At 41.0% G+C, this 70830-nt stretch overlaps 2 protein-coding genes across 7 annotated transcripts; one reads left to right on the top strand and one right to left on the bottom strand.

Moving 5' to 3' along the window:
• Nucleotides 1-2067: 2067 nt before the first annotated feature.
• On the bottom strand, nucleotides 2068-11575 carry AP5M1 (adaptor related protein complex 5 subunit mu 1). Of its 4 annotated transcripts, XM_082485708.1 has the most exons (8): nucleotides 11442-11575; nucleotides 7070-7715; nucleotides 5332-5559; nucleotides 4757-4896; nucleotides 3918-4003; nucleotides 3704-3819; nucleotides 3345-3441; nucleotides 2068-2245 (listed from the first exon to the last, which is right to left on the bottom strand). In XM_082485708.1, exons 1-8 carry the CDS (start codon nucleotides 11507-11509, stop codon nucleotides 2163-2165), a joined length of 1464 nt encoding a protein of 487 aa, XP_082341834.1. In that variant the 5' UTR covers nucleotides 11510-11575; the 3' UTR covers nucleotides 2068-2162. The 4 variants fall into 4 exon arrangements, 2 of the variants coding, with proteins under 2 accessions (XP_082341834.1, XP_082341835.1); XR_014269344.1 differs by lacking the exon at nucleotides 3704-3819 and having other exon boundaries at nucleotides 2197-2245; XR_014269345.1 differs by lacking the exon at nucleotides 2068-2245 and having other exon boundaries at nucleotides 3406-3441; nucleotides 3704-3838.
• A 46-nt stretch (nucleotides 11576-11621) lies between these two features.
• EXOC5 (exocyst complex component 5) lies at nucleotides 11622-40671 on the top strand. 3 transcript variants are annotated; one of them, XM_082485707.1, is made up of 19 exons: nucleotides 11622-11793; nucleotides 16641-16732; nucleotides 20337-20484; nucleotides 20892-21086; nucleotides 25263-25327; nucleotides 25754-25782; nucleotides 25933-26042; nucleotides 26517-26561; nucleotides 26661-26801; nucleotides 27903-27985; nucleotides 28445-28654; nucleotides 28923-28958; nucleotides 29849-29996; nucleotides 32158-32266; nucleotides 32972-33092; nucleotides 33878-33964; nucleotides 36646-36754; nucleotides 38322-38537; nucleotides 39008-40671. In XM_082485707.1, the coding sequence occupies exons 1-19, from the start codon at nucleotides 11767-11769 to the stop codon at nucleotides 39194-39196; spliced, it is 2160 nt and encodes a 719-aa protein (XP_082341833.1). In that variant the 5' UTR covers nucleotides 11622-11766; the 3' UTR covers nucleotides 39197-40671. The 3 variants fall into 3 exon arrangements, with proteins under 3 accessions (XP_082341833.1, XP_082341831.1, XP_082341832.1); XM_082485705.1 differs by lacking the exon at nucleotides 28923-28958 and adding an exon at nucleotides 29064-29120 and having other exon boundaries at nucleotides 11644-11793; XM_082485706.1 differs by lacking the exon at nucleotides 28923-28958 and having other exon boundaries at nucleotides 11644-11793.
• The last annotated feature ends 30159 nt before the right edge of the window (nucleotides 40672-70830 follow it).

Genomic DNA, 70830 nt, shown 5'->3' on the forward strand with positions numbered 1-70830 from the left:
TCCCTTTAACACAGTCTTTAAAAAAAAACCCCAACCTGTTGTATGAAACACTTGTCGATTTTTTTAGAGCTAAAGGAATACCACTGACACAGGGCTTAATTGCCTTTAGAGCCCAGCAGAACTACCGTTAGATACCACCTCTGCCACGGACCCCTCAAGCTCACGTGAGCTCTCAATCGCATCTTCCTGGTTTTGTTTTTGAAGTGTTTTTTTGTCCTCGTAAAACAGGAAAAATGGTCAGAGCACATAGAGAAGCAGTGAAATTGTCTGGGGAACTTCAGGGGAACGCACAAAGAAGCACCAGAAGCGTTTAGTCATTTCTAACTCCTTGAACTCTGGCTTCTAGTGTCGTCTCCCGTGTCCCCATTTGCTGCCCAGCCCTGGAGGCACCTGAAACTTCTACACACATCACTCATTTCTCTCCAGGCCTTGTGTTCTGCACGTCATGCTAAAGGTACCTGTCGTGACAGACCCGAGCTGCTAGCCACCCAGTTCACTAAGCTTACTTTACTAGTTTACTCGCTTGCTAACATTTATGAAGCATGCGTGAGAATGGGCCCTTCCCAAAAGGCAAGCGTAGCCATCAGGCCAGGAGAAAGGCTTCACCTCTTTCTCCACCAGTGTGGGCATCTCAGTTGTTGAGCAAGACTCTCAGATTAAGGTGTGTGCCAACTTAACCTCATCTGGTTTGCTGCCCGACTGGTTCACGAGAGCTTTCTGAAGAACAGGGCATGCTGTGAACTCCAGCCTGCCAGGAGACCTCAGCCACGCTTCTCATAAAAGGCAGACACAGCCCCTTTCCCCACTTCTGTTACTACAGAGCTGTCCCTGAGCAGGGGCAGCGCACGGCAGCGAAAGCGTGCTGGAGTTGTAATCCAGAGGTTTATGGAGGAAACCATAAGCAGGTAGGGGCTGGATTCTGGACAAAATCATTAATTCACCTTTTGCCTGCTAATCAACATGGATACATCACCTGTCTGAAATGGATCATAGCATAGCTCTGTTTTCTAAGTTTGCATGGCAGTTTCAGGCGAACGGCACGTTTCGCATTAATTAATCCACCTTTTAGAACATTTAACCAACCAATTAGATTACTATCTCAACCTAAGCATTTTTTAAATTATAGCTTAAAACTTTTCTCCTTACATAATTTATCACACAGCGTACAGTTAAACAAGAGGTACGGCGGGAGCAGCCGGCATGCTCAGGTATTAGACGGCATTCTTCTCTTCTTTTGCGCTGCTCTCCAGGTTCTCTCAGTTTTTCACCAGCCTTTCAGAATTTTCTCATTTCCTGATAACTTTCCTAAAGTCTATTTCCTGTGTTCCTGAAGATACCAATTTTCTTCTCAAAATTAGAGGTAAACCAAGTCCTTTTCTTTTCTGTCTATTTTTTTTTTCCCAGGGAAAACAGCTCAGCGATGTTTTTTGGAACCTCCAGCAAACTTATCTGGTTTTGCCCACTCAGAACTAGTGATGTGATTTGAAAAACCAGGTTCACAGCTCTGGATCCTCACCAATGCCAGCTTTCAGAGCAACGCAGTTCACAGGCACATATGAAAGAGGACTCACCACTTCTGCTGACCAGAGCAATACAGACCCCCGTATCATCTCCATTTTTAGGAGTGCCACTCATGCCATACTCCCTCCCTTAAAATTCTTGTAAGTTATTGACTCGTATGTTTTCTGTATATTATAACAGAAGTCTTGCTTTTAACTCTCCTGTTAATCTGGGGTCTAATCAGATTCTGGTGGCTTCATGACAGGAACAAGACACTGAATGCTTTCATGTCCCATGAGCTCTTTGGTTTACAAAACCAGTGAAGTAACTGGGAGTCCTCCCAGAAGACATTCCCAGTCGTACCAGTCTGTATCCGTATGACTAGGTACTAATTTTGTACCAGTTAATGTTAGCAGGGAAAGTAAAAAATGGCTGTGGCAAGTACACTTCAAATTAACTTCTCTAAGCTGTTATGCAAGCCTAAACAATTTAAAACCAACTTAAGTTTTAAGAGAAGTGACTTCTTTTGTTTTTCCCCAACAGAAATTTTTAAGCAAACATACAAAGTACAAGTGCTGGAGAATATTTATTTTCACTGTGTCATGACATTACTCTCATTAATTGTCCGTTTTGTTTAAATACAAAAATAATTCACAAGCAAATTAGTCTAATAAGGTTTTGTACATAATAGGTGCTGGAGCTTTGGAATTCCAGATGTAGTAATCGGAAGAAATCAGTTCCCGGGCTAAAAAAAAATAACAAACAAAAAAACAGGCAAGAAAAATAAGCATTACAGGGTGCCTTACAATCAGACATTCCTTCATCCAAGTTAAGAGACTACTAATCCATCCTTACTAGTTTACAGAAAGGGTATAATGGCCTCCTTAAACTGTAAGACTCTTATTATTATTTGAAAATCGTTTCTGATAATGAGACATTTAAAGTCTCAGCTTCAATTACCTTCACTAATGTATCAGTCACGAGCTTAAAATTCAAACAGAGGTTAAGTCAAAAGCAGGTGGATGGCTTGGATTTTATTCAATGAATATAAATTGCATGCTCAACATAAAACCTACAGTACGAAAATGCTGCTTTTTTGTATTACAATTTAGGACTGAATGTGACCTCTTACAAAATGAACAGTGTAGATCACAGTTTTCAAAAGGCATTTACAGACTTTTGCTAACATGACTGATAGAGAGCAACAAATAAAAATGCTTCCATTAGACGGTACTGCTCAGATTTAATGAGTGCCTACTGTGTTCCCAATTAGTGTATTTTTGGTGCAGACTTGGAAGTAGTCATGTGTTAACTCAAGAATAAGCAGATTTGGTTTCTGCTCCACAGATTCAATGTAGTACCACATCCACAAAGGGATGGTGTGATGACACTGATGGCAACAGTCTCACCTTGCATGCAGGAGCCAAGTTCTGTACTCAGGTACTTCTAAGCCACATATGTCTCTGACAAAAGTGTTTTAAACAAGAGGCCGGACTACGGAGAGGCATTCGCTGCCCCTCCCCCCCCACCGCAGTTAAAGTTCTGCCATTATGCAGAGCATAGCGGAACATCACAGGGTGAAGGGGAGAGAGCTCAAGAGAGAGCTTGACTTTGTAACTGAGTAATAAGAGCTTTCATCTGAAAGGGAGATGCCACTCCCTACTCCAAAGATGCATTAAGCATCACAAGAGAAAAACATAAAGGAGAAAAAATTTCTGTGATGTCCCAAGCAAACCACGAAAAAGCTTTGTCCAACTTTAGCTACATGATTTTAGTCACTGACATGCAGGTCCTAACTTCAATATGCAGTTTCAGTTAAATAAATGACATTTTTAGCAACTCACATGAAGTAATTTTTGGTTTTCCCGGTGCAAAGATCTGAATAGAATGCTGGTCTACGTAACATCCAGTAAGCGTGAAGTCTGGGATCCTAAAATACAGCTATAGAAAGAGAGGGAAAACATGATCAGATGCATATTGTCACGCTTGCTGCGCAAATACTGGCAATATATGCTGTTGGCGTGCAAGCGTACTACAAAATGACAGGATGTCAAATCCTGTAAGCAAGAAAACAGAAAACTCCACGCTGAGAACAAAGAGGCTAACAATTATGTCTGATTTAAAACCAGCGTATTTTCATAGCCCATTTGAGATAATAAAAAAATGACTACTAAGGCCTCTTTTCACAGAAACTGTGACTTACTTTTACATAAGCAGTGTTCCCAGAGCAAACATAATCAGTTGGGTGCTTTTTGCCTGCAGTGCCAAAAGACACGGTTCCAGCCAGAGAAACTTCCAAAGATTTAGGGAACTTCTGTCCTAAAGCCAGAAACAGCCTCTATAAGAAATTATACAGCTGTGTCTGCACTATACAAAACTGACTGGGGGAGGAAGGAGCACAGAAGTATTCTGCTTACCAATGCTCCAAACCAGTAGGCTCTTCTCTCGTAACAAATCCAGTTGGCCATGACTAACTTTGTACTCCAATTGAGCGATTGGGCCCCTACAGTATGACAGAGGAGAAATAAAACCATTGGAATTAGTATCATTCAGTATTTATTAACACCCATTTTGTTAAAGAAAGCAAAAGAATGCTGAAAGACATTATTTATGTGCATACAGCCAAATTGTAACTAGCTGAGCACAACACTAATTTCTGAAAAGAAATTACAGAGCAGGCGGAAATCGCCACGGTCTCAACCTAGTAATCATAAAAGAGCTGTTGATATTTTACTGTCTTCAGTTCACTGATAGCATTTTACTAACACTATGATCAGCATCAGCAACTTTGTATCATTTCATCTTTAAATTTGCACGATAATTACGTGACAGCGTAGATGTGGCAGTTGTCAGAGACGCTTAACTGAAAACTATCGTTTTAATTTTAAATAACTATATTTTTGATAAGCTGATCTGTAGCTAGGATTAGCAGTCTTAAGGAACAGGTAACCCTGGGTTGGAAGTGATCTCGAGGCTTAATCCACCTGGAGGATTGTGGCAGGGTCTCACATGAAAAAAATACCACAGTGAAACAGGATGTGCAACAGAAGTATTCAGAATGTTAACAAGTATTCTGGTATGATTCCTGTATTCTGGAAATTACAGGAATTCCAAAGGAAATTCCTGACTTTTGAAGGTCCTTGTCCACTGGTAGTACTTTGATGGAGCATAATCTGTTATATTGACTCCTGGCAGGTTAATTTTAAGAAGATCACAGAGAAATGGAAGAAATTTATTAGGATTTCTTTATTCTTACCTGTTGAAAAAAGGTATACGAGCTTCACAGTACTCAAAAGAATTCTTTATGCTTTCATGAAGCTTTAAATTAACTGTTATTTTTAACTGTGATCCCTCTTCAATTAGTTGGTAACATCCCAAAATTGGTGGAACAGGAACCTGGAAGAAACTATATTCATTCTCAAGATAAATTAACACCATCATCATAAGATCAGTCATATACTGTTTAAATTGCTGAAGTACTTTAAAAAATAATGAACCCATTAATTGCTGGCTGGTTTTGAACTCTTCAGGCTGCTTGCGATACATAGATTTGTGGTACGTGCACCTGACATCTCAGCCTGGATTCATTTTGTCTAATTCAGGCATCTAAGCGGTTCATTTAAAGTAAGAGCAGCCATGCCAAGCAGTCAAAGGTAATGGCACCTCCTGAACGTGACTCAGTTCCGAAAGTGCCTTCCAAGCAGTTTATTATATAAAAAGCATTTTGCCCTCCTGGATCAGACTGAAACTCGTTCAGAAAAGTTCAAAAGCACAGGTATTTTTATTCCCGTTTGAAGACTGGAAAATAGCGAGGGTCAGGGATGTCGTTACCTGGGAAGTGTAGTAACACAAGTTGAATGAATCTGAAGGAGGAATGAAAGGAAATTTGTAAGGTCCATTATACACGGAATCATCCAGTGGCTCGGCACTACTGGACATCAGCATGGCAGGGTCAACAGAAGTCACACAGTGATGGACCACAATATCTTGGAGCGGAGGACCATTAGTCGGGAGATTCAAACTGAGGGTTACGTTTGGTGCAGATCCCTCTATGTCACACTTGAAAAAACGAAGTCGAGAAGTTATTCTAAAATATCTCCCTCAAGTCAGAATTAGATGTTCAAAAACCAAATACAAGCATTAAAAAGAATCACACTAAAAATTTTCAGCTGGCTTCAAACATTAATACTGACAAATACTTTCAAAACAAAGTGCCTTTCCCATTTCTGTAGCCTTTCCCACAGTAGGGCTAGAGATGCAGTCTTAGCTAAATGTCTCTTAATTGACAAGTACCCTTTAGCAAGAAAACAGACGAGCAAACCAAGGACTTACTCTATAGCTACATCATTATGAATGTTACATAAACACACTTGGTGACAGTCTAATTAATTCAGTTACTTTTACAACATCCGCTTAATGGATTCAAGCATGCTATTAATGGCCACTGCGGTCCCATGTCAGCTTTCTCACGGCAACCATGAGCAGCGCATCCATTGTCTTGTCCCTCTGTGTGCCAGCTCAGCAGTGCACGATTACACCAGGGCTTTCTTCTTATGTAAGGCCAACCACTCCGCAAGATGACCTAGAAACTTGTCCCTCTGAGAGCAGGAAGCTGTTCACCCACATAATCCCTACCAGCATGGCTGGTGGGAAATAACCCAGTCTTTTGAAGTGCAGTACTTAGGTTGGCTTCCTTTGGACATGAGTATCCTACCTCTTGCAAATAATTAAATTATCATGATCCACTTCATTAGAAGGTCTTTCTCCTCCTAAACACCAGCAGTTACAAATACAGTGTGCTGTGATAATATAGTGTGCTTCCTAAGCATAACTCAGAAGAATGTTAAATACATCAGTTACAGAAAACACAAGTTCTAATGTATTTCATAATTATCATTGATCTATTTAGTCAATATTCCCCAATTTTTAGTATTAAACAATGAAAACTATTGACACATACAAAAACATTCAAAATAATTATACAACCAGTTTCTTTCATCAGATTCTGTATCAACGGTTCTTATGTCAGCCAAACAAACAGCATTTGTGGATTCAAAATGTTGTTGTAATAGCATAAATTAGCATATAAGATTGAACTTTCTTTTGGTAGGAAAATTAATTAAAAATGCTCATGTAAAGACTCATTCAGAAATTCTGTTTCTAATTCATTATTTAACACAGTGCTTATTAGATAGCTGGAAATAAACTTGGCCTTAGCACTACCATTTCTTAGTCTCAATATGCAAGGACTGCATGAAATGATTTCTCCCTATATCATTTAGAATAAGAAAAAATTGGGAAAATACATGCCAAGTAGCTACTGCTGGAAATCTAAGTCCCATAAATAGTTACTGAAAAAATGCATGAAGCATGAAGGAAAAAAATGGTGAGGATCAAAACAAAATCACTGCTAAGGCATCACTCTAATATGTAATAGTTCATTAAACTTTGAAATACTACAGCATTAGAAATTCACTGATCACATACCAAAGTAAAATGAAGTATTTACTTTCCCAGAGTGCTTGCATGAAAAATACTTTGGCCAGGCTTGCACATAACATGCTCTCACCTTGCAATTTACAGCTCCATAAACTTGCCACGTGTCCACAATGTCTCTTTTGTCATACTGCATACACTTGACTTTTTCAGTGATACAGACATTAACCTGAGGTTTGCCTTTATATGTGTTGGATCTCCAAGCCGGTTGATTCTCATCTGTAGGCATTTCCTGAATGTCATCAAACGAGCTGTTTAAGCTGCGTATATTCGTGTTTAAGGGGGTGCCAAGCGGACAGGCCTGTATAAGCAAATTTCGAAGCTGACCTATTTTTGCACTCATCTCCGCTTCATTTTTCCGACTTGGAGAGATGTAGTCCACAATGCCTAACAAAAGAGCCAGTCCTTGAGAGAGCCCACTAATGGTAAGGAGGGGTGGCCGTGGCTCCAAGGTCTCCTCAACTAGTGGAAGGCATGCATATATCAGACCGCTCTTCTGAAAAGCAAGCACAGGCCAGAGATCCCCTCCTTTGGTGCGAACTGAATATACCAATGAATGATTGATTCGAGTACAAGTATCTCGATGCTCCACAAAAATGTGGTCATCTACGAGTCTCAGTTCAAAAAGCAAGGCTTTAAGAAAAGCGCTGTCAGATGGTACAGGCACATGTGTTGACCCGTTGAAGGTCTCGGCGCGTATTTCAACGGTGGGGTAACGTCTGTGACATGGAAATAAGAGCGTGTTAGTGCTATATGTCTTTTCCCACCCAAAATATTGTAACAACGGAGCTCCTAGAAGCAGAGCCACGCAACCCCTTTTCGGGCTGTCAGAGAATGCAAAAGCATTACAAAAATCTTTTGAATATTGGTATAATCAAAGATGGGTTGCTCTTAGGTATTCAAATAACTCCCAAAGGCCCTCAGGTCCTAAAAGTAACCTTGTGCAAGTGGAAGCCAGCAGCATCCTGATAGAAACAACGATGGGATCAGAATTTAAATCGCTGTCAATAACGCTATTTCATAAGTAATTAGGATTCATTCTAGCAGGTGGATTTTTACTGGAAACTTTGAATCTGTCTGTCTACCCTTCCTGTTGCACAATGGTATAGGGTGTTTAAACGACACTAATGAACCCAAGTGTGACTCACACCATTGCAGTGAAACTTCAGCAGCAAAATATTTCAAAGAGGTGACAAGTTTTCAGACATTTAGAAAACGGACGTCCCACGTAATCAAATTCAACTACAACAGCTTTTTGCCTAGATATAGTATGCTACAGCTTTGCTACTCTGCTAAATACTACATTTATGAGACAGTATAATGGAAGTTACTTATATACAGGCTCTTCATTGCTGTTCTGTGCTCACACAATTGATCTGCAGCAGTTGCTTTAACTGATAAACAAGATTAACTAAAAATCTTTACAATACTATAAATACAAAAAGATTTCACTGCACATAAGTCCAGTTTTTCCAGCAAGAGCTGCATGGCTTTCGGGGGTGGGGGGGAGCAAAATGGATTCTGCACTGCAAGTGCAATATATGTGACTCAAAGCTGTTGTGACTGCTTCATAACTTTTTTTTTTTTGAGTATTTAAGATGTAATCATGTTACAGAGGCGCAAGGTTTTGTATATTCTGAAACTGCTATGTTGCATCAACATATGTATTTCATTTCAAATCTAGAGATAATATATGAGAAAATCAGCTGTTTAATGCTACATCTAGGATTTTTTCTTCTGAAACAGTATTACTTTTTAAAGGAAAGGGATGAATTTTCTTCTCAGGGTAAACTAAGACTATCAACAGGAACTGAAAAGTTTTTTTAATACATAGCTGAGAAAGGAAAAAAATATTACTGCATTGGTTTTCATCCTTTTTTGGAACTGCAGACTCCCCTGAGTCTCTCTTACACTAAGTTTGATAACAGTTGAGCTTTTCTACATTCTCTTTTGTGGATTCCCTTAGTAGTTATCCACAGACCCTCAAAGTGTATATCACAGGTTACACGCCATTAGTTACATCACTTTATGAATCACCTTGTAGCAGATCTGTTCTCAGGCTGCATGTTTGTTTGCACTTAGAGCCACCATCAAACAGCCACACTTACACACAAACATGGGAGAAAAAAATGCAGATATGTAAATGCCTTCATTTATTCTCCCTCTTATACCATCTTTTTAAGGACACATTGACAGTCTGTTTCTTAAATTGCCATGGAACTTGTAATCCCAGCAATGTGGTACTCAGTTTTATCTATGCCCTCCATATGCAGCATTCCCCTTCTGCTCCTGAACACTTGCATGGTTCTTATCCTGTTGCCTCTAAGTCCCACCTACACCATCTTTTCTTAACTGAGTAGCAGAGTCTCTTGCTGGAGGCAGCTACACTTCCTCAGGCTTATTTTCAGTGACTGCTTTTTTGTTTGATTCTTAATCAGGCATCTAGGGCTTCTTTTTTTTTTTTTTTTTTCAGTAAGGAAAAATCAAGCATAGGCAGAGTGAAGCCAGAGCTACGTGATCTGTAAACAGGATACAGATGACAGTGAAACGCCTCCCTGTAGTCTCACATCTATTTTGAAGAGCAAAGAAACAGAGTGGTTTTACAGCTCGAAAATTTATAAGGACTTCCAGAGCAAGGTTGTTGATAAGAGGCTACATGTAACCTTGGTAAGCATCTCTTATTTTTGGTCAACATTTCCAAAACAAAGGAAGAGGAGATATTTCAGTCCAGTTTTGTCTTGCATATGTCCCAATCTGTCTGCTCTATTTGCTGAAGCTGTCCCCACACTACAGTAATCTGCTCCTCCTCCCACTGAATCTTCCCAGCTTTAGCTGAGTCATTATATGATTAGTTAGCCCTTCAGATCTCAGTTTTTCCGTATTGCCTTCTAGAAAATGATGAAAACTTAAAAAATAAAAGTTTGCAGGGATGAATGAGCTTTGGTGATTCAAGAGAGTGACCATACTTGTTGCCTGAATTAAGTTATGATCAGCTCAAAAAAAGTGGAATGCTTTGATGTCCCAGATGTCTTCTCTGAGGTTAAAGATCAGGGCTCACGTATCTCCAGCTGAGTGCGTAAGTCCCGAAACCAACAGTTTCCATGTGATCCGGCATTCTTTATATTGTCTGTGTGCTTTGTTGAATTTAAGGTCAGTTAGGAGGATAAACTTGGGGTTTCCACAGCCCTATTATTTCCTCTGGGAACTTGAAAGATCTAAGTCTGGAAATCACTTGAAGTATCAAGTATAGTTTGCCCTTTTCAAAGGAGTGCTATTCCTTGTCTCTGCCGCTTACTGTGTGACAAGTTACTTCACATATCCCTGTCACCAGCCCCACCCCCCTTCCTCCATGGTGATTACACTCTCAGATTTTTTGGGACAAGGCTTTCTCTTTCTCTGTGTTTGTTGAGGGGAGGCCTCATCTCTAGTCTTGTAGGTAATACAAGGACCATAATACTAATCCTAAAACAATCAGAGGAATGTCCAATGTAGAGATCTGTCTGCACCTGAAGATGGAAGATAGTCTACTTGCTCCTTTTTTTTTTTTTTTTGCCTCCTTCTAGGTTCTCTCTTCAGTTTTACTTAATTCAGACTAGGATTGTAAATCACATCTCTTTATCTAGGTCTCAGTATTTTCCTTTCCCTAGCCCCCAGTTATTTTTCCTCTCATCCTTTGGAATTGAGTCCTCTGAAATCACAGAGAGTACATGGAAATAGCAACAAATTTTGCCAGACCAACAAAAGCAGTCGGCATAACCAAAATCTTAAAACTCAGCAAGAGTTCTGAATAAAAAGTTCTCCTTTGGTTCAGTAACTTAAAAAACCATCCAAGGGAAAGTTGAATCTCTGCCTGAAAACACTGTACTTTTCATCTTGTTCTGTAACTGTACAAAGAGACTATAAGCAAAATATATGCTTTCTACTTTGCCCATTTTGTTCATCTGACGGTATTTCATAATCATTCCCTTGTCCTTTTCCACGTGAGAAGAGCCAGGCAAAATCTTTACAGCAGCTGACAGAAAGAGGGACAGAGGAAAAAAAAATCACGTGGAAGATGCAGAAGTTGTAGAATAAATAATTAGGCGGTTGTTAAAAGCACATTATCTGGACCTAGAAATTTTCAAAATCGGGTTCTGAAGGGCAAAGTGGCCGGCGGTGCCTGGAAGAGCGAAGGGATTTATTTACGAGGCTATTTGGGTATTTTCAAGTTTCTTTGGGGGCCCCGAGGCGGCCCCGGCCGCCTCTGGAAACACCGGCGCCCCTCGACGCGACCCTGCGAGCTTTTCCCTCCCTCCTTCCCCCCCCCTCACCGGGTCCAGACGCCTCAGCCCGGCCCAGAACCCCCCCCCACACCCCCGAGGGCCCCGGCGCGGCCTGCCCCGCGGCCTGCCCAGCCGCCGGGCCCCCTCCCGCCGGGGTCTCCGCACAGGCCGCGCCGCCGTTACCTGGAGAAGACCACGGCTCCGCCGGCCTCGGGGTCGTGCCTGAGGAGCCACAGCGCCCGCAGGGCCATGGCGGCGGCGACGGCTTCAGCGCTGAGGGCGGCCGGGGCGCTTGCGGAGGGCCGGCTGCCGCTGTGCGCAGCTCCCGGCCCCTCCCCGGCCGCGGCCGCCCGGCGCAGGCCCATTTCCGGCGGGCGGAGGCGGCGCCGCGGCGGCTGCTGCTGCCGCTGCTGGTGCTGCTGCCGGGGCGGCGGGACACAATGGGCGGCAGCGGCGGGGCGGTGGCGGCGGCGGGCCGCTGAGGAGCTCCGCCGCTCTCCCTGCGGCCATGGCTACCACGGCCGAGCTCTTCGAGGTGGGTGCGGGCGGCGCCGGCGTTCCCTGTGGGCTTCCCCGGGTGGAGGGGGGTGGGGTGGCGTTGGGCCGCGGCGGCGGGGCCGGCCGGTTCTCTGAGGGGATGCGGTGGCCTTAGCCCGCGGGCGAGCTCCTGCCCGGGCGGCGGGGACGTGTGTGTTTGTGGGGAAACGGCACAATGCCGGAACCTGAGGGAATGGGGTGTGGGTGCGGGGGGCTGAGGGACCGGGACGGGGGGGGGGGAGCGCGGGTGATGCCCTGGGGGGAAGCAGTCCCTCAGCCTGCCTCAGGCCAGGGCTTGTGGTGGCCCTCAAGCCGGGGCCTCCTTCCCCTGGGGGCTCCCAGGTCTCTGCAGCAAGATGGGGTGCAGCTTTCGGCAGGGTCACGGGCCATGCCAGGCCCGACCGCCGAGATATCGCGACCCCTCTTCTCCTGAGGGCACATACTCGCTGACCCCAGCGCCAGGGTACCTCAGCGCAGCTTCTGCTTTTCTGAAATAAGGAAATAACTTTGCCTGCCCTTTAACCGCTGTGGAACTGGGGTACGCGGAGCTGAATGGCTTGCCCAAGGCCGTACACGAGCAGGGCAGGAATATAGCAGGAGTCTGGCACATTCTTCTCCCCTGGCCTAGACCACAGGCTCTCGTGATGTGACCTGCAGTTACACGTTTGTCCCCACTTGCCATTGCGTGGGGATGTGGTGTCGTTAGCAGAGCAGGTATCCTGTATTTGCCGTCCGAGTCACTCGAGACCTGGTTGTTCATTTGGTGTCTGAACGCTGGGACACGCTTTGCCCAGCCTTCAGGAAAGGTCTTCCTGTTTCTCTGGAAGATCCTTTATCTGGTTTACATAAATGCATTGTGTGCACTTGTATTTATGAATCACTGTTATGACACATGAGTGTTATGACTCACATCTTTTGGCTTGCGTGGTTTAAAAAAATGTCCAAGACCAATACACCATGGTCTAAGTAGATGGATACCAGGTTTTGTACCCTCTCTACACCTCTCTAACTGTCCTAGGAGTCCATTGACTTCTCAGTGCGGTTCTGTTCATTGTGGGAAGTTGAATGTGAGATAACTTGGATGTGGAAAGAAAACTATGTTTTGGCTGCTTTGGATCGTGCAACAGTTTTTCTATTTTGCAATAGCAATAAAGGTGTAGTTGCAAAGTAGGTGAGACCCTTGCCTAGAAATAGGGCCTGAAATTATGTTTTCCAATATGGAAACCAGTATTTATTTCTCTCCTGCTCTCGCTTCTCTTTCAGTCCAAAGGCAAGAGAGGTTTTATTGGCATTCACTAAATTAATGTTGCCTGCTACATTAGTTTGAAGTCACTGCCGTGAAGGTTAGAACATGAAAACATGTGCTTATTATGGGAATAGCTCTTAACTGCATAGTGAGGGTAGTATTTGCTTGTGATGTTTGCATGAAAGTGTGTTTGAAAGTCATTTTCAATACAGAGGCGTGATATTGTGTAGAAGGGTCTGTGCTTGAAGCTGGATACAACATGGACTCAATTCTCCCTCATATAACTAAAAGCATAATTTAATAATGATTACTTCTAAACTGGATTTTAATGTGGCTAGGCCCAGTGTAGTTTCATTTATACAGACCAGATCAAACCAGGTTATCATCCACTTCAGGCATATCTCTTATTAAATCAGTAATATTGGCTGAATAGCTAGGATCACGTTAATTCATCCAGAGCTAGAGGGAAGTTCAAAGCTGTGAAGAAATTGACTGTTAGGGCTCATCTGATAAGAGGCAAAGGACTTGCAAATGACATTTGTAATAGCTGATTTTCGGCAATTTCTGCAGAACTGGATAGGAGACTTAAAATGGGAATTAGGCTGTCAAATAGCTATAGGTAACTACTATCAAGATAGCATTAAAAAGAGTAAATGTATATGGAAGATATGCTGTACAAACAAAACTGAAAAGTTTTGGATTTGCAGTGGAAGGTGTGAAATCATGACTTAAAATGACATTGTTGAACTTAATTTATTCTTTATAAATCAGATTATTTGTAGTGCACTCTGAAAATTTGGAAGAAAAAGCTCATTTTGTTTCTCTTTTGGTCAGTATTCTGCACATAATGATATCCCCTATGGTTACTATTTCTGAAGTAATACAGAGCAGGATTTGTATGGTAAAAAACTGAAGGACAGGTCTCCTATGAAGTGTTCTTGAAAAACAGATATTTTTCCAGGTTATGCCCATTTAAAATATTGCTACACCTGCATATAGTAGTGATTCTGCCATCATTTAAGTCTAACTAAAGTAATTAACGTGTCAAATCGTTAAACAGAATGCAGGTTTATAATTTTTGCAGAATAGCAGATATTGCAGAAGGAGAGAGGCAGACTGGGAGAGGATGAGCATTGCGGAAGAGGGGGAGGCATGTGAGTGCCCGTGCTGTGGAAAGGGCAGCGGAGGGGACTGGGCTGCTGCTGTTTCAGCTTGGCCTGGTGGCTGGTTGGGTGGCACCGAGTTTGAGGTCAACTACAGTGTTTGTTGCCATGTGCCTGGCTGGTTTGTGGGATGCAGGGGAGGGAGCTGCAGGTACTGTGCGTGCACATGCACTGGAGGGAGCTTGAGAGGAGTATAAAGGCATAATAGATAGAACAAGGTTGGCATTATTATTTTTTTTTGAGGGTCTAGGGCATGTATATCGGATTTTCTTAGGAGAGGAGGCTTTCACAGGCTTGCTCTGTAAATGTTGTTTTGAAAAAAAAAAAAAAAATTCAAGGTCATTATGTGTGTGTATGTGAATTATCTTTCAGTGCAAACTCCTGAAGGAAGAAATGTAGAAAACGTTATGTACACACGCAGAGCATCAGTAAACAGTGCACCCTTTATATAGGGTTCTTCCATAGCGCTGTACTTGGCATTGGTATCCTTGTAACTAGAGTGGTACTCCAACTGAATTACGGGATCTTCAGAGGAAAGATCGTGGTTGTGATTTTCATATAAAGGAGAAGTGCTGAGAAGAGCCATAAGGTAATTAGGAAGCTGGAGGACTCCCCTGAAGGGAATGTTACTGTATTGAATGGCTCATTTCACCTATAATTAAAATTGCAAAAATGTTCCCAAACATTTAGATGTAAAGATGACATAAGGAGAGAATTTACACTTGGTATGAAAACACTGCATTATAACTTTTGATGAAAAGGATTCACGTGAAGGAAACTTAATGTTGTCTATCAGGAAGAACTGGGTTAGAGAGATGAGTGACTTGTGGAGAAATTGTTTGTATGTGGTGTCATCCATTTGTTTTTGAAGCTTAACCAAGGAAGCTGAGCAAAATACAGTTACTCTAGTCAGTCTGAGTGAGGAGTTACTGGCTGACTTCTGAAAGGGTGAAACTTCTGTCCTATTTAGCAGGATTCAGCATGTCACAAAGAATATTTAAAAAACTTTTTGTATTTCTGTTTAATAGTTGGGCCTGACTGGATAGGGCATAATGTGTTTTTGAGGAATGACAAACCTTGAACTGGCAATATTTGCTTTCCAATACTTGTTTTTAGTTATTAAAATAGTACTGTAATGCTGTTTTTCCCTTTCTATTACTTTTGACAAGGTTTTAGACCTATTGATACAAGAACCAGTTTGATACTTGTGGAGGTCTGTTTATTTTTTTATTCTTTTTATTTTTTTAAACCAAGCTTTATTAAAAGCAGTGGTGGCGTGTTCATGTGTTTCATTATCAGAAATGAGTTGTGGTGAGTACCACTATTAACCAGAGCCACTCCCAGCTCTGTGTTGGGTTGTGTTTCACAGTTTTTACAACCATTGCTGCCTGTAATTTAAAAGCTTTCTGTGAAATCCTCGTGGTTGTGAGAATACTTTGCTTACTGATTTTAGATGTGCTGGTATTAGTACCCAAACAATGCTGCTAGATTATCAATGAAGTTGAAGTAATAAATACTACTTTTTTAAAGGATAGGTGTTGGACTGTGTTTTGAGTATTTAATATTCATTACGTGAAGAAATGTTTGAGCTGGTTTAAGTGTTAGGCCAACTGAGATAGGAGCTCTTGGGTTTATAATGAGGTCTCTGTCTTCAGAAAACATAGTTGGGGGGAGAAATAATCTTAACTCTTCACTGTTTTGTGGTATTTTTATGGAAGATCCAGCAAATATTGTGGAAGAAACTTGACTAATGTGTTTTTAGCATCACTCATGCCCTGTTTTTTTTTGTCTTGGAAAAGTCAAGTCTGTCATCTGTTTTTATGCTTGCTTTGTTGTTTTTTTTTCCTTTTTATCTGCTTTGTTTCTGCATCTGCAGTTTGATGTTGCATAGTGTCCAGTAGCAATCTTGCACTGCTTTTTGCTTGCTCGCGCAGTGCCTTGGTCAGTTCTGCTTGCGATGCCATGTTGGGAAGTGCATCAGAGAGTTGAGCGACTGCAAAGAAAACTTTGCCACGTAATTTTTTTTAGGCAGATCGGTTCTCCTATCTGATTTGCTGCATAACAGATGGCTGGGTCTTATGATGTAGTATCTCAAATCAGTGTAGCTGCTGCATGGTTCAGACGCTTTGCAATGACAAGCCATAAACTCAGCTAGAAATAAGGGCAGGTAATTTAGACCCAAGTCTTCACAGATCTGCAGCAAATTCTTTGCTAGTAGTCTGATAATCTCTAGCCTAGATGTTCAAACCCACCATATTAAGAACGGTGTTCTCTATATTAAATATATAAACATAAGAGGTGATGGGGTAATTGTCAACACTCTACTTGCTCTTGATTGTAGTAAAGCTTCTAAACACTTTCAAAATGATGTGTAAGCAGCTGCTTAAGGAACAACCTGCTGTGGCACATTGTAAGGAGTTTTTATTCTGTGGCTAGGAGCCTTTTGTGGCAGATGAATACATTGAGCGCCTGGCATGGAGAACACCTGGAGGAGGTTCCAGAGGTGGAGAAGCTTTTGATCCGAAAAGGTAAAATAAAATTGCATAATAGTCAAAGTGAATGTATCTCTAATTGTACTGTTTTATTACACATACAACAAAAAGCCTGTATGTAGTGTTGGTGTGTGTCCAAGGAGGTTTTCATTTGGGAGAATTGCTGAAATTTGTGACCATGAGCCAATTATTCAGAACCAATTATTCAGTAACTAGAGTAGGGAAAGTCACTTTCCGATTTAGACCTTTTGAATGAAGGAGAATTGATGTTGTTTGTCCTTGTCAGACATGAATGTTGCAAAGCACTAGAGTTGCCGGATTAAAGCATAATATGAGGCTTCACCGCTATGATAGTTAAGTCAATTTAATGAGTTTCTTGCTAGTTCAGCTCCCTGAGCTGGTTTGTTGTAAGACCCAGTAGTTTGAAGTCCTGTTGCAAACAAAAGGCACAAATGGGTAGGATGGAAAGAAATGCAGGAACACAGCAGTGTTTTAAACTGAGTTTGTGTGAATTTGTATAGTCTGAATCAAATGAACAGCTTGCTGCTGCTGAATGGAGATGGGCTTGTGCCCCTCTTCCCTGCTCTTAGCTGCACGCTGTGATAGCTCATCTTGAGCTAGCTCCTGGTATGTGATCTCATGATAAGCTAATGTAAATCACTAAAATGTCAGAAAACTAATCTGATGAGAAAAAAAAAATCAACTTTTTTTTTTTCTAGTTTGGTTAGCAATTTTGGGGGGCTGGAAAAGCCTGCGAGCAAGTGCAACGGGAAGAGGCTGTGTGTCTGTGAGCTGGTGGTGAGAAAGAACGTGACTCTGGAAAGGAGCTAGGTTAGGGTAGGGGAAGTGGGGAAGGAGAATGTAGTGCAGGATCATCTTTTGCTTGTGGTGAGCTGGCTTGGCTCTGAGAAACCTCACCCTAAGAAACCAGCCAGCATTGGGTGGTACGTTGGTAACACAGATGCACAATTTTGTACAGCAGTGTTCAGCATATAAGCTTCTAATTCAAACCTCTGGATCTTCTTTTGTTTTGAAAAGAGTGACTCTTTTAAATAGTACTACTTTTTAGCTTTTCTACCAGTATTGATAGTCTTTCTAGAGACATAGTTAACTTAGGTGTTTTCATTTTTCACGTGTTTATAACTTGGGAGATGGGCTTGACCTTCTTCCTGTTTTATGGTTATCAGAGTGCTGTTGAGCTAGCAGGGTCAACAAAAAGTTTAGCTACCCGAATGTTAATTTACATTATGGTGGTATAAATTCAAAGTGCAATAGCTGTTCCTTAGTGACTTCCCATCCACATGATGTTATTCTAGATTGAGATTGTTTGTAGTAACCTGAGCTAGAACTCATAAGAAGTTTAGCAATTACTAACTTCATAGACAAGCTGCTGTTGTTCAAAAGCAAATACAAAAAGCTTCATTAGCATGGACAAAGGACGTTCCTTCTGGAGCAGTGTGGCTCTTTGGAGCCTTATGAGAAGAGAAGCATCTTGTTGGAGCTCTAGCAAGGTGCTGAGCCCTTGACGTTCAGCCTGGGGACTGTATCCTGTGCAGAGCTTTACATGTGATTTAAGCAGGAAGAAGCCTAGAAATATACAACATTGCTTCCTGTAGCTCTTTATCCACAGTTGTGCCTAGGATATGCTGTAGAGTAGTTAATGATTTGTACCAACACCAACTCAGTTTAATCTTTCTTCTATGTTTCTGCTGGTTTGCTTGTGTTAACTTCTGTGATGCAGTTTCATATTTTTCAGGACAAGTGGGAGAATCCTGCCACAGTAAATATTTTTCTTGTGGGATCTTCTAGTATTAGGCAGGGAGCCAAAATTAGTATCATAAGAAATAGACCTTTTGGTGTATGTGTTTTTCTTTTCTGTTTTTGGAAGATGATGCTTTTGTTTGGTGGAAAGAATGTTGGATTCTTTATTTCTGTTCTGAGAAACCTGACCAGCAGCTACTTGAGCATTCTTTCCTCTCACTATATTGAATGCTATTGCTGAATAAGTGCTGAGTTATCACAATGCCTGTTTAAAAAACAAACCCCAAACTGAACAGAATCAGCTTGTTAAAATGAATAGAAACTATCTGCGCATCTCTAGGCTTTTGTTTGCAAGTATGCTTTGAGTCACTTACTATCGTTTAAATTTTATTTTAAAAATACTTCTGTAAGCTTAGTCTGTTCCTTGTGGTTTTCTGTAGAATCTAATGCAAGATGCTTACTCTTGGGCTTCTGGCGAGCAGGAAGTGGAGGAAAGAAGTCAAACATTGGCCTCAATCTGTTTTTCTTTAATAAGTCATGCCTTTAAGTCACTTACTGTTGTAAGGATACCACTTGAAATAGGTTTTTAGACCAGTACAGTGAGCAAAAAGGCAGTTCACATGCTCCAAGCAGCGGGGTAAAAGCCAGTCATTTTAGCAGCAGAAGTTAAAGCTGAAAATTCAGTGACCCTCCATGCAACTAAAGAGTATCACTTTAGTATCATTTAGGTGTTGCTTGGAGAAGGCTCTGGATGTTGGCCAAGAGAGGTACTGTAGTTGTTACTGGGAAGGAGTCATGTGAGGGTATAATAATATGTTCTACTTTTCTGGTTGCTGAGAGAGTCTCTAGCCTGTGCACAGGGAGCCAGGAGAGGGACTGTGCTCATTCGGCCTTTCAGCACCACTGCAGGTTGGATGGGCTTCACATTCACAGTATACCTTCTGAACAGAATATATGTGAAAATGCAGATTCCCGAGTAGTCTAGAAATAGCTCCTTGGAAGGGATTCCCATTTCCTCTCCTCTTCTGCTTTGACATTAAACCTGGACAGCAGAGTTCTCCAATCGTTTGTTTTCTGTTATTAGCATGAGGTTTATGGCTATGGAGAATCTGGGCATAATGTATTCCCTAAGCATCAGTGACTGGGATGTTTAGAAAATTATAAGCTGAAAAGATGACTGGAATGGGACAGGATGAATAAAAACGAGAATGAGAAAGAGAGAGACATTGAGAATGGAATCAAAAAGAATAGAGGAAATTTAAGAAGGCATTCAGATGTGCTGTGTTTGGGTAGAGTAAAATGTGAGTCTGAAAGAAAAAAAAAAATCAAAGTGATGGGAAAGGGCAGAAAAAAAACCTTAAAATGTTATATGTTATAGGAAGAAAATAAATGAAGACACGGTTATAACCAAAACAACATTATGAGACTACATGATTGAATTCACTGCCTGTTAATAGGATGCTGATTTATGAGTTTACAGTAACATCTACAGTACAGTAGAAAATATTTTCCTGTTATAGCCCTTACATTGAAGGGATGTAGTGGCCTAAGCTCTGTTTGCCCTGATGAGACTTATTTAGGGAAGATGAGGATATAGGGATTTTCCTACCTGTGGCAGAGCTGTGTTCTTGAGTGATTGGTATTTAGGTACTCCCTTCTCCCTCAGCCTGCGATTGATGTGATCACGTAGCTTTTATGTAGGCGTGGAGTTCTACACAATCAGGGTGGTGTGGTTTAAAACAAAATAGCATTTGTAAGCTCGACATGATTATATCAGCCTCGTAGACAAGTTTGGTTTTTAAATTTTTTTTTAAGCTTTCTGCAGAAGACAATGACTTCTAAACTAAAGTCTGCTTTACTGCATTTTATTTTAAATCAGATTATTGGAAGAATTTGTAAATCATATCCAAGAATTACAGGTAATGGATGAAAGGATTCAGAGAAAGGTGGAGAAACTAGAACAGCAATGCCAGAAGGAAGCAAAGGAATTTGCCAAGAAAGTACAAGAGCTGCAGAAAAGCAACCAGGTAAAGTCTGAAGAGTATAGTCACTGCTAAGCTGTGCAAGTTTTAAAAACATCTCATGCTCTGTTAACATTTCTTGGTACAGGGTGCTACTGTTTGAGATAAAAATAAAGAGGGTTTGACGGAAAACAGTTTACCCTGTCAAAGGGGGCTTATCTGCATGTTCCATTAATGAGTATTAGCTATTCTGAAAGTAGTGGGTCTTTGCAATAGTTTAAAGGAAGACACTAAACTTTAAGCAGTTGTGTGTACTTAATTAGTGGTTCTGAGTAGTTCTGTAGTTCTGAGATACAGCACCTGGAAAGCTGATGCCTGCATTCACTACGCTTCTTACTGAAGTAAACTTAGTGTTTCCCCAAGTACAGTAATTGGAAATCACGAGTTTTGTGTCTGTGCCTATGTTCTCCCAGGTCGCCTTCCAACATTTCCAAGAACTAGATGAGCACATCAGCTATGTAGCAACTAAGGTCTGTCACCTTGGCGACCAACTGGAGGGGGTAAACACGCCACGGCAACGGGCTGTGGAGGCTCAGAAGCTGATGAAATACTTTAATGAGTTTCTGGATGGAGAGCTGAAGTCTGATGTTTTTACAAACTCTGAAAAGGTAAGAGCTGTCAGCGGGATGAAAGCAGTTCAAAGCAATAAGCAGTACTGCCCTAATTACAAGCTGCTACCATGACTTACCATGGTCAGACTTCAAACCAGTGAGTGACTGACTTGTTAAAGTTTCATTGTTCTGAAATGTAAATTAACAACACTAGGCTGCAGATTGCTGATAAAGCATTTGTATTCAGTGATGCTTAATGTGGCAGTGTTGGCATTTTTCATTTTATGAAATTATCAGAGATTTGAGAAATGCTGGGAGGGCAACTTTAGAGTGCATACAATATCTGCTTTTTCCTTTGAACCCCTTGCCTCAGATCCACCCTGTAATGCAGAACGTTTCTGAATACAGCTTCTTTGTGACACTTTACTCTGTTGGGTCAGTCCACTGGCCTTGGATACCTTTTTGTCACAGCATGCCTTTGGGCTTTGTGTAGTCCTGTGGTTATGTCTCCACCCTCTGAATTTAGAGGAACCAGGCAGGCAAACTTCAAAGAAATGTTAAAGCATTTTGTTTTTCTTATGCTTCAAGAGTATGTTCATGAAGCAAATATAATCTGAATGGTGTGGCTAATAGAAATAAACTGAAGGAAAGGTAGTCCAGCTGTAAGCAAAAGGGCACATATTAGATTTCCCTATGCAGTTTGAAAGATAAGTTGTTGGTTTGGAGGGTGTTTTGGGGTTTTTTTTGGAGGTATGTCCTGAAGAAGCTCCTCACTCTTCTTAAGTTCTGTGCAGTTGTGTGGTTGTAGTCAGCAAAAAATTACAATATATGGGAATAGCAAAAACTTGCTTTGCACATTCAGCAAAAAAATATGTGCTTGAAATGCAGCTCATGAAGGACCTGAGAAAATAGGTTAATAGTCATCCCTCTCTACTGAGCTGAAGGTATCTCTCAGGGAAATGAAAAACTAATCGTTTCATATAGTTGTATTTCCAAGAAGTCAGTTGCATAGTGACTTTTGATTCTTTGCCTGTGGATATATGGTAATTGTCAGTTGATAGTTTGCCCTAACGAAAGAGGGAGCTCGTAAAAAGTTCTCTGACTTCCACAGAAAACAGAAAAGTTTCAACATAACAAAAGCCTCTTCCATGTCTACCTTTCTTTATTTTTTTTTTATTCTTAAGTAGGAATAAAACATACATTTAAAAAATATTTAATGGTAACATGATAAATAACAAAGCATAAGTTCAAGAGAATTGTGTGTTGTCTGCTGAAGAGTCTCGTATAGAAATCAACTTTCACTTTACCTATAACTTAAAGTTCTGTAATGCTTTCTGTGGGAGGATCTGAAAAAAACTGGTAGATAAATATGGTAAGCCTGGAAATTGTTAAACAAGTTAATCTTTAAACACCCTGAAGAATAATAAGACATTCAGCAAATCTGAAGGAAGACAAACATAGTAAAGTAGAAGTCTTGTGCTAGTCTGCAGAGGAAGCGTGTGGGAACACAAACAAGATTTTCTGGGTACAAGTTATCTTACTGAGACTAATTTCAGTCAGGGTGGGTTAGTACTGTTAGTACTGCTTTGTAATTTTTTGTCACCTGGTTTAAATAGTAAGTAGAAGTAGTATTTATAAAAGAACCTGCCTAGGCATGTGCTATTGCATCTTAAGGCATCTTTGAACTTAAAATAATTTTAAAGTATGAGATAGTAACTAGTATTCTTAAATGTAAAACCTTAATGCTTTGTCAATGTCTTCTGATCTTTGAACTGATGTGAGTTTTAGATAGCGTTTTGGAGAATCTTTTTGTACTACACTATCCCTCGCAAGGGTGGGTTTTTCTTTGAGATGTTGAGGGCAGGGGATACTGTGAAAGGAGAGGCAAGAAAAGAATTATAATGGAGTTATTTCTTAGGGAACTCATGTTTTTCTCAGTAGCGTCAATCCTTAAAATTTGTTGGATTCCTTTCTTCCCTACACTCAGGTTGTTGCTTCCCATATTACTTTCTGCTATCCATACTGAGCAATTTCTAATTTTGCATCTCTGTGAAGGTTTTTCCTTGCTGTCCTGTCCCATGTTACGTAACGTGTCTTCATCTTCTGAATCCTTATAATTTCCCTCGCAGTGCCAGCTAACCAGTCCCTATCCTGTACAGAAAAGTCTCGAAGTGAGCATATCGCTCTTGTTAAAGCAATTAAACTATCAAAATAATCTAGCAGCTCACTTGTGTATCATGCAATAGCATTGTCCTTTGTTTAATGTGTTTACTATTATTCTTACACCCTTTTCTCCATTCATATTCTGTATTCCACCTTATTCCATTATGCCTTTTAACTTGTTCATAAAAATATTTTGTGTTAAAATTCTCTTGCCATTATTTGTTCATGATTTTTCAGATTTTTTTGCTAGGTATCTTATAGCCTTTGAGTTGTATTTTACAGAATCTGTACTTATTTTGATTTAATAGTTTACAAAAGACTGATTCTATTAAAAATTAAATACGTCCAGTTTTAAGTAGAAACCATGGAGAACTGATTTGTCATGGCTTCTGTTATACATAAGAAAATGCCCTGAATTCAGTAAAATCTAAGTTAGTTAACAGCTATTGTGTGAAGAGAAGATAAAGAAAATGAGGTGTTTGTGGGGTGTTTTCTTCATAGTTTGGTTTTTTTTTTTAATAACATTGGTGAATAACTGCTGGTATATAGACTTAATGACATCAGTATTGATCACAATTGTTAGGTATTAAGGTTGCTGTAAGCAAACAGAAGTAACTGCTGTTTCATTGAATTTATTTGAGGAGTGTAGCTGCTTCTGACTTAAGAGGCTATTGTAAGCTGACAGTTCAAAACATAAGCTGCTCTTAATAAGCAGAGTGGATATACTTTATGAGAGACCCTGTTTTTGCTGAACAACCAACCTAGCATGATGCCTGTCCTCTGTATTCTTACCTGTGTGTCTTGTTCTATCCTTGAAAAGTTTTAATCCCAACCTACTCTAAGTGGTGGGAGAATAGGATTTTAATACTTCCTTTCCTCTCACTCCAGTTCCCTGGAACATGACTAACAGGAAGAACAAGATAAAATGCATGTTCTCCATGTTCTCTGTTGTGTCGACTTATAAAGGTTTTGCTTGAATGTAGTAGCTGGAGCTTTCATCACCCACTTCGAGGTCCCTTCCAGTCACCAAGACAGCATAATAAAGCCTGTAAAACCATCCCAGAGCTGTGGCCGGTTTGGGTCAGTCAACACTGTGCTTAAATCCGCTGAACTTCAGTGACAACCAGCTGTGTTCCCCATGTTTTCAAACTGGTGTTTTCTATAGTTTTAGTCAGCCTAGAGAAACAGTCACTAAGTGCTAACAAGGTGCACTTCCCATGCTGATTGATTGTAGAAGAATAAATGCTAAAAGGTTTTGCTGGCCAGGACAGAGCGGAAATTTGCATGCTGCTTTATTTGTTAATTTTGTATTCATGCGACTATTGCTATTTTGTAGATGCACGATTAACTAACTTTCTTCTTGATCTTTGCTTTGGACCTCAGAGTTTATAATTTCTAATTCTAATTTCCATTTCTCCTTCCTTGGGAGTACGTGGGGTACTCCAACTATGCTCTGCTTTGACCTGTTTTTTCCCCTTCTTTCCTTCTCCATGCCGAGCATTGTCATGGCTTATTTGGATACAGCTAATTTCATCAATTGCAAAGAATTGCCCAGTGCTTTTCCTGACATGTCTGAAAGGGTCGCTAGCCATTTCACTTCTGAGTTCAACAGAGATCTCTTCTGGTTGGGTGTGATTCAGTAAGACTTTTATCCTAATCCCTTGTAAAGTATAATGTTGCAGTTCAGCCAGCTCCGTGTTACAGCTATATATTTTATTCCTAAATGGAAGGGTGCAAATTTTCATGAGATTGCTGTAGCCACGTTCTGATCTAGTCAGCCCTGAGGAATCTTTGGTCTGCAACCTGTATAGCTACATTGGCCTGGTGCGGTGATGAGCTATTTGTCCAGGTAGCTTAAGACACCTACACGGACATACCCAGTGTGAGCATATACTAGAAGACTTCTTACCATACAGGAACTTTAAGGGGAGTGATCTCTTCCACGGGTATATCAACTCAGCCCGCTTCAGAAATAGGAACTACGTGTATGAAAATTGGACAGTGGAGGAGGAGGAAAGGAATAGCTGACATTGAGACCTTTAATAATTCTGCCATTTTTACTCTCACCAGATTAAAGAGGCAGCTGATATTATTCAGAAACTGCATTTGATTGCACAGGAACTGCCTTTTGACAGGTAAGATTCTATCTGAACATCTTTTTTTAAAAAAAATAATAATCTTCACATAGCTATAATTTTCTGATGCTTCCCTTGTCTACTTTTTTTGGTGCTTTACTTAGTGATTCATGTAGCATTTGAGATGGATTCTGTGCTTATTTCTCTCTCCTCTATTCTTGAATTTGTGTTCACACACTCATGTTGTAGGATCATCTTTACATACACATCCTAAACTGCTTAACAGACTTTTAATGGGATAATTCTGCTGTGCTGACTTAATGCTAGATTTGAATTAGATGCTTGTAGGTTTTCATGGATATAAAGAGCATAACTTTTCTGTCGTCTTTGTGTTATGTGTTTTCATTTTTAAGTAGAGTGCCTGTTACTCTGATTTCTCTTGAGATGTGGATTTGAATTTAATCATGGTATTTTTGTTCTTAACAGGTTTTCTGAAGTAAAATCAAAGATAGCAAGTAAGTTCTCTATCCAGTTCAATCCATATCCCTATATTTGAATTGTTGAAGGTGATTAAAGAAGTATGCAATATAGTCAGTATTACAGTTTTTGTCAGTGCTTGTGTTACATAGCCTGATGGATTTTTGTTGTTATCCCCTTTCCTCTAGGTAAGTACCATGATTTAGAGTGCCAGCTAATTCAAGAGTTTACCAGTGCACAGCGGAGAGGCGAAATCTCCAGAATGAGAGAAGTAGCAGCAGTTTTGCTTCATTTTAAGGTAAAAACTGAGGGGTTTAATTTAAATACATAAATAAAACAACCCACGACACAATAAATGCCTGTTTTAAGTGAACATATTTGCATGGGCACAGCCACCATATCAGATAACACATTTAACTTTAAAAATATGGAGATGTTCCATCCAAAATCGAATGTGGGGGAATAAGAGGCAGAGATGGGGGACTGGAGGCAGTATCAGTAGAGACCATTCCAAGATAATCTTTTCTTTTATGTGCGTGAACTGGCTTTCATGCTCTAGAAAACGTTGAAACCTGCAGTGTATATCCTTGTAGACTGGTGATAAGTCATGTTACGTTAGGTTTGTGCCAAAAATGGGTTTGAAGGAGTCAACACTCCTGGTGATTATTTTTTTTTCAATAAGTTTTTCACGGGGGTTTTATTTACTTGATTTCGTTTTATACTGAAAGCATGGAGAACCTGCTTTAACAGAGTTATTTTGCTCCTTCCATAGGGCTATTCCCATTGCGTTGATGTGTACATAAAACAGTGTCAAGAGGTAATGCATTTTGTTTTACATGTATCTCTTTGGGTGTTGATATATTTAGTCATATAGGTGGTTGTAAATATATTATGAAATGTGCTTCTAAAACCCTAGGGTGCATTCCTGAGGAATGACGTCTTTGAAGATGCAGCTATTCTCTGCCAGCGAGTGAATAAGCAAGTTGGAGAAGTCTTTAGCAATCCAGAGACTGTGCTAGCCAAACTCATTCAAAATATCTTTGAAGTTAAACTTCAGGTATTTCGAATTTTAAAATGTTGAAGTTCATTGAGACTTGTCATCCAAAAATATTGTATCTAGTAATAACAGTTAATGAGGGTTTATAATATTTGTGATCTTGTGTAAGAATGTGGAGTCACAGCTGCTTGCTTTGCAACAGTTCAGACAGATAATCAAGCCTATATCAAATAAAGCTGCTTGTAGTCTGAATACAGTGCCACTGAAAATACTCAAATTCCATGTGTAAAATTATAAAGGAATCGATGTGTTCATTAGCTAATTCAAAAAGTGTCATACGCATATTTGATTTCTTCTATATGCCCCCTGCCAAAAACATGTCAGGAAAAGAGGTTTCACGTTTAATAAGTATCTTTAATCTGTTCATTCTTGGAATTGAGTTTCATGTGTGAGGTTAGCATTGAATAAGCGAAAATAACTTATGACGTGAATGCTGTCTCACAGCTAGTGCAATACTTATATGAAAGTCTGGAATAGTTGAAAATATTACGTTTTTCATCCTGTGAATACGCTCACTTCACTGTGTAAAGTCAACAACATGAGTATTCGTTACAAAAAGTAATTTCCCTGTAGATGTTATTCTCCTTATAGTGCAGAGATTGAGCTTGTGCTTCACCCCATATTTGTGTGTTAGTTTTGACTTAGTATTTTATGGTAAATAATATTTTTTTTGTCCAGATATTCAGTGAGAAGAAGTCTCTAAGCTTATATCTGCTTTGTGTATGTATTATGATAAGCAAATATGTAAGCATCTCCTTTGCTTACTGTCAATTGCAGAAACGCCCCTAGGCCTCCAGTGCTTTTGATTCTTAAAAAGAGGGGATTTTGTTTGTTGGTCAAGCATATTTTCAAAGCAATCTGTCTTTTGTCTTTGCTTCACACACTACGGCTTTGTATTATTAAATAATTTTCTTCTAAAAGATGCATCTAACTGTCTGTAGATAATGCAGGATCTGTAAATTAGAGATTTAAAAACAAAGACTATATGAATTACATTAAGTAAGATATACACTTTGCAGTAAATACATAAAATCTAGCAAGTAGTGAGTGTGACCTGTGGTTGCTAGTTAGTCTTCTAACAGATGTACCCAAATTTTACAGAGTTATGTGAAGGACCAGCTAGAAGAACACAGGAAATCAGATGCGGAACAGTATCTTAAGAATCTCTATGATCTATATACAAGGTATTTATAAATTGATGATCAAATTATTGTTGTAGATATTCTCTTGTAATAGATTGACTTATCAAGATGTAGGAAGAGAAGTGAAAAAAGTAAACTTCTCATAAAATTGAAAAATTTTTATGGCCATTAACCTTTACAATGATTGCTTTCCAAAAGAAAAATGAAAATTGCCATTATTATTTTTAATGGGCAGTATTTAGTATAGCGATCTTTGAGAGTAATTTTAAAACTGCAAAAGCCTGTCCTCTGCATCTCACTGACGACTTACTTGATTGCAATTGTACTGTACGTAATTAAACGTGAATTATGCGAAATTCTTTACTGAAATGTAAAGCTGCTAGAAGTCTTAATCGCAATCAGGATTCCGTTGTGCTATGTACTTTACAAACATATAATGCTGTAATTCATACAAATTCAGCCTTTTCCTCCTCTCCCCTTCTTTGTTTCTTTTGCATAAAGAACTACTAATCTGTCAAGCAAATTGATGGAATTTAACTTGGGTACTGATAAGCAGACTTTCTTGTCTAAGCTTATCAAATCCATTTTCATTTCGTACTTGGAGAATTACATTGAGGTGGAAATTGGTTATTTGAAAACTAGGAGTGCTATGATTCTGCAACGCTATTATGATTCCAAAAACCACCAGAAGAGGTCCATTGGCACTGGAGGGTAAGTTTCTTCTGTGAAGTTTCATGCTTTTAGAACGGAAGGGAGGTGGTAAGGGGAGAAACATACTATTTGCCATGTCAGATATATGGTGATGAACTGCAAAAGAGCAGGCTACTAAAATGACGTATAGCTTTTTATAATTTGCTATCACTATATGTTAACTTCTCCTAAAAAGTGTATTGCTCTTGGTACATGTGAAAGGTGATGCATGGTATTTATACACTCGTGGGAAATTAAAAATACCAGTTAAACCTATGTTTCAACTTAGGATCCAGACCCACAAAAGGACTGAAGCAAAATTAAGGTACCTAAAGCATGTATATGTGTGTATCTAAAAGCATACATTTTTTTTCACCTGCCTAGGTCTTGTGGTCCCCTCCCAAGACCTAGGAAGGGGAAAAGACCATAGCAATGTCAGTGAGAAAGCTCTTAGTGAGCCCAGAAGATGCAATGGACTTAGAGAAAGGTAAAACAAGACTTCATTATCCTCAGGGTAGAGAAACTCTAATAAAGGAGTAGCGAGAAGTGGGAAAGGAAGAATTAAAACTTGTGTGAAGCAGAGGTGATAAGACTACTGCACCTTTCAAAGAGCTATTGGGTTCAGTGTGTCAGGAATGAAAAGTGATTTGGAGAGAACAGCAGCAGCAAAGTAATTAAATGAATTAAAAAACAAAGATGAAAATTTAATTTTCTTGGGGAAAATTAAATTGATTGTAGTGACTGACTTTATGGGTTGTGTTATGCATGGAAATGTGTTGGAGCATGCTTGACTAAAACAGGACTGCTGAGGTAGTGGATGAGGATGAGAGGATTTGTGGGCGTGGATGAGACAGAAAGCTTTCATTAGTGTTTTGAAAGTCCAATGTGACAGAATGTATGGAGGCTACACTTTGTCCACAGAGCATAAGTGCCACAAGTTTCAATTGAAATGACTGTTATTCCTCAATGGGGAATAGCTGGTCCCATGGTGTGAACATGCCATGGTAGAGCACAGTTGACCGTGGGATCAGAGGTGGTAGCTCTGCATTTACTGGCGACTTTTTTAAGCTTGCAAGACTGTCTTAATGCTTGCATATCCTAAACTGTGTCTTGGGTTCTGTTTTTTTAACAACTAAAATATCCTAAATCATTGATGAATTTCAACATCAAAATTTCCATCCAGTGAAATCTTCTTTTGGTATATCTTTGTTCTAGTATTCAAGACCTCAAAGAGAGAATAAGGCAACGTACAAACTTACCATTGGGGCCGAGTATTGACACACACGGAGAAACCTTTCTGTCACAAGAAGTAGTGGTTAACCTTTTGCAAGAAACTAAACAAGCTTTTGAAAGATGTCACAGGGTAAGTTTGCTTCCTGTGATCTCCATTAGTGATACAATTTTCTGCATGGAATTAAATCTTGAGGTTCAATTTTCAGATGACGTGTGATAGGAAGGAAGAAAGGACATTATTAAACAAATTAATTCTCTTTTGTGTTTTTTACTGAATCAGGGTCATGGTGGAGGCTAAGGGTTTGCTTTTGAAATGTGGATCTAGTTGTGTTTTCTGTTTTTTAATACTATTTATTTTTGGAAGAAGTAGGGGGTTAAACCTATTGTGTACATTGCTTTTCATACTAAATTAGACCCAAGACTTGAGAAGCCTTCAGCGTATTTTTTTTCTGCTTTAAAAATATAGAGAATAGTTCAACAGTTGTTTTCCTGTGTCAAATGCCAATTCTTCTAGCATTAGAGAATATCACCAGTAAAATGCTGAGAGGAATAATCTTTAACATGGTTTACCTTGGTAACCCTCTACTGTTCTTTCAATGTTTTAGTGTAACAAAAAAAAAAAAGTCTTCCTTCTGTTTAAATCTCTGGGTTTACTGTCTGTCAGTTACTGTTTGTCTGATGCTTTAGTGTAAATGAAAATCCTTGAAATTTAATTTCAAACTTAAAAGCTAGGGATTTTTTGTTAGCTAACTATACTGATTTCTGACAAATTTTAATGCCTCTAACGTTCTAAATTAGCTTAGCGCAGAAAAACTTAACATTTAGATGTTTAGAAGTTTTAATATTTGATATACTTCAAGGGTCCAAAGATAAAATAAAGTACACATATAGCACTGTTACCTGTCCACTCTGGGCTGACCGCCTTCCTAGTGGTGAAAAGTCAGTGACTGCAAGGCAAGCAGGTAGATCATTTTTCTCAACATGGTAGTTGCTAGAAACGGTCGTTAAATTAATGATATAAACTAACTTCTTCCAATTGTGCACAACGTCTATTTTCTTTTTCTTCTTTCCTGTTGGGATCAGAATTTTTCATACTTGGTCTGAAAACAATTGTATGTATTGGGGTAGAAACCAATGCTAAATGGGTCTCGGCATATAAGGAGATTTTAGAATTACAGGTGTATAACTTCTCTGTTATACATGCTGCTAGGGTTTTGTTTGTGGTCAGGGCAACTCACTATGCAAAAGAGAAGTTAAATATGTCCCTGGCTAACTAAATTGTAATATTTATATCACATGACAGATGCATGCAGGTATGCTGTGTGTCCCAGCTGTGACTGCTTTAGAAAATATAAGTTGGTATTTCTGAATGTGATCGTGTATTGCAACATTTTGGTGTTTGGAAATCTCTAATGGTGTTTTGTTGTTGGGGGTTTTTGTTTTGTTCGTTGGTTTTGTGTTTTTTTTTAATATAGCAGAAATCTTTGGTAGTATTGTTACGTAAATTAACTTGAATTGCAATAGTAATCTTTCTTATTCCTATCTTCATAAAGTTTTCACATAATTCCTTAAAAACCAAAGCTGTATTTCTTATGTGCAAAAGCCCTGTTGCGTTTTTCTTTAGAAAAGGGATTTACTGCCAGGTTGCTGGCCAAAATCCCACATTGCTTACAGCTCATGAAGGTACAGATGCTCTGTGTATATATGGGCATTGCTTCACTTAATAAAAATTTTTGTGCTCCGTTGACTCCAGCTGAACAGTGATAAATGCAGCTGAAGTTCAGTTTGTGTTATGTTTTCCTGCGGTACTGTGGCAGTGCTAAAAGAACAACTGCAATGGGTGAAACTGAAGGTCCATCTAACCCAGTGTCCTGTCTCAGACTGTGGCCAGTGGCAGAAGCTTGGTAAAAGAGAAAAAAAGCAGGGCATGGATAGAGTCAGCTTTTCTGCATAATTCCTCAGATTACATCTGGACAATTGTGGTTTAAGGGCTATTAATTAATATCTTCCATTATTATTACTGTTATTACTATAAACCATTTATACTTTTGCTTTTTGTAGCATTTGTGGCATGTAAACTTCAGTTTACTTGTTAATGCTGAAGTGTTTATTGATACTAAAGGCTGTTCCTGAATAGTTCTCTGTATAGACACTTTTAATTTAGAATAAAATTCCAATTATTCTGGAATACCTTTTACATTTTAAGCTTATCCCCTACGCAGTATTGGATAAACTTTCAAATGTATGTAGAACTGACCTTTAGGATATTTTTTTTTTCTTTTTCTTTAAAGCTCTCTGATCCATCTGACTTACCGAAGAATGCTTTCAGAATTTTTTCTATGCTTGTAGAATTCTTATGTACTGAACACATCGATTACGCATTAGAAACAGGCCTTGCTGGTAAGTTTAATATTTTCTGAGCATTTCATCTTGTTGGCATTTTCGTGCAGATGATCTTTGCGGGTCCTTGCTGTGCCTTATTGATTGGCCTTGTTCAGGATGTATTGGTTAAATGAAATTTGTTTTGTGTATTTGGGAGTCAGCATTTAATGTTTTCTAAAGTGTAACTTTCATTTGGGGAATTGATGCACAGATGGAAACATGCTACTGTCTTCAAAAACATTTGTCACAGAAACTGGGACAGCAGCACTCCCTACCTCTTTTAATTGTTCTCTGTGCCATACCAAGAGAATATTTTTATATTAAGGCTTAGTGTCTTAAGTTTTATAAGAATTCCATGCTTGTTTGCATACCCGTGCATTTTAAAAAGTGACAGTAAGTAACAAAACTGCTTGTGTTAAAGAAGTTAAAATCTTGACAGTGAGAACCTGTCTTTCTTACGTGAAAGCATAAAACTCGTTTTCAGAGAAATACTTAAATTGGCCATTCCGTGTTGGTTTTAGAAATTGTACAAGCAAGATGTCCCTATGCTTATTACCTGATACAGCTATGAGAAGTATTGTATATATGGCACCATGGTAAATTTTTGACTCTTAAGCCTGTGACTTAAGCATTGTGGAAACATACTGCATATTTCAAAAATCATCATGCTAATTATAGGAACTGCATATCATTACAATCCTAATGAAACCTTTTCTGCTTTAGGCATTCCCTCATCTGATTCAAAGAACGCAAATCTTTATTTCTTGGATGTTGTCCACCAGGCCAATACTATTTTCCATTTATTTGACAAGCAATTCAATGATCATCTGATGCCATTGATCAGGTACTTTATTTTGATAAGAATTTCCTTTGTGAATGGTCATTTTTGGTGAAGAAAGCGGTTTTTTTCATTCTTCATCTCTGTTAAGAGGAGTTTATTGTTGGAGTGGCTCAACTTGATGTTGTGGGAAAACAAAATGCTGTAATGAGAGGGGGGAGAAGGGAAGTAAAACAAGTCAGTACCTTGGAGAACTGATGGGAGAGGGGGAGCTCCAAGAGTGTCGATAGGAAGGAGAGGCAAGTTTCTCCTTAGAGACCTCACTGCTTCATTACAGGCCAGGACTAGAAGGGGTTATGGCTGCTCCTGGGGCTGAGCTGGCAATATCAGGGCTGCTGAGATTCCTGGGGGTACCTCACAGGCTCTGCAGAGGGAGCAGCTGCCCACGCCTTGGGAGCCACATGTGAACTATGTGAAAGCTGCATGTTGTTGGGAGCTAGGGGTTGGATACGCTCGAGGTAGAGCCCACTAATGTGCTGTGAATTAGTGTGCATGAAAAGCTAGATGTGTTCGCCTACCTGCCAGGGGCTGGCAGCAGCCGAGAGGTAAACACAATGCTGCCTAAAGCGTGTTGCAGCATGTATCGGCACTCAGCAAATCCTGCTCAGGGTCGGACAGCTGTTCAGGCTGTTGATTTGTTGCTCTGAAGCTAGCTAACTCCATCTAAACTAGTCCTTTCTGATGGGATGGGAAGGGAAATCGTAACACAATCCTGTTGTAACGGACCCAGCAGACAAATCTGTTTTGATATTTTAACACTGTCACACACCCAACCCTTTTTACTGTTGCAGTTCTTCTCCTAAATTATCTGAATGCCTTCAGAAGAAGAAGGATATTATAGAACAAATGGAAGTGAAGCTGGATATGGGCATTGATAGGCAAGTAGAGATTTACCCTTTCTGTTAATCATTAGTCCTTGTAAAACTCCTTTGTGAAGTATGTTAGCTTTCCTTTAAAGGATTAATTATTTCTGGACACAAAATTGACTTTTTAAATACTTTTTTTTTTTTTTAAATCTATAAGTATGCATTATTGCGATTTTTGTTTCTTTAAAGGGTCTTATTCCTCATGGCAGATTTCTGACCCACAAATACTTCTGCAAGGATGCTAAATGATTTTGGTTATTTTGAAAGAGTGCAATAATTCAGTTTTACCTTACTGTCTCAAACCACTTTAAAGAGAGGAGGAATGATGATTGAAATAGGTTAAAGACTTGCAGGATTTCCAGTAGGAGCAAAGTTTGACAAAAATAGGTTAGATGATTTGCTTGAATCTGTGCAGTGCTATGGATTAGACCTAGTCATAGAAGTCTGTAGACCTGCAATAATTTTGAGTCTGACATTGACTTGCTTTGAGGTTGTGAGCGCCTCATTTAATCTCTTTTTTTTTTCTCCAAATAAAAATGAGGGGATAACTATAAAAAATGTAAATTAAAATCATAGCTGTTTTGTACCAGAGGAAAATAACAAACTAACAAGCTTAATGTTAGGAAACGGAGCTGTTGTGCGATGCCCTACTTTGGTCCAGGAAGCGTGTAGTGTTCCCGTATTTCAAGGTGGCATTAGTCAACCTAGAACATGTTACCTAAGCTTTCTATACCTGTTTTCTCTCTGCAGTAATGGAAGTAAGCCATCCTGTGGGTAATGAGGGCTACTCTGGAAATTATTGTTGAGGTTTTTTTTAAGGATCACACCATACTGGAGAGGAATGAGAACAGCACTGTATAGGAAAAAACAGCACTGCATTTGGGTCCTACCTGGTACTTTCTGCAGAGATGAGGAAGAGATTTGATGTATTATTTGCACCTGCGTTTTCTACAGGTGCAAAAATAAAGGTGGAGATAGAGGATGTGTAAGTGGCAATTGAGATTTTAGCTGCTCCTGCTGGAAGTGACCTTAGAGGTTTAAACACAAAGTTTGAAATACCTGGGCCAGTGAGGCCCTAGGCTTAGATCTAGACAGATGTATGTCAGTGATCAGCATTAGAATAGTTTGTAAGTGTGTAAAATAATTCATGTCCTAAAAGTGATAGTAAGACTTATGATAACAAGTCTCTGTTAGAAAACTATATGTTCAAAGGTTTCTGGATGGAGACTTCAAAAACATTTGTGCTTTGGCACAAAAGAAAGATTAGCTTTGAGATTAATGTTACATGTAAAATGTGTTTGTGTACCTGCTTGCATGCTGCTCTGTGGTGCCACTGATGCTGTTGAGAATTGGTTGTCTTCCTTAAACTAGATCATTCCTTTAAAAAATAAAAGCAAACTTCTAAACGTTGATAGTTTCAACATTATCAAATCTGGAAAAGACCAATAGCATCTTCTTGAGTGGCATTCAAGGCAATTGTTTACCTTTGTCAAAGTGATTTATTAGCCAAACAAAATCAGTTCAGCTGGTTTTTCTTTCAGTATGTATTCTGTCTAAACAGCCTTGTTGGGAGTATTTATTGAAAATAGGAATATGGAGAATGCAAGATATAATTTCTTTAAATTTCTATTGGTATGTGAATTGTTAAATGAAGTACACCTGAAATGCAAGTCTGAGCTCTATGCATAGAAAAGAAGTTTATTCCCTCTTTGGATACGTATATACTTTTCTCCTTCACCCCAACTTGACTCCTTCAAGGCCTATAGTGGCCTTGACTGTGTTTTCTTCGGGGAGGTTAGAGGGATGAGGCGGTGAGGAAAAGGGGAGGGGAAAAACAAAAAGGATAAGGCAGAGGGTGGTTCCTGGCAAAGGCAGGCACCGAAAGAGGTATGCAGCCTCGTTCGGCTGCTTTGCTGTTTAACTTTTGGTATGGACTTAAAGTAAACCGGAGCCTTGACCTTAGATAATGTTCTGAAAAGATAAGTTCTGTGAGGGAGAAATAAATGGTGCTGTAAAACTCTTATTAGATTTCTGAGAAGAAAAGAAATACAAAGCTCTGGCAAAGGAAGAGGTTTTGCCTTCCCCCCCCACCCCCCCCTTCATTTTCCAAGTGTTTTCTGATGCTTGCTTCTGAGTCATACGCAATGTGATCTAATGCTGCTACACTCTGGAATGCTTCCTTCAGCTTTCTGATTCCTTCTGCATTGAAGAATGCTATCGAGTTTCTCTAATGAGCTGGATTTGAATGGATTACCTTGCAGTTAATGTGTCCCCTTTAAAACTAGCTGGCCAGCATGCTGTGTGCTGTGCTGCAGGACACTGAACTTGGACAAAAGAGTTTTTAGGGTTGTTGGGTTTTTTTTTGGCTGATTCTTCTTTTTCTAACTGCTTACGTAGAATCAAGTGTATCTTCTCTAGTGAATTTCATTACAACTTCAGAAGAGTGCGTGTGTGTGTGTCTGTTAAATGAAGTATTTCCTTTGACATGTCCTAGCATCGCTTGCTTCTTATCATAAATGCTTGTTTTTACTATATCTTCTGTAGACTACTCAAATGTTAGGTAGTGGGGTATTTTTCCTCATTGCTTTATGCTGCTTACTTTTGTATAGAATCATATAAGTATATGTAAATATAAAAATAAAGGAAATTAAAATGTTCCCTTCAAAACCCAATTTGTATTTGTAACTTTAAAGGACACTGAATTGTATGATTGGACAGATGAAGCACATCTTGGCTGCAGAGCAAAAGAAGACAGATTTTAAACCAGAAGATGAAAACAATGTTTTGATTCAATATACTAATGTAAGTAAACTGAGTCCCTGTTCATCAGTATAGCTTCAAATGCTCATGAGTGGTACCTGGTACAAGATGTTCCATGTCAAACATGCATTAGGCAACATGTGCATTTGATTAATTTACTTAGCTATTCCATTTTGCATGAAGCACCACCAAACTCCATGGACTCTTTTCTCAAGCTGAAAAGGAACATTAGCAGTTTTGTATCAAGTGTCAGACACAAACCAGTAGGTGCTGGACGAACTGTCAAATTCTTTCCCCTCCCAAGAGGCCCAGATTTGGAACAAGGTTTTTAGCTGATAATTAGCTTTAAGCTATGAGTTTCAGAAAATCAATTATAAGGTACTGTCTAGTTGCTGGGTGCTTTTTCCCCTTAGAATGGTAGGAGCATGACAAAGCATTATGGGTATGGCATGAACATTCTTTGCTGCAGAACATTGTCTCTACCACTGATCTGTCTGATTACCAGCCTGCAGGCTGCTGGGAAGCCGTAGTGCTGGGTTACATTAGGCTCTCGTTAGAGAACAATGCAGAGAGAAGTAGAGAACAAACTACAGCCAATGGGAAGAAGTGAGAGTGTTGCATGAATGCCTGCAGCCAGGTGAGAATGGGAGAAGTGCAGTAGTAGGACGTGAAGTGAAGATCATGGAATGTTTTGGGTTGGAAGGGACCTTTAAAGGCCATCTTTAAAGTTCAACCACCTGCAGGGAGCAGGGACATCTTCAACTGGATCAGGTTGCTCAGAGCCCCAACAAACCTGACCTGGAATGTTTCCAGGGATGGGGCATCTACCACTGCTCTGGGCAACCTGGGCCAGGGTTTCACAACCCCTCAGGGTAAAAAACAAACAAACAAACAAAAAAAAACCAAAACAAACCCAAAAAACCCCTCTCTTCCTTATATCTAGTCTGAATCTACCCTCTTTTAGTTTGAAACCATTATCCCTTGTCCTATCACAACAGGCCCTGCTAAAAAGTTTTTCCCCATCTTTCTTATAAGCCCCCTTTAAGTACTGGAAGGCTGCTCTGAGGTTTCCACAGAGCTTTCTCTTCTCCAGGCTGAACAACCCCAACTCTCTCAGCCTGTCCTCACAGCAGAGGTGCTCCAGCTCTTGGATCATTTTTGTAGCCCTCCTCTGGACCTGCTCCAACAGATCCATGTCTGAGGATGCCTGCATGGTTGTTAATTTGGGTTTATAATTGCACCTGCCCAACAAGAGGTTTTTAATCACTTCACACACACACACACACACACACACCCCCTCTTGGTTGATCATTGTTTGAATTAAAAGCCCAAATTAAAATGTTCTATTCTGAACTGATATGAATTATAACTTAATTGAATATTGTCTTGCAAACATCTTTCTACTCGCATTTTGCATCTTTATGTAGCAAATAAAAAACCGTTGGAAAGCTATTAATTGGAAAATTACTAATTTCAATTATATGATCTGAGAAGTTTAAAGACTTAGTGACTGATGTTCAGCTTATGATGTGGAAGCCACTTTGAGAAGAATGTATTTCTAGAAAGTAAATTACCTAATTCTTTTTTTTTTTTCCTTTTTATTATATAGGCTTGTGTTAAAGTCTGTGGCTATGTTAGAAAGCAGGTGGAAAAGATTAGAAATTCTATGGATGGTAAGAATGTGGACACAGTTTTGATGGAACTCGGAGTTCGTTTTCATCGACTTATCTATGAACACCTACAGCAATATTCCTACAGTTGCATGGGAGGCATGTTAGCCATCTGTGACGTGGCTGAATATAGGAAGTGTGCCAAAGACTTCAAGGTAAGCATGTATGGGTTGGTGATGTACAGCCGTGTTGAAATTAGTAGCAGAACTCTATTTTTAATCAAGCATTTTTCCTTCGTGAAAATAGTTTGTTTCTGTTGGAACATCAGCATTTCAGGTACTGATGTTATATATTCTGTTACTATACCAGCAGTTCTTTATAATGTTATAAGAGAGTTTCCTGATACCATTTTATTGCTTGCAGGCTGTGTGTTTATTGCGGAAGTAGTGAGTCTGCATTATTATGTGTTCTATGTATATCTCTCTTTGTATATCTCTGTGTGTGTGTATCTCCCTGCAGACATATATGTGCATGTATCTGTAGATACACGTGAGGAGAGAATGATGGATGTAAATCCTCTGTAGGGAGGAAGTATTTTGAGAATCTAGGCGGACATTGTGTCATAAGAGTTCAAGCAACTCTAACTCTTAATATCTGTCTTTCTCTGTTTTTCTCTTAACCACAGATTGCGCTAGTGTTACAGCTCTTTGATACCTTGCATGCACTTTGCAATCTTCTGGTTGTAGCCCCGGATAATTTAAAGCAAGTTTGCTCAGGAGAACAACTTGCTAATCTGGACAAGAACATCCTTCACTCCTTTGTTCAGCTGCGTGTTGATTATAGATCTGCTCGTCTTGCTCGTCACTTCAGCTGAGAGCATGGAAAGAAATGTTGTACCTTTGGGCCGGCCTCAGTTGCTAGAAAGCACAGGGAATGATTTCTTACCAAACCATGGTTGTAACTTTTGCAGGATCAGGACTGTTCAGAATAAAGCAGCAGCCATATTTAAACGTGACTATGTAGAAGACAAGCAGGTAAAAATCAGAATGATAGTTCAGAATGATAGGTAAGCTAAAGTTCTGGGGAAAAGTTTTTCAAATCTACTTGCTACTGATTTTTTTTTTTTTTTTATTGGAAAAATGTTGGTGTAGGAAAGCAAGTGGTGCATTGAAAGTATTTTAGTCTTCGATATTGAATTATCAGATACCATTTGTTAGACTTGAACTACAGAGCATAGCGTAGGTAAAGGATTACATAGAATAGACCAGTGTAAAAACATTCTTCATCAACTTTAATGACTTTGACTTCAGCACAGCTAATCATAATCAAATTATCTTTGATTGGTGTTTCTAAGTCATTTCTTTCATTTAAAACGTTATCCTGCTCAATGTAATTTCTTGCTCTAATTAATTAGCTTGGAATTTCTTTGAGATGTAGGAGTAAAAGCAACACTATCCCAGAAAGATGTAATTTATTCATTGTGTAGCATTCGAAACGGAACTAAAGTGGTGACAAGTTTGGGGTTGGTTTTTTTTTTTTGGTTCTTTGGCTTGGTTTTTTTTTGCACCTAATAGTCAAGGGCCCACTGGAATGTATTGCCATTGTATGATCTGATGTTCTTGTCTCTGTTTGATACTGGCACACTGAATTTTATGTATGCTCCTAAAGTAAATGCAGCTGCCTTGTCTAAGACATTCTTATTACAAGGTGAAGGTGCCCATTGTTGGGTTAATATAAGAGAACTCTCTTCTGTCTATTGTTTTGTATGTAAATAAATTCAGATTATAACAAAGTGAAAGGATAAAGTGTAGCCCAGTTGTTCAAACGTGGGAGTAATGGACAGCGGCTCTAGCAAAAACCTAGAGTTGAAAACTCCTGTGCTGAAGGTAATTGATTCTCAGTGCCTGAGCAATATAAAATGTTGAAGTGTGCAAAAGCTTCTCTTCCACTTACCATAATTTTAATATTGGAGACAGGTTACTTTGGTGTCCGTTACACTCCAGTGTTTATTCAAGGTGTTTCTGAGATGGACCCATAGCATGCATATAGTGAACTGAAGCAACAATGATGTTTGAAACATCTGGAGTAGCTTTTCCACAGGCAGTTGAAAATTGTTGTAAATAGACCTTTGTTCCGAGTGAGCTCTTGTGGAAAACAAGTTGGAACTGCTGTGGTTTGTGTCTTCAATCTGGCTTACATCATCCCTGAACAAATCATCTGTAACACTTTATTTCTGCTCTGAGCTCAGCATATGTTACGGAAACTTCTTCCTCTCCCATCTTCACAGCAGCATTTCTAGAAATCTACTTTGAGGGTTGGTCAAATAAAATTATTTTCCTCTTCTGTTCATGACTTCCCAGGTGTGGTCAATATTGACAGACTTGTGTGGAACTTCTCTTGGTTAGTTGAGGTTCTGCTTCATTTTCTATTTAGCAGAGCATTGTATCAGTAAACAAGAGGAAGGGTGCCAGACTGTCTCAAAGTATTCGGGGAGACTGGCTGCTTTGTTGAGCTCTGTAGCTCTATTCCTTGGCCATGGCAAAGCCACAAAGAGTTTTGGACACTGGAGGAGGCACACTATGTACTGATGCCATTTTTTTTCAAAAGCTCTGATGTGAATTCAGATGATACCTCTCTGTTACCTCTGTAACTGAAAGCCAACAATTTTAAGGCTGTGGTTTTATTAACCAGTACAAAACCTTTCTATAAAAAAAAAAAGTGTCAATTTGTAAACACTTCAGAACAGCGAACATCATCTTAAGACTGCAGATCACAGAAGTGCTTCAGGATTTGTTGTATGATTGTTTGAATTATTTTAAGGTTGTATGAAATGTATTTACCATATTTCTTGCTTTATTAGCTGTGTTTTCCATGCATATGCTTGGTGCAATATTTTCATTATGCCTTTTAACAGGAGGCAGCAAAAAATAGGTGAATACTTAAACTTAGATATGTAAACTCTTCCTCAATAAAAAGAATTTCCTCCATACACTTATTTCATTTCATTTCCATGTTCTTCAAAAATCTTTATACTCAATTGTATAAGCCCTTCTATTAAAAAAAAAAAAAAAAAAGAATAAAAGTAATTTTACTGACCAAATTTATCACTGGTGTGAGCTTCCCTTTCCCCTTCCTTTTAAAAAATCTCCCCATGCACACCCTGAAAGGGTTTCTATTTCTAGAGAAGACTACATTGTTGGCAAGTTTACTTTACAATACAAGTTGCGTTGGGATGGGGCCGGGAACTATAATTTTCACGCATTTTTAAGTTTAGAGCTCTTATAGCATGTAATTTGGGAAAATATTTCCAGTGGCTTCTGAATACAATAAAGTACTATCCAAAATACAAATATGCCTTTTAATGTTCACATAATGAGTTAAAGTATTGCCTTTCTAATGTTCGCTGCTAGAACACAGGCATTTAGCAGGCTGGCAGCCAAATGAATGCCTGAGAGGAGGGGTGTGTATGTGTGTGTAATTATGCTGTCTACAATTGGTGAAAATGGCTTTGCAGTAAACTGTTGTAGGCTGGAGAATCAGCTGTGTTTTTACAAGTCCTATAATTTATTAACATGATTTGGTATTGTGTTCTGTTTGCGTACGCACAGAGGGCAGGAAGGAGTTGGTGTTCTGTAAGAATGCGTCTCAACGCAAATAAAAATACAAAAACTTGGGAGTGCTTGGAAAAATAGGAGCTAGGTGTTTAGAAATAGAGGGTAAGAAGTGAAGATGATGTGAACTAAAAGGATGTGGAGAAAAATTGGTTTTAAATAATGTAGCGTAGCACAGGGAAGGAGGAGGTTAAAATGTGATTAGTAGCAACCTGACATACATGTCCACCTAGGAGAATAAGCAGGATTGGAATTAAAATCTTTTCACAGCTGTGTCCCACCCTGAAATGAAGTGAGCCTCTGGAGGAGGGAGACTCGCTAAAATACTTGCTGTGGAGCTGTTCATTCATCTCAACACCACTGGATTCCAACAGATGAGCTGATCCATGCACGTGTACATCTGCTGTGAAGGATAGGTAATGATGCCGGGAACGTGAGCTCTGCTTATTTCCACTGTGAGCAGCAGAAACACATCACCAATACTCAGTCTGATTGGAGGGAAGGAGAATTTGCCAGAGATAGGCTTATTTTTGGTCTTTGAAGACTACACTGATCTGGATAACAGTAAGTGCTTGACTTGAGAATGCCATGCTATTGACAGGTGGCAGGTCAGTCTATCTTGCCATCGATAAGAGAGCTGGGGTTAGGTTTTGGTTGGGCTTTTTTCCCCCTTTTTAGTTTTCATGAAGTCCTTTTAAATCACAGGTTGCTTCAGTGTTTAACTGCCACAGAAAACTCACCATTTCAGTTGCTGAAGGAGCAATCCTTCGCCACAGACTGGTGCTGGGGTGTTGTGATTGAGCGTTGTCTGAACGGTTTGCTCCATTTCTATAGGAAGTGTTGCAAATACGTGGCAAAAATGCTGCATCTTACAAAGTGCCCTGAAGAGGATGAGACCCATTGGGTTCCTTTACGGGTTGGCTGCACGTTGGCCTGTTCTTCAGAAACCCGTAGTTGCAGGTTTCTCTATCCAATATGTGCATGACAATAAACCTAATAGACTCAGTTTTAGATGTCATGACAAATTCCAAAACAGAAGGCTGCTCTTCGCGTTAAGGTTTTATGCACTAACTATCTTAATTTGGATTAGCACTTGATTTGAACTGCTGGTGAATAGGGAAACCAGGCTGAGGTGATGGTTTTTCCTATACGGAGGAAGCAGGTATCTAAATAATTGCCTGTCTAATTTTAGATGCAGGTCGCAGCTCTTCTTCACACTTCTTGTCCCAGGAGCAGGAGGGAGGATAAGCCAGCCATCAGCCCCAAAAGCTACTCTTCTAGAGGACAACCGACAGGTAAGAGCACCTTTCCTGTCCTTGTGTTCTGCTGGATATTGGCTTAAAGGTGTTATCCACCACCACCGCCTCTGTGCTAGTTGTAAGTGGAGACAAATTTGTGTTTTGCTGTCTATGTTGGAGTATGTTCTCTCTGGATGTCAAGGCTGGCACGTTGTTTTTTCTTTCACTGTGTTTCTACACCTGTTTTAAGGAGAGGAGGGAGCCAGATCTCCTGCCCAGTCATGTTCGCTGCCTTGCTTGTCTATTTTTCCCCTCCATCCTCATTTCTTTTGGTGGTAGGAGATTTCTATACTATGTCTTCTGCTTATCTGAGAGTGGGGAAGCAGCTGTGTTTGCCTGTCGTCTTTTCTCTTGTATGGGGCACTGCTTACTCTGTGTCAATACAGCCCTTAGTGTCTGTGGAAGCCTTGGTTTCTACTTTCATTCTATTAGCTTTGTGTCCCTCTGCCCTGTTTTCCTTTCCAGATCTCAGGATTGCGCTATCCCTTCCCCTCTGTTACCACACTACCAGGGAGAGGGAGAAACCTTTAACTTTGCAGCATGGCTTCTAGGAGACCTTGTTCAGTTGATCTTCTAATACACAATGTTATTTGAAAGGTGATGCTTTCAAATTTTTCTTCTTGAAGTGTTAAAGCTTCTCTCTCTTCTTTCACTGAAACCCCAAATTGTCCATAAGGCAACTGGAACCAGAGCGTGAAGCAACAAACGCTGTTTTGGGAGACGGGTGTCAGGGCAGCAATGGCTGTTGCTAAAAGCTTCATCGTGTTGTGTTTTGTTATCCTCGTATGCGGCTTTAGCAAGGGTAGAGGAGAGAACGGACTAAGGGATGTCGGTCCTCTTCATTCCTCCCCTTTGTGTGCACAATGGGAGTCTTTAAGTTTTCGGGGCTTTTTCTGCTCCCCATTTCTTTGTCGACTGGCTGTTTGCACCACAGTCTTCCCTTGCAATTAATTCACCTTAACCTCACCTCATCCGTTCTCAGGGCTGCCCTTGTCCTCCTCAGCCCTATCCCAACTTTGCTTCTAACCAAGGGGATGTCCTGGCACAAAGCAGCCCTTGCGGTGTCTTGGTTGTATGTCTACTTTTCCCGTTCTGATCATCAGTCCGTTAGGGACAGGAGCTGCTGTTCTACTGAGTCTTCAGCCTCGTCAAGGCCACCTCTGTGTATGAAAAGAGAGGTGAGACTGTGGAAAGATGGTGTCCCCAGAATCAATTCATAGATAGATAAGCTGCATGGTATCAGGCTAAATAGCTCCTGCCGAAAGACGTAGTTAAGGTTCACCTGAGTTAAAGCTGACAGTTGAAGATGGTCATTTTGAACTCTACACTGTTTTGACGCGCGATATTTGAGTGTGTTGTAGAGAAGCCAGCTAATACGAGCTTGTGTTTGAAACGTTTTTTGTAAGATTTTACTGTAAACAATTCATTAAAATGACTTGCTAACTCTTAGACAAGTGGATTTTTGACGGTTGCTCATTTTACTTATCCACCCAAAGTCAATTTGAGTATGAATATATAACATTTTACTCATAATAGCAAACAACTTCAGAGAAGAGACATTTATTCTGGAGGCAGAGTTTCAAACTAGACAGCAATGATGCATTACAAATATATAATTATTTGCACTAATATTTGAGCAGGTGGAATGGATTAGTACATGGTCAACATTGCACTGCTGATAACATGTATTTTTCTATATTAATATGTACTGTGCAACATGTATTAAAATTGTCAATAATTCATTTTAACAGAGATAGCAATATTTATATTGCTGTGTTCTACAGACAGCCGAGCGAATTGTTAAAATGTGCAAAGCTGAGCTAGATTTAACTTAACTTTGTTTCCCAGTGTGTATGTTTTTAATTTCTCATTAAAAAAAAAAAAAAAAAGAAAAACACCACCTTTCAAGCTAGAAAGATTTTTGCTCTTTTGTGGAATTTCTGATCCAAATCGCATTCAGTCCTGCTCTCCCTAGCCTGTTAGGCAGCATCTTGAAATGAGACCTCCAGGACCCAGCCCAGCCCCTTGTATTAATGCTGGGATAAAACCTCAGTTTAAGTGCTTAATAGGTAGATTCCCTCTGGGGATTTTCCTGAATCAACTGAATATCACTCTTACCTTTTTTTATTTTTAAGACCTGTTTTGTTTTCTGTGATGTTGGCGGCTGGTTTTCCCTTTTAATGCATTATTCTTCTGGAATCCTCAGAGGGTAAAGTCAGCTTGTTTAACTAGTGAATGTATCTCCTTTTATAAAGGAGGAGTGAGAGGAGACTCCTCTCTGGTGCTTGTTGCCACTGGAGAATCCCCATGCTAAGCAGAAAGTGCAACGCGGGGTGAGCCACTAAGTTTTAGAGGCATATCTTAAATCATGTTGTCTGCAAGTGCTTCTTGACAGTTGCTTTGTTCTGAGATGCAGACATGGGGGTGTATTCAGGGAAAAAATGGATTTTGTTGCTTTTTCCCCCCAGGGATGTCTGTCTGCAGGCAGGCAACTGAGTTGCATGCAACTGCAGAGTTCAAAGCAGGCAGAACCCATGCATTGTCCATCTGAAGACTTTAAAATGACTTCCTTAGCCAGCCAGACACAAGTTCAACCGGACTAGTGAACCTCTCCCTTTTTGTGTCTATTTTTTTTGTACGTGCTGATTTATATTAATCTCCAAAGTGGCTGTGGGGATGGGTTGCTTGTTCCTCTTGTCTAGATAGCCTGTTTATTCTGAAATAGTATATTATGTTGGAAGAGCTTCTTTAAAAGTAATGGCATCCTTCTGTGGTGTCTGAGCATCTGCCATAAAAGCCTGCATGAACTGAGCTCCTAGTTGAGACTAAAGACAAGAAAGTCTTGCTTAGCTGTTGTGAACTTGCTGGTTTTCAATTTACTTTTTTCTTCCAGCAGCATTGAGAGCCTTAAATAGTAATTTTGAGGCAGGGCTTGAAGTCCAGGTCTTCTAAAGGAGACCAGAAATAGCCGGCTTATGCTCGCTCAACGTATAAGGCGCTGTGCCAAATTCACTGCTGGTGTGAGCAGCTGTAACTTTGCCAGCTTCAATGAAAATATGAATTTTTAAAAGTCCATAAGCACGTTAGACACATACCTTTGTCTTTCCACAATTAGTTTTGTTGCTTGCATAGCACAAGGCTTTCTGTAGTACATAATCCAATGCCTAAATATAGTAATTCCAATGCACTTGAGATCAATTAGATTTGTACTTTTAAACTCAGTTTTGTCTATAAAGATAATGTTATATTGCTGAAGGGATTTGGTATTTAAAGTGTCTGAACAAGTCTAAGTGGCTCTTGGGCATTATAATTTTTATTTAGCTGCTTTTAGCCCAATCACTAATCAAATTAAAACCTACCATGACTGGTGTATAACTCAGAGCAGACGGTGGAGCATGTTTAGCTGATGGCACTTAATTTGTTGGCGAGTGGGGTGCTAAGGTGGTGGTTTTGTTAGCACTAAAGAATGCCTCTTTTCTGAAAAATTGAAAAGTAGGTTAAAGTGGCTTTTGGGGGACAAAAAGACATACGTCCAAGGTGATGGCAGTAGTCCCTGCAAAGATCCCTTTGAAGTCTCTACACTATGAAGGCACTTTGCTTTAAATGAAATGACTTTATTTGGTCTTGATAAATAATGATCCTGTAAGAATAATACTGCTGGTGGCGTGTAGGGAGGAGGGGAAGGGTGTGAAAGAGCTGTCAGTTTCCCTCTAGGAAATTATTCCAGAACATACCCTCAGATCAGACCACCAGAGGGAGAATGCCTCGTGTGGCAGCGATATGATCCAAAACATAGTTTGTTTCCCATTTAAGACACTGCGCACGTGGAGAAAACCCAAGCTATTCTTTTTGTGCAACGCGTAATTCTCTCCATGTTGGTGTTTTCAATTCAGACCCACCGTATGAGGTAACGAACAGGAAGGTGGGCAGTTTTCTGTTTTGTTTCATGTAAAAATGGTACATTTAGCAACGTTAGGGGCCTAGCTTAAAAAGAAAAGGCAGAAAATAATGATTCAACAGGAGTGCTTAGTGCTCAACTGTTCAGTTGTGTTGCCAGGGCAGAAATCAACAGCAACATCAGCTAAAGAAGAGAGTTCATCTTTGTTCTTTCTTTCCAGGACTGAATTAAGGTCCTAACCCGGCGCAGGAAATGTCTGCCCTTTACTCTTACAAACTTGTAAGAGTCTGTCAACTTGGTTTAAAAAAATTACAGGAGTGATACAGTGTGCTGTCAGATACACTCTTACACTTGTCTCAAACTTTGAATTGAAGTGTACTTTCCTTTAATTTTAAGTGCCAGCAAATTGCTTCATGCCATAAAAGATGAGAAACAGCTCTCCTTCTTGAGCAGAACTTGATCTGTATCAAACAGCCATAGGAAGACCTAGATGTGCCGAGGAAGCTAGGGAAGAGCAACATAACATTTTTTAATTTTTTGCTTTAATTTAGTGGGGTGTTATTTTTGGATGTCAAACTATGTGGATTCCAAGGGGAAAATGGAACGGAGCCAATTCTGCGATGAAACAAGATTGTAGAAGACAACACAGCCACTCTGCACTGCCGTGCAAGACATAACTGGAACCCAAAGAGGCAGAAATGGAGCAGTTTTCAAGGCACGGTAACATCATGAGGGACTGATACCACCGAATTCCAGCTCTGTGAATATAAATGTGTACCGTACTAGTTGTATGGGCTCCCTATATCATGGACTAAGAGAGGAGGGAGCCATTCCAAAGTCTGATTCATCCTGGCATATAACTGAAGTAGGACAGATGAGTTGCTTCCTAGAAGAGTTTCAGCTGCTTCATCAGTTGTAAAGGGGACACAAGCCGCTTGTATAGACCAGCTAAAATGAGATGCCTAAAGGGTAAGATTGCCTCACCGGCTTGTTGAGGCCGAGGAAGCCCACTGAAACCCTGACGACTGTAATGAATTCAGCCCTTTCAGCTTGCTTGGCTCATTGGATTTTATTTTCCCTGTCAAATGGAAGAATCTAGAGCTGATTTTTGTTTTGGTGGTTTTTTTTTTTTTTCATTTGGAAGTCTGGTGGTAGATCAGAGAACAGAGAATTTGATAGTGGGCAAATACTGCCTTTCAGTGTTTAGTAGTTGTCTTTACGAAGTAAAGTAACTCTGGCTGCTGTGGCACAGCGTTGCTTATGGATTTATCTCCAGTGACAGTGCAGCGTGAAGGAGCACGTTAGCGTACATGGTGATGCAGGCGTGAAAACTGTGCTTCCTAAATTGCTTTGATCTCGGTCTCTTTGGTGATCTCAAAGCCAAGGGATGAGTCTCTTCTGGAGGAGCCATTCTGTTGTGACTGATGAAGAAAACAAGCAAATGGAGGAACAAGAGAAAAGAGGTTAAACTGGACAAAAGGCTTGGATGGAAATCTGAAAAATGCTTCCTTTATTTCTCTTTGCTTTACTCTAAACAAGTCTTTGATTTCTTTAATCTGACACTGGCTAACTTCAAACAAAATGAGTTTTCTTCTAGCTTGGTTCCCTTCTGCTTGGCATCTCTCTCCTTCCACACCTGCTGGTCCTTGGCAGAGAAGAACAGACCCTCTCATTTTGCTCCCCCTTGGATCCCAGCTCTGCCTGCATGAGTGACAGCTGCTGTCTGACCGTTTGGTCGACTGATGATTGTGCATTTGTCTAAGACTGCACAATGAGTTACGATACAAGTTAGACAATCTACAGATGCCATCCATCTGTTCCATCACTGGCTTCTTGTAGAAACGGGCTTTCCTGTGTTGTCCTTGAAAATCTTTTTTCTGGATCTCTTCTCCCACACTGAACACAGTGAACTTTCCTTCATAGGTGGAGTTCTGCAGTGCTGGCCCTGGTCTGAGAGGCTTCTCAGGCTTTTTGATATTTTAGAGCTGCTTTGGCAGTCTGTTGGGATGCACCTCGTGTCTGTCTGCTTCCTGCAGGGCTCTGTTTATGAGCTGCCCCCGTATGTCCTCACTACTTTCACCCTCTTGTTTTCCAAGATCCACCTTCTAGCTAATACAGGAGGCCTCTGAATTTGGCTGATGAGTTTTTTGCAGCTCATGCTTGAGACAATAACTCTGTCACCTTTATTCAGCATGGTCCAAACAACTCACACTTCCATTTTTTTCCATGCTTTCCTGAGATTAGTCAAGGAACAATATCCACACAGGCCAGTCTATAATGTGAGAGGTGCAAACTAGGTCCAAGCTGCTACTCCCACCCCAGGAGAGCAGGGATGGCTCAGGGGTGTGTACTTCATTTCTAGGTAGGTTCAGATTAATAGGAGTCAATGCTGTGACCCACAGACTGAGTCCGAAAATAGGTCTTATCAAAGAGAGCTGAAGAATTAGAGCATTTTTTTAATCTCTGCAACAATAAATGGTATTTCTAACCATCAGATTTTATTTTCTCTATGTTGTGAACTGTGCACCACAAAACATCTTTTTGTCCCATCAAAGGGCCACTTGGGCTTCCTGATAAATTTTTTAATGTTTTTTTTTAACAACCAGTTCCCTCAGGTTAGGACTTTGAGAGTCCCTGAAGCTGAAGGTTACCACCAACATCAAGGAGAAGTTATTTGTCTCCTCCTGAAGCAAATCCTGGGTTTGCCTGGACATCCTCTCTGATGCCCAGTCTCTCCTAGGGTGTTTCCATCTGACGTGCCATTCTCTTTCGACTCTGCCTTGGGCGTACCTTACCTGGAGGCAGTTTCAGTCCTCAGCACTCCCTCCCCTCTCTTCATCCCTCCTCCCAAGCCACCACACACTCTTCAGCCAAGGCATATTTGGCAGGATAGACAGGAACTATTCCAAGAATAGGATCTTTATCAGTCAAGCAGTTGCTTGTCGTCTTGTCCCCTCCTGATTCACAGGTGGCTTTGAGCTTCCCCGTCTGGCAACACAGGAGGCAACTGCTAACAGAGTCTAGTTGATTCAACTCAGTAAAACAGAAGAATTGGGAATGACAGGATGAAAGATCACCTTTTTTTTGCACTGTGGTACCCTGAAGGCAGGCTTCTTACTCTGCAAAATCTTGGAAATTGTGGTTGATATCAGCCTTGATGGAATAATATATGGGTCCTGGCCAGCCCAAGGTTGCCTTATGTTTAAGGTTTGATTAGTTGGTTCGTGGCATCACTATCTTGTACCTGTTGAGAGTATGCCATAGACTCATGCCAATTTATCGTATGTGAGCTTAGTCTTTATTAACTTGGATTGTTCTGTAGTCTAACCTTTGCAATTGGCCAATTCAACTATGGCTGTACTTAGCTGCATGGCAAATAGAGGTCTTACTGCTTGTATTCCTAGGTGTATGATAGGCACGGGATAATTCAGATTGAGAGGAACCTCAGAAAGTGATTTGGTCCATCGCCTGCTTACAAAGCAGGGTCAGTATTGAATTCAGGCCGTAAAGAACGAGGGGTTTAACAGCACTGGAAAGAAGGTGTAGAAGGCTGATTTCTTGGTTATGTGTATCTAAGTCCTATTTTGTCAAGAGTGCGTTAATTGGTGGTTTTTTTTTTTTTTTTTGTGTAAGGGTTGCTCTTTGAACCAAGTCTTTGAGACCAGTCTTGAGTAAACCAAGTCTGGTTTCCTGGCGAATGATGTCCAACAGGTTCCTCCCTCTGAAGACTCCTAAGACTCCCTTAAATCGCTCTGGAGTACCCTCTGTACTATGCACTGTCCCGCAGCTTCTGGGTGGATGAGTTGCCATCTGTGTTATAGATCCTTCTGAGATATATGTTAACATCTCTCGTATCTCTCATGTATGTGCTAACCGGACACCAGTTCACGCATTTTGACTGGTCAAGAGATGGGATAAACAACAAACTACTGCTGAGCTCACTCTGTAGCCTTTTAGTGAGGCACTAGTTTGTATTTCTGAACTTTGCATTGAACATTTTGCACAAAATTTATTGGAACATAATTTTTTTTTTTTAATCTTCTATGCCTCTGCCACATTTCGTTAAAATGGCTAAAAAGCCCCATCCCTAGAAAATCAGAGAGAAGAATCAATTTGGATATATCCATGGTGAGACCCTGAGCTTACATGCTGGTTTCAGTTCAGGAAAAAGCTTTAGGTATAGTCCCTGACGTAAGAAGTTATGAAGTCTGTAATGGAGGTGACATGCAAGGCATCACAAGGTCTGCTGGAAAGTGCCTTAACTGTTGCCATGAAGTGGTCTAGAAGATGCACAGTCTATAGGGCTGTTGGATCATGAACTGGGATAAATCACAGCTCCTCGGGTAACAACCCATCTCCAATTCTCACCAGGTTTTCCACCTGCCAGCTAGCATCGCCTCAATCGCACCTGGTTTAAAGCTTAGCTGGTCAACTCCTCTTGCAAACTAGGTTCGGTCGGGCACTAGCTGAAATAATTGGGGTTTGCTTGGCCACATAAAACAGACACTGAACTCCCCATGGAATGTGATATGGGGTTATTCCTGTGCCGTGGTCCAAAGGCATATGGACTGCTGGTTCCTGTGCCGTGGTCCAAAGGCATATGGACTGCTGGTTCCTGTGCCTTTGTAACTTAACGAAGTAACCGGTCCTCAATCTTGAGGGCTTAATCTTTATTGCAGTATCCCCTGGCAGCACAGAGCTCAGAGTGGATTTGTCATGCAGATGCTTGCCTGAAATTCTTCATGGGGCCCTCTGCTCTATGGGTACCCTCCCAAAAAAATAAGGAATGCTCCCCAAAAGTCAGAGGATACTGGCTTGGATGCTGTGAATGGGGGGGTGGTTTGGTGAACAGGCTCCCGTGACAGTGAAAGATGTGTTTTGGGGCCACGTCTTGCAGAAGGGGAAGTGTTGTTGAGCTGCAGAGTAGGACTTGTGCCCTCTAGAAAGATTCCTATGGGAGTGGGGCCCTTATGGGAATGTCTCTTCCCTCCTTCTCCTTGCCCAAGTACGATCCAGTGCTGTGCTTCTCTCCTGCTTTCTGTCCAGATGGCGAGTGAGTGAGGTTGTCTTGGTCTCTGTTTCTGGTATTCAGGCTAGCTCAGGTATTGCTTGTATGAAGGGCCGTCCCCTTTTATATAGGAGCAGAAAAATAGCTTTAAAGCATATTTAGCGAAATAACTTCTTGGTCCAAGATGGACACTAGCCATTTTTTTTCCTAGGCAAGGAAGGAAAACGTGAAACACTTCCCTGAGCATTTTAGTCACTTAAATTCCTGATTCTCCAAGGAAAGCATTATTTTTATTTTTTTTCATATCTTTGTGAAATTTGCATTTCACAATGTGGCTGTCATCTGAAGTTGGAGGAGCATGGCTACCGCTCTCTCTTTCCAATACGCAAACTAGGGAAGGCACTTCGCTCGTGACCCAAGCAGAGAAACAGTTAAGCATCTTAAGCTGTGTAAGCAAAAAAGAGGAAAAAAAAGTTGCCAACATATTTTTGACAAAAGACAGGAAAATGACAGGCTGTTTGGGGTATGCAAAAAATTTCTCCTTTCATACATATTGACAGCCAGAGGGGGGTTATTATTGAGAATATGGGTAAAGTTACTGCCAGTTTCTGCTGGTACTCATGTTTAAAAAGAAACTATGGAAACCAGGAGTAGGAATATTAATTAAGTTCAAATTTGGAATGCCTTTGCCAGGAGTGGCTGCATGAATTCAATGAAGGAGCCTGTTGGGTTGCAATTCACTACGTTGTTTGCAATTTAATAGAATGCTGAACTTTTCATAAATTAACATGTTGTTTCAATAATCTGATTAAAAGGTTATATGTTGATAAGATTAGCCTTAGCTGAGTTTTTCCCCCTTCTTGCTTAAAGAACCAGTGTATATTTTGTTTAATCAGTATGCAGCCGTAAACCGTACCTTAGGGGCAAGATCATTGACTCATTTAGATTGTGGAAGTGCAGATGAAGTCAGTGCAGCTGTGGCAGTTTACGCCAGCTGAGGATATGCCCCTTGTCCCCAGATTCTGGTGAGCATTTAATTATAAAGATATTCCAAAAATATTGATTTTGAAAAAGATTTTGATTAGTTGTGGAAGTTGATTGGATCCTATTTTTATAGAATAGGATAACAGCGATGATACTTTATTTTCTTCTAGTTTGTCTTTTTCTTCCTTATAGCTTGACTATATTACATACTATATGTTTAAAAATGTTATGAACGTACATGTACACATGTGTATAAATATAGATATATACAGAGAGAGAGGAGAGACACACACACACTCATAAACAGTTGCAGGAATCTTTGCTTGTGGAGGATCACCCCCTAGGACGTTTGAGGTATCTCCAATGGAAAGCTGAGTGGACTCAACACTGCAGCATCCCGTTTAGAAACTCAGATTCCCCAAAGTGTCGGGATGTCTAAATCCCATAGTTTTGAAGAGGCTTTACATGCCTGAATAACTTTATTGGGCCATACTGGGGCATACCTTAGTGCTCTGCAAGCATTAGCTGAGTCCACAAGGATGGATGTGAATGATGGGATGTATATTGTTGTCCCTGGTAGCGGCCAAAGAAATGGAAGCACAGAACCACAGATGGAAATGTCTTCAAACCGAGCAGATGTGTCCTTGTTCATATAGGCAGCTTCCCCCCGTGCCCAATTCCTTGTGTAGCTTCTGTTCTGCGTGGGTTTAGCCACACTTGAGTCCTACAACTGTTCATCTGTGTCCAGCTCTCCATATAACTTGCGTGTGCAGGTACATCAGTTGGCATGACAGCTGTTGAGCAGAAATAACTAAATGCCCAAGAACGACCTGAATTTTACATCAAATAAGGAAAACCACATACCTGTTTGCCTGGAAAATGGGGTACTAAGTGATGAGCTAGGGACCAAACGGAGCAGCCAATTCTGTTAACTGGAAATAATTTATGGGAATAGTTTATGACCCAATCCTGAGCTTGGTTCACTGAACTGTCATACACATTTGATGTTAACATCTGTTGACTGATCTCCCTCTCCCGTGGCCTTTTCTGATGGCGAAGGAGAGACTTCCGAAGTGACAACTAGCTTTGCAGAAGTGTCTTGTAGCTCAACCAGGGGAACGTTGGAGAAGTGGTGGAGGGAGAGGTGGGGGACGGAGTAGGAAGGCTGAGTGTTGGCTGTCCTGTGTGCAGGAGGACAGGCCGAGATATCCATGGGATGCTGCTCCGTTTTCAGGAGTACAATGGAATACATTCCAGGTAATTCTCTCCAAACCCTTCGTGTGAAAAGCAGTGCTGCAGGAAGACTGCCAGTTCTGTGTGAGAATAGAGTAGCTGCTCTGGTTTTTAACTGCCTTACATCTTTGTGGTAAGAATGGTGACTGTGTTCAGAAAGCACTTATTAAGCCAAAAATAACCCCCCATTTTTCTGTGAAAAGTGAGTTATAAATATAATCGCAGTCAGCAGTAGATCTCAAATCTAAATTGTATGCTTTGCTGAGACTTTTTTTTTTTTCTCCGCCCCCCTCAACAGAGGTTAGCAGATGGTAAAGATGCACTTCCCTGAGACGGTAGAGGGGAGGCAGCCTTGCTTCAAGTAATACTGTTTCTGGGCGATAATCCAAAATGCACAGTAGGCAGAAGTTAAAAGGAAGTGCTTGCTTTTAGGTTTTTAAACTATATCCCTTAATCCTGGGTGATGATTGACAATCATGATTTAGAGTACGAGGTGCCCCTTTCTAATCCGGCAAGTTTGATGTTATTTGCGTATCTAGTATGGCTTTATTCAACTAAAACTAAATGGGAGCCTGTGCAATTGATGCCACGTTTCAGAGATGAGTCCTGGACTGGGAGTCTATTTACAGATTAGTGGATACACAGTATCCAGAGTACTGGCCTTTTTTAATGTGCGTGTATGTAATTTAAAGACTCCAAAAGGCAAATTTACAATTAAAATGTTTCTTGCTGGGTAAGAATACTAGTGGGAGATTTTTTACATAATTCAATTCACCGTGAAGGGAAGCAATATACAAGATTATATTAATCCCAGTTTGATAATTATAGTAAAATAAGAATACATGTTTGTATTTAATAATGATTAAAAAAAGCTATCATTTATTGGCTCTGTGTTTTTTATTATAACATATGTGCTTCATCTTGGTTTTAACAAAAGTGCTTCTTTTCTTGCTGGAGTTTGCAGTAAGTGAATGTAAAATGAAGAGGACAAAACAGTTAATGAGTATTTGCCCGTGGTTTGTTATTGGTAAAGGTGAGGTGACACTTCTCATCTTCTGGGATCAGCAGCTTTTAAATGAATTTTGCTTAAAGAAAAGAGGTGGTAGATCGTGATACATTAGAAACGGCAAATAGAGGAAGCATTTGAAAAAAGCTGGATAGAACTTAAGCATGTAAAGCTTTGCAGCATCTTCTGCATTTTGTAGGGTTTACTGTTGATTTACCAAATACAGACTAGCTAAGATGCACGCTCTTGCTGATTGAAGCTTGGCATGTATATTTAGCATTAATAACAAGCAGCTGTGGTGGAGGGAAACCTTCTTTCTAGCCAGCCAGATTATATTAGATTAAAATGATCCATATGTAAGGTGTTGCAATACCTACTACTGGGGCAGGAGGGAAATCACATTATACTTGCAACTAGATTAACACAGGGATTGAGCTGACAAATAATTCTCCTGCTTTTTTTATTTTGTCAGGTGGGAGAAATAAAATGTTGCTACACCAGTGAACTGCCTGGACGAGGCATGCTCCTGTAATTGCTTTGGACGCGCACACCGGCTCCTCGAGTCGATGGAGGATCCCGGCAGCGCCCGATGCCGTAGGATATGTGTGTTTAAACCCCAGTTACACAACCGGGTCTGCAGGGAATGTAGCTGCCTGTAAGCTGCAATGGGCCAATTAGTGGGTGATGTTGGGTGCATCGTTTTTCACCTTGGATGCTGGAGAGGCCGAGTGTCAGCTGGCTGAGGGGGGAGCCCACTGTTGGGGCTGCCTAGGGGACCATCAGCTGGGGAAATAGGCTGCACTCCCTTATAATCTGGTGTGCCATACATCGTGAGAGTGCGCTACCACGAATGGGGCGTCAGCACGTGCTGTGTGCTTGCAAAGCTCATCCGAGAGGGCAGGAATATTTTCCTTTGTGGCTCGAGACTGTCAGCGGAGGACAATACGTGATGTTTTCTGTACTGTCCTGGAGAAACAATAGCTCAATAAAATACGGCATAGAGCTAAGGAGTGGGGGGCGAGGGGGCTGAGCTGGATTTGCATAACGCCGGTGTAGGAATTTGGCTGCTGGCGGGGCAGGGGGAAGCAGGGGGCTATAGAATTCACTCTCTTGATCGTGAATAGCACCGGGGGCTCTGCGCTGAACTACTGGGATGGAGCCGTGGTGGGCCTGGGCATGATTCCAGCACGCTCTGTCACAGAGGAAATTCCTCTCTTCAGCAGTTTTGTCTGAGCGAAGAGGACAGGGCCAGGATCCTGATTATCTGGGACTCCTGAGGAACCCATCACCCATCTATATTTTCATTGTGTTACAGGTTTTGCTGATTTTTAAATTTTTTTATTTTTCCCATAAAATCAGATTTTGGGACACCATTGGACCCTCTCTGAACCAGGTCTAAGGCTGTATTCTGGCATCCATTCATTGCTACGCTGAGAACACCTCCTTACTTCTGGTCTCATGCACTGAATGTGAAGCTCGGAGCTGGCTCCTGCTCCCTGAAATTGAAAGCCGGAGTCTCATACGCTCGCATTGCAGTGCCGCTGTGCTGTGCTGCTCTCCTACCTCGTGGGTTAGCTGTAGCTGTCTTGAGAGAAGGGTCTTGGACTGTGAGAAGGACCATGGTGCTGTACTGCAGCTTGAGTCCTGTATCCCTGCAGCATCTTGTGTTCTCCCCGAGAGGCACATTGCTGGTTTACCTGGTCCTCTAACTCAGACGGTGAGATGTCATGTGTTGGGAGAGAAAAGTCCTGAGAGGTCTGGTCTGTTACTAGGAAACAAGGTCCAAGTGGTGAGTGCCTGTGGAATAGGTGTTTGATTTTACCCCAGCACCTCAGTGTGGGTGGCAAAGTGGCCAAAGGAGCAAAGAAACTTGGTCAGAGCACACCCAGTTGCAGTTTTGATGTTTGTTATTAGACCTTGATCCTGCATGCAGGGCAGAACTAGGGTGTATGATTACTACTGGCCCTCTCCAGGCTCAAGGGGAGAGTGTATTTGGGCCACAGCCAAGTGTTTCTGTTTTGTGCCTTGCCTCCATGCTGCTGGTAGCAGACTTTCTCTTCTGCTCCTTTTCTCTTCTACTGGTTGGTCAAAAGTTGACCACTTCACCCAATAGCAACATGCTTTCCTTTTTCTGTTTTTTGTTTGTACTGTGCCCACTCTCTCATCATCAGTCCGCTTCCTTCCTCAACCTACTTCTCAGCATATTTTTCATAGAATCATAGAATCGTTATGGCTGGAAAAGACCTGCAAAATCATCAAGTCCAACCATTATCTAACTCTACCAGGCCCACTTCTAAAACATGTCCCTGAGCACCATATCTAGACGGCGTTTTTCACCTGGCTTGTGTCACCTAAGATCCAGCGGCATAAGAAGTTTGAGTCCTATCACACTCAAAGAGCTCTATCTACAGACATACTATTGTACCCTTTCTAACACAGGGTCTGCATTATGTACTTGAAGAGCATAGTAGGGTCCGAGGGTTGTCTTTATGCTTCCAGAGCTCGTATGGTCTCCAACCAAGTCCTGTGGGTGATAATGCTCAACTAGTAGTTTATTTTAGCTTTAGTATTCTATGAACTAGTGCATTTGATTGATGTGACGAAAATGCCTGGGTATGAATTTCTAAAACGTGAGGCTTGCAGAGGAGGGCTCGCTTGGAAGCTAATCAATGTGTACTGCAATGTATCTCAAAGATTCTCACCATCTTCCTACCCAGTCCTATTAAATATGGGACCGTGTTTGATGCTTCAGGCCATTTGCATGTGAAAAATGCAAGGAATAGTTTGGTTTATTCCAGGATTTGGATGTCTGTTCTTTTTTCCAGGCAGTGACTCCATTTTCGATGGGATCTCAGGCTGCATCTGCAGCATCATTGTTTGGTAACACCACTGCAGCTGGAGGCAAAGCAGGGCAGGGACTTCGAAGCACTTTCAATACGTCAAGAGTGGAAGGCTCTGAAAAACAAGAGGGTTTGGACTCCTGATTCCACTCAGGAATCCTTGAAAATTAAATCTGTTGAGCTCAATTAAACCCTTCCCTTTTTAATGAATACACTGGGTACCTAGAACACACGCCAGTAAACCTTAATACCATATTCTGCAGCTTATGGCTTCTTATTATCTTTCCTTGTATTTCAGAGGATGCCAGTGAGCTATTGCAGTGAAGGATCAGCCGAACAACTTCGGGGTACCATAGCTATTTAGGTATGAAATCAGAAAGGCCTTTCAAATGGTGCCTGTGAAAACTCTGTCCCTGCAATGACTGTCTCTTCAGTTTAAGATGTGTATTTCTCAAGCAGAATTGGTGGGAAAGAACTTTCCTATTGCTATTTGTATTTAGGCTGGTTTGAGGTATGTGTCTACCTGTAAAGCCACATGTCCTCGTACCGTAGGTGAAAGGGCATTTTCGCGAGGATGGAAGTGATAACTACAAGTGTCCAGAGCAACTTTTAGAGGTTATAATCTTACATATACAGGAACCTGTTGTCTCGTGGTCTGGGATGTGGCCTCGGCTTATAAGCTTTGGTAAGGTGTTGAGAAAGGCAAGCTCTGTGACGATGAACTGCTGTTTTCTCCTTATATAGGTCATAACTTGAAAAGGGCTTGTCACTGCTCTAAGAATAAATGTTGTTACCAGTCTTTTAGGGAAACTCTGTTTTCCACCCATGTGAAAAACATCTGTTTCTTGTAAATTTGTAGATTTAAACAGTGGTTGTTCGGACAATTGATGTCTTTGAGATGTACAGAACAAGACATCTTTTAATGAGATTTAAAAATCAATCAAAGTCTGAAAACTATATACTCTCCACAAACCTAATGAATGCATGTCTCTGAGAAATTGCAGCTTGCATTATATTTTGAATTAATTGGCAAACAGTTACATAAAGAGATCATATTAAGGTCTCTGAAGAAGGAAGCTGGGTTAAGAATGAGCTTTCATCTTTAAATCTGCTTTTTCTGACTTTTTGAAAGCTTGATTTGTCAAGATGTAGTTGACTCTTCTGTTTTGTGTATAGATTTTCTATCTTTGTTTTCTTTTAAACAAAGCATGTTGGGGGGGAGCCAATATAACATCAAAGCAGTAAAATAAAGAGCTCTAAGGGAAGGAAAAGAGAGATGTTAAGATTAGGTGAACGAGGGAAGGCAAAGGTGTGGAGGAGATATAATCAAGTAAATAAAGACATGGTAGTGAACTACTCTAATGAGACACAAGGCTAATCAAAGAAGAGGAACAGATTTAATTATTTTCAGATACTTTACAAGGCACAAGAATGAGGCTGGCTGAAATCTCAGTCCTGCTGCAACTCTAAATTCCTTTTCTTTTTATTTTTTTTTTTTAATCTTCCTCAATGAAGTCACTGAAAACCTCCCTGAGATCTGGCCTCATGAATTGTGCTATTTTCCTTCGGGTGACACCGTTTCAAAAGGTAGTGTGTGTGTATTGTTTTCCTGGCCCTGCTTTCCACTTGATGTTTAGGGAACCGTATTTGAAACCTGAGGTTTAAACAATTTGCAGCCTCTGCTCCATCAGAAGAGTAAAGCCTCAGGTCTCACGTTTATTTCTGGATGAGCCCTATTTTAGGACTCAGTCTGTGGGCCATAGCATTGACTCCTATTAATCTGAACCTACCTAGAAATGAAGTACACATCCCTGAGCCATCCCTGCTCTCCTGGGGTGGGAGTAGCAGCTTGGACCTAGTTTGCACCTCTCACGCTATAGACTGGCCTGTGTGGATATTGTTCCTTGACTAATCTCAGGAAAGGATGGAGAAAAATGGAAGTGTGAGTTGTTTGGACCGTGACACAGTTACTGTCTCAAGCATGGGCTGCAAAAGACTCATCAGCCAAATTCAGAGGCCTCCAGCTCTCCCCATCCATTGATAAAGGAAGCTAGGCATGTGCCACAAAGCTGGAGGGTCTCTTGGGACCAAGTGCCTGGATGGTTGGCTTCGCAACCCCCAATTCATCAGTGCCTACATGCTTCACTGGGTCGGACGCGTAAGTCTAAAGACCTATGAGTGCTGGATCTGCCTCACCTGAAAGTCGAGCAATTTGTAAAGATTATATTCTGAAAATCAGGCACAGTCATGCCCAAGGCTGGGGGCCTGTGTGTTTGCCCCGCAGAGGCATCGGGACGGAAGCTGCCTCTTCAGAAGCTAATGGCAAACCTTCTGTTGCCTTCCATGGTCCAGGTCGTTGTTGACCTGTTCTGTTATCATACAAAAAAAAAGAACTCTATGACAGGTTCAGCTTTCAGACAAGATTCCTTCCTCCAGCCCCAGCAAGCTCCTCACCCCCTCCTCCTTCCATTCCCCTCATCCTCAAAAGAAAACTAGTGTGCACTCGCCTCTTTCGCTGCCTTGGCACTGTATTAGAATACTTGCAGCAAAAGGAAAGAAAGGAAAAATCCTGAAAGCCATGCTTTTCCCTGTAGGTTGGCACCATCGCTTCAGCTTTCATCGGCGGGAGCAGCGTGCCAACCTCACGCCGGCACAAACAGATGTGACTCTAGAGCTTTGAGTGTCCAATGAAAGAGGCATTACTCACTGAACTACGCTCTGAAAGCGGCCAAACGCACCAGCCTTCGGATTTTCCATTGAGACAGACGGTTTCTCAGAGCTTTGCTTCAAGGTGCCTGGATTTTGGGTTTCTTTATTTATTTATTTTCCCATCCTTTGTGCGCTGACATTATTCCAACGTTCAGCAGATGATTTGTTTCATAAGAATGTTATCGGACCAGGGTAAGTGCACGGGAAGGCTGGTTGCTGCTCTCTGAAAACCACTATATACATAATGCAGGACTGTATATATAGATGGAATGAAATGTATTCCACATGCATTGGGAGCTCACGTGTATTGAAAATCTGTGCAACAGATAAACTGTATTTTAATTTCCACAAAACCAGCCAGTTTTCATGCTATTTGAAATATATAAAGCAGTAAAATACATATGATTCAGTATGCTCCGCTGAATCAGAAAAAGGAGGTGCTTAGTTGGCAAAACCACTTAATCCAGACATCTACAAGGGAAATCGTGTAAGTCCAACGATGCTTAGTGGCAATGAGTGCCACTTAATAGGGATTGTAGTTCTGTTTAACTGGGACACCTCCAGATGATTTAGTAGGCTTACTGGGAACAGGGTGAACAATTTGCAGGCTGTATTCTTTCGAACACATCCCTTTTTCTGATACGCAAAACAAAAAAAAAATCACCGAATGGCCTTGCAATATTTGGAATGATATTTGCTCCTCAGAATTTTGCGAAGGCTGCCCTATGACTACACTTTGCGTGGCCAGCGTGGCGATACAGTAAGAAATCGTTACTCGCTCATGAGGCCGAGCTGACAGTTGGCCACAGTGGATTAGCCAATTTTTTGTAAGACTAGCAGGATCCACTGTGATCACCTGCCCTGACATCTGGCCTGTATTAGCCAGAGAATTTCATCCTGAAGGCTCTCCGTCAGGCCCATCAATTTTAGGTTGAAATAGAGTTCAGCTTTTGCTGGGGTAGGAGTCACAAAACTGATTTCCTTCTTCAGTGATGTCTTCCTGGTGTTTACGCAAGAAATGTTAAATTAGAGATGAAATCCCTTCAGGCCCAGGAGCCTCACACCAGGGCGAGAAAAGAAACAGTTCTTAAGTGGCGAACCATACTGAGAAGCAATGATGCAGCTGATCCATGGTCTTCAAGATAGGATCGATGTTGTTTAAAACATTCTGGAGAGTTTTTCATCTAACCTGGCTTTAAAAGCTCCATACATCATGATATCCTTTGGCATTATTTCACCAGCTTTCACTAATATTGCTACCTTGCTTAAGGGCTCCAATGGCATTGGATATCCTGCTCCACACAACAGAAGGTAAATCTATGGTAAGAAACTATTTCCTAAGTAACTTAGGATCTGGAGAGACTGAACAGACAACCACAAGCAAGTGGTATTATCCCCACTTGACATATGGAGAGCCCCATCTTGGAGGGATTAAACAAGTTCTTCAAAACTCAGAAGCAGGATCGGGACTTGAACTCTTGCGACTTTGCAGCCCAGTCCCGTCTTAACTGCAAGACTAGCTTCCTCCGGAGATAAGGAATGCTCAAGGTAAGATTAGATTCAGAGACTGGAAAGCAAGTTGAATGTTGAGCCGTATGACAAGATGTTCTTGTGAATTTTTAATCGTTGGCTGAGTGGGCATGTGCGTAAGGCAATAACCTGAGGAAGTCTGTCCTACATTTTGGAAACTTGTAGTTTTGCAGCTCTTGGAATGAGTTTCAAATGAAAATCTGTTCTGTTGCACATTCCCTATCACGTTCCCTCTAGACAAAGCTTTAAACCTGTCAACTTAGTGGCTGTTATTCCAGGAATTTATCCTTGGAACCAACTAACAACATCCCTAATATTTGGCTAGAAAGAAATCTCTTCCGGGAAAGACTAAGATGGTGCAAGCTGATCACAAATTGATAGTTTTCTGTTTCCTTGTTGTACAAATCCAATGCTCTGATTTTTCTACCAGAAAAAAAAAAAAAAAAATCAACATTTAGTGCCATAAAAAATTACTTTGAATCTTTTAGCAGCTTGAAGATAAAAGTTTCTTTTCTCTTTTGCCTGGTTCTTACCTGTTGGATTCTTCTTATAGCTACCAGTGTGAGTTTAATTCCAGGAAACTAAAACTAAAACTATGTTGACTTGTTTTAAAAAATACACAGAAATGGAGTTGTATTGCTATGGTTCCCTACTCCATGGAACCTCCCTGGATGGTAGGTTGGGATATCAATTCTGTGAAGAGTAGGATTTTTAGGAAGATTCTAGAGATTGGATTCAGCACAAGAGATGAGCGTACCTTAATTTTAAGTATACAAACAGCTTCCGCTCTTGTGGCAGTGTTCATGTACTCTTAGTTAACAGTGTTGCCATTGCAAAGGTGCTCATAAATTTCTAAGTTTCTGCTTTGTTGTCACCAACTATGTGAACACTTGCGGTCCCTCTCGGTGCAAAGTCAAACGGTGGATTTCACATCACCAGCTGAGTAGCTGAGGAGCATCCTGAGAAGCTGTTCTTTCAGCCTCAGCTCCTACTGCACCACCTACGGAAGAAGTTTGCATCCTCTCCCCTCACAGTGACCCAAAAGGCCAGGTTGGATGGAGCTTTGAGCAACCTGGTCTAGTGGAAGGTGTCCCTGGCCATGGCAGGGGGGGTGGAACTAGATGACCTTCAAGGTCCCTTCCAACTCAAACCGTTCTATGATTCTAAAAGGTCTGAGTCTTTTCTCACCCTACACTTTCTGAAGGTCTTCAAGCATCAAACTATAGGTGTATCCAGGGTTAACCGGGCAGATGATTACTCAGTTAAGGATCAGACTCAGACACAAGCTTAACTAGCTGTCTAGACACACTGGGAGTCACTGGGAAGCTTTTGAAAATCTCACCTTAAAGGTCCAACACAACTGCCATGGAACTCCAAGTACTGACTTCAGTGGAAGTTGGGCTGGACCATTAGCAAGGAATTCTATGCGCATCCAATAGATTTTATAGTGTTTGTTTGAAAATCACTTTTAAGCAAGTATAATGTGCTGAAACACCGTGTCTGTGTGTTTGGAATAGGTAAGTGGGAGGAAATGGAGAGCCTTCCTTTCTCCTAAGGAAAAGCAGGACAGGGCAGAAAAACCTCAGTTAAAACTAATTCATGTTTTTCCTATGAATTTGCTCTAGATTCACATTGTATAATATTTCCTCCTGTTCTTTTGTTCATCTGGGGTTTGAAATGGTTCTTAAAGTATGACCAGTGTGAGGTGAAATCCATACTTCTAGAGAAGGGTTTTCAGTTTAGTGTGTATTAATGGCTCTGCTGCTGCAATAGAAGGAAAAGTCAAATTTTGTGCATTGCAAAGTCTGCGAATTCTTGCTCCATAATCAGCTGCCTTCACAACTGGCACATACGAAATGCATGTCTGATGGATTCTGTGATTTTACTTTGTCCCTTGGGACAAGTCAGGACCTGGACCTGGCTCTCAGTTCCTTTAAAATTGTGTCCAATTGTGAAATCTGGGGGACAAATAACTTTCAAAATTTAGGAGCTGGTGTGTTGGAAGTGAGTTACAAACTTTTTGATATTTTTTTTTTTTTTGACAGTGGTATGGATCTTAAGATGGATTATGGGTATCCTGTAAACATGTAATTCATTGCTTTTATTTGGCCCTTACCTACCTGTAACATCAGAGGGCCCAAATCTGGCAGCAACTTCTGAGCATGGTCTTTTGTCCATTCATTTTCAAGTCTTAATTTTCTCATTCTGAGCTAAGTGCTTGCTTGTATATGTCTACATGTACCAGATGTAGATTCACTTAGAGCTTAGAAATAATTAAACAATCATTATCAGTAAGTGGGACAGTGCATGTTCCTACACCGTATGACAGATGGGCATTGCTCTGTGCCCCCCTTTCCTATTTAGAACAGGGCTGCACCCATTTCGCCATGCAATACCCAAATGCAGTAGCACTGCTGGCAAGGAACTCCAAAAGAACCTGTTTGCTGATGAATTTACATTAAAAAAGGAACAGAATTTTCCATTGAAGGTATGAGCTATGAACTCGATCAGGAGATTGAGTGCACCCTCAGCAAGTTTGCAGGTGATGCCAAGTTGGGCGGGAGCGTTGATCTGCTTGAGGGTAGGAAGGCTCTACAGAGGGATCTGGACCGGCTGGATCGATGGGCTGAGGCCAGTGGTATGAGGTTCAACAAGGCCAAGTGCCGTATCCTGCAGTTGGGTCAAAACAACCCATGCAAGGCTACAGGCTTGAGGAAGAGTGGCTGGAAAGCCGCCTGGCGGAAAAGGACCTGGGAGTGTTGGTCGACAGCTGGCGGAACATGAGCCAGCCGTGTGCCCAGGTGGCTGAGGCGGCCAAGAGCATCCTGGCTTGTATTAGAACTAGTGTGGCCAGCAGGGCTACGGAAGCGATTGTCCCGCTGTACGTGGCACTGGTGAGGCTGCATCTTGAGTAGTGTGTTCAGTTTGGGGCCCCTCACACAGGAGGGACATTGAGGTGCTGAAGCGTTTTCAGAGATGGGCAACAATGCTGGTGAAGGGTCTAGAGGACAAGTCTCATGAGGAGCGGCTGAGGGAGCCGGGGCTCTTTTACCTGGAGAAAAGGAGGCTGAGGGGAGACCTTATCACTCTCTACAACTACCTGAAAGAAGGTTGTAGTGAGGTGGGGGTCCGTCTCTTCTCCCAAGTAACAGGCGATAGGAGAAGAGGAAATGCCCTCAGGTTATGCCAGGGGAGGCTTAGGATGGATATTGGGAAAACTGTCTTCACTGAAAGGGTTATCAGGCATTGGGACAGGCTCCCCAGGGAAGCGGTTGAGCCACCATCCCTGGAGGTATTTAAAAGACGTGTAGATGTGGTGCTCAGGGACATGGTTTACTGGTGGACTTGGCAGAGTTAGGTTAATGATTCTCACGGGTCCCTTCCAACCTAGAAGATTCTATGATTCTAACTATGTTGATGTAACCCCCTATTTTCAAACGATATGAATTGTTTTATCTACCACAGATTGATTAAGATCTAAGAGAGACAGCAACTATCCAAGGTTTGACCGGAATAATAAATCAATAATGATTAATAGCACAGAATTATTTTCATGCACAGATTGTCTGTTTGGCAGGAGGGAAACCTGAATCGGCTGTCGATTCACCAGCAGGACGTGGAGACCCCTCATGGGACTGTAGCCACTGAATTAGTACTGCCTGATGAAACAGAGGGAAGGAATCTCACAGCCTTTCACTTTCCTCTGTTTTCATCCTTTTCATGAGTGGACCAGTCCAAGCAAAGTTAGTCAACATAGTCCAGCTGATGGCAACAGCAAAATTCTGATGGACTTAGAAGGGTAGAAATATTCTGCATCTAATGGAATACTGATATTATCCTGACAGTAAATGTAAGGCAAGGGTGGTACACGTGGGTGGCTTGATTCTCATCTGCAAACTGCAGATTTTCTTACCCTTCAGTGGAATTAGACCTGATTTCCACAATTAAGTGAGACAGGTGCATATGCATGTGTCAGACTGCACACATATGTTTCAGTCCGTATGCAATATCAGTGAAAACGTGTGTCTTTGTATGACTTCTAGTCCAAGTCATATAGCGCAAGGTGCACTGGCATTTGGTTTGATAATGAAAACAATGTTTTATGCCACGATGATCCCAATTCCATAGTTGACTGCCTGGACATTTAACAAGTCTTTCACAAGCAGGAGATTTTGTTAATAAAACTGTCTGTTTTCTTTCCCTTTTGCTGTTGCTTTAATGTGCTGATGAGACAAACCGAGCAGTCGAAACATGAACTTTAAATTACTTAAAAGTCAGTGGGTTTGAAAGTCAACCGCTTCATAAGCCGTGTCGACGAAAGGTCTCCCAGTTAGTCCAGAGAAGTTGGTTTGTTGGATGTTTTTTTTTTTTTTTTTTGCTGTCATTTCTGTCCTGTTAATTTGAGCAGAAACTGTAATTAGATGTAAGTGGTCTTGTTCCCACAGAAATGAATGGCAGCATCTGGAGAGAGACAACCGTTCCAAATGCTTTTGGCTACCGGCTCTCTACAAGTTAGCGGTATGGAGCGAGGGCCTGAATCCAGACTTCTGTCGGCCTAATTTTATATCTGTGGAAGCACAGCACTAAATCCAATATTCAAATGCTGTGCCGTGATGGGTGTAGGACAGAGTACATTCCAGACTTTTATGTTGCCTGCTCCTCTTGGGAGGCCAATCCTCACTGCATCTCCGGGTGGGATTGGACGTGTTTCTCCGAATGACCAGGGAAAAAGAGGGACACTGGGGCAAAGGGTGGACTTTTTTCCCTCCTTTTTCCTTTTCCATTTCGTTATCCAGCTTGACAGTATCTGGGCTCTGCTTCCCCAGACAGGAGCAGGGCTGTGTTTGTAAACAGTAATTGAGTTAAAAGATGTTTTGTGTCAAAGTTGAGCTCGTTTCTTTATTTGCTTTCCCTGCAGAAGGGCTGCTCCTGTACGGAGGTGCGGCTGCCGCCGCCGCAAGTGTCTGCCTTGGAGCACTGGGACTCCGCAAGGTCACGCAGCTCCTTATCGCCACCGAAATACATCTTCAATGAGCATTTATCGTAATCAGCACCAGGGTGTTGCATTTTTATCAAACTTTCTGTCCCCTAAAGGAGAATCAGACTTGAAGCTGATAGTACTATTTGGGAGTAAATATTTCCATTCAGTCTTCCCAGTTAATTGAAATGGGATGAATTTCTTCCCTTTCTTCAGCTTTTTCAACTTATCTTTCTTGTTATGTTCAGTAGTAACCTGCAATCTTTCGGAAGCATTTTCATCCCTGGCCAACCACTATATGCAGCTAACTTTATCTTGTACTGCATGGTGGTGGAACGTCACTCGCTTGACACCATGTGTGACAGCTACAAGTGCAGGACAAACGTGGTGGCACTTCTAAGCACCTTTTGTTATGCTTTGCTACCATGCAAAGCCAATTCTCTTGTTTTACCTCGCTAATGCTAATAATAATGTGGCCTCCTCTCTGCTTGCTGCTGTTCTCCAGGGTTGTGTCTGGTTTCTTTAAAATATGCAAAGGGAGGGGGAAGGAATTTAGGCTGAAATTTTTCAGAGCTGCCTGCAAGATTTGAGGGAACGGCTCCCATGAGCCTAATGGGACTTGTGTGTCTAAACCCTTTCAAAACTCTCAAATCTCTGACTTCTGCTGTTATGGAGGCATCGTTGATGGCCCAATAAATGAGGGGAACTGAGATTTACAGTTGAAGGGTTGTCTCAAACTTACTGTTGTGTATAAAGGAAAATACAGTGTTTCTTCCCCCGAAGCCAGGGTGCTTACCCAGAGTGCAGAATGAAAGTCTGAGCATTTACAAGTAAATCTGTTATTCAGTGTGGGAATTAAATTAAATTATTCATCCTTTAAGAAATTTAGGAACATCAGACTCTTCTTTCCTTGATAATTTCAGTAATACGGTGGTAAAGTCACTTCAAACTTGTCATATAGCTAAGGTTCAGTGACATCTTTTCTCTATATATTTGATGCTGTTGACTGTGTACATAAAATTATTATGCGCTCACAAATAGGTATATTCTGTGGCCAGTAATTCACATTGTTGGATGTAAAGAATAATCTTTCTCTCACAAAATGGTATTTTTACTCTTAGCTTTGCAGACAGTAGAAATCTTTGCTGTTAAAAGTTCCCCTCTTTTTCTCTCCGACCAGGTCATGCTGGTAGTTTTCTGTAAAAATTCATGGAACTCTGATTTTTTTCGGAAATGCTCAATTTTATTTCTTTGTCTTCTGGTTGTTCACTAGGACAAATGCCTGTAGCGTGGCCTTGCCGGAGACTTCTAGCTGTCCTTTCTTCAATCACACTCAGCATCTGCATTCTATTGCTACAGTTTGCATTCCATTCTGCTCGCTGTATTTGGCTCTTCCTATAGTCTCCATACTTTCCTATTAGATCTTCTACAGGCACACAGTCTGAACTCAGGAGTCCTGTCAATGCTATATTTTGAAAGGAAGGGGGTTTTCACTTCCTATACATCAGCATACAACCACCCATATAAGAACTAGGAGCCCCGTTGTATTCCAGTTTGGTTTTCTTTCTGACGCTAGCGATGGTAGCCTGAAGATGCCTGATCTTGACTGGCATTTGCACGGCCTGGCTAATGATCCATGAGAATCCATGATCACAAACAGGAAGAATAGTAGTTAATTTTAATTTTATTTTTAATTTTTAGGAGACTAAAAATGCATTTTTTAAATTATTCCCTTTCACAAGTGCTATTGGCACAGGGACGTAAGAGACCTGAGTTATTGCCTTTGGTTAGTGAGAGCTGGATAGGCTTATCCATACTCTGACCTGTCTTTTGCCATTTCTTCAGGCATCATATTATTCTGTTGGAGGCTGATTGTGAAGGGCAGGAGAAGGCTTTAGGTGGTGATAATGAGGACTACAAAGACAGAGAGATGGTCTAGGTGATGAGACTCTTAATTATTGTTTTAATGGCATGGTGTGAGTTCCTTTATGAAGGGGTTTCTCTTCATTACTTGGGTAGTAATTTTGTTGGCTATTTTTCCAATGAGCTGCCCGGGAAGGTGGAGAACGGGGGTGAGACGCACAGGAGATCCCTCATGGAAGCACTGTGGAGGACAGCAGCTGTAAGACCCCTGGCCATTTGTGCTGTTGGAGCAGATGTATGGCAGCACTGCTGCGAGGTCAGAGGTTTAGGAATGCAGGTGTTTCTGCCGCAGCAGAGCTTCGCCAGTCTCCAGTGCAGCCTTGCGCAAGGAAAGCAGGAGGTGACCGGAAAGCCTCTGAAGGCCCCATGTGCTCAGGCTCTGTCGTATTGTGACATCCCACCTGCTAGGCAGATGAGGGTGAGGAGGAATGCAGAGAGCAGCTAAACCATCGTCTCCAAGAGCCTCTGAGGCTTCGCAAGGGAAGTGATCTGAAATTTCTTCTGCAAACAAACTTACTTGCCTCTATAAAAGCATTTCCTGGGATACCATGAGTAACACCTCTAGCAGCTATTAGCATTGCATGAGGTATCACTTCACCTTCAGCCCTGTCTAGACCAAATATTAAGGAGGGCATGTAGCGATAGGACGAGGGGGAATGGCTTTAAACTGGAAGAGGGCAGGTTCAGATTGAACATTAGGAAGAAGTTTTTCACTGTGAGGGTGGTGAGGCACTGGCACAGGTTGCCCAGAGAGGTTGTTGAGGCCCCATCCCTGGAGGTGTTCAAGGCCAGGCTGGACGTGGCCTTGGGCAACCTGGTGTAGTGGGAGGTGTCCCTGCCTATGGCAGGGGGGTTGGAACTCGATGATCTTCAAGGTCCTTTCCAACCTAAACCATTCTATGATTCTGTGATTCTATGATGACTTGAGATAAATACAGTTCCCTGTGATTTTTGTCTGTGGTGTCCCCTCGTGTTGTGAATGTGACAGAACAAGCGTAGGGAAGGCAGAAGAACGCTAGGAGGCAGAAATATCTCCAGTCTTCCTTGGCTGTGGACTGTACTCCATACAAAATCTTTTGCCTTAGTATGTGGTAAAGGTGGGTAGTAGCTAAGGTGATGCTGATGACTGAAGAAATGAAGAGACCTCCTGGGTCATCGAATTAGGTCACCTCCTGACCCACACAGTGATGAAGTGCCATTCATAAATAGATCAAGCTCCATTTTAATCCCAGCTGGGGTTTGTTTTCTTGGATGGAGAGGAAGAATTGTCCTGCTAGTCGACTTACCCGGGCAATTTCATACCCTGATCCATATCCTTTCTGATCTTACACTTTGAAACCTTCCTCTAATTTCCAGTCTAAATAAGATCAAGGTTCTCTTATGTTCATGTGCATTACTGTCCTTTAGCTTCAGTAGTTTCTCCCTCTGGGCATTAAATCTACAGATTTATTTACAGCACATCTATCCCCTCCCAGCCTTGTTTTGCTAAG

The sequence above is a fragment of the Vanellus vanellus genome, assembly GCF_965231255.1.
Source record: "Vanellus vanellus genome assembly, chromosome: 6".
NCBI lineage: Eukaryota > Metazoa > Chordata > Aves > Charadriiformes > Charadriidae > Vanellus > Vanellus vanellus.

What these genes read in the sequence shown, in the direction of transcription:
- AP5M1 (XM_082485708.1), bottom strand. Translation starts at nt 11,509, where the DNA reads ATGGCCCTGCGGGCGCTGTGGCTCCTCAGGCACGACCCCGAGGCCGGC. An exon ending in ATGGAGCTGTAAATTGCAAG is followed by an intron (nt 5,560 to 7,069) that starts GTGAGAGCATGT and finishes CGTTTTTTCAAG; the next exon opens with TGTGACATAGAGGGATCTGC. An exon ending in GGAACACTGCTTATGTAAAA is followed by an intron (nt 3,442 to 3,703) that starts GTAAGTCACAGT and finishes CTCTTTCTATAG; the next exon opens with CTGTATTTTAGGATCCCAGA.
- EXOC5 (XM_082485705.1), top strand. Translation starts at nt 11,767, where the DNA reads ATGGCTACCACGGCCGAGCTCTTCGAG. An exon ending in AGCTGCAGAAAAGCAACCAG is followed by an intron (nt 20,485 to 20,891) that starts GTAAAGTCTGAA and finishes ATGTTCTCCCAG; the next exon opens with GTCGCCTTCCAACATTTCCA. An exon ending in CTTTTGAAAGATGTCACAGG is followed by an intron (nt 29,997 to 32,157) that starts GTAAGTTTGCTT and finishes TTTTCTTTAAAG; the next exon opens with CTCTCTGATCCATCTGACTT.